Genomic DNA, 70,390 nt, shown 5'->3' with positions numbered 1-70,390 from the left:
AGAGCAAGCTCGTGTGATTCTGAACATTTATGAATTTGCTCTTGAAGTGAACACATATAGCTGAATTTGAAGTCCTCTGAGTTAACGTTCAGGTAGATGCAATGTTTCTTAAAGGGGAAGTACTGAAAATGTGCTAATTTGAAACTTACATACATATTATTAAAATTTAGGAGTAACCATGGTCATTATTTAGAACTTAGACCAAAATATTTGGGGATGGGGGAACATTTTATCACTGATATTTTTCAGAATTGCTGGTACATGGTGATCATTAAAAGCAGACCAACTTTTATTTGCTTTAAAACTCTGTACAGACAATATTCTCCCTTATTGCCCACACCCAGGGTAGGTGGACATCCCACTGTTCATGACTATTTAGTTATGGGACAGATTCTAGTGCAAAGGGGATGCAGAAAGAGGCTCACTTGGCTCTTCAATTTTCCCATAAGATTTTTTTCTTTTTTTAAAGATTGAACAAGATACAATCTTTCAGAGTTTTCAAATCTCCAAGAGGGAGAGAGCCCTTCTGTCTGGGTTATCAGGAAATGCTTCAAGGAGGAGGTTGAATCTCCTCCTGTCCCAAACTCCACTCCAGGGCAGATCTGGTCCTCCTCGCATTATCACAGTATAAAATAATTAGGTATCTATTTTATATATAGTAGTGTATATATGTCAATCCCAGTGTCCCAATTTATCCCACCCCCTTCTCCCCTTGCTAACCATAAGTTTGTTTTCTACCTCTGTGACTTCATTTCTGCTTTGCAAATAAGTTCATCTGTACCATTTTTCTAGATTCCACATATAAGCAATATTATATGATATTTGTTTTTCTCTTTCTGACTTATTTCACTCTGTATGTCAATCTCTAGATCCATCCGTATTGCTGCAAATGGCATTATTTCTTTCCTTTCTGTGGCTGAGTACACATGTACCACATCTTCTTTATCCACTCCTCTGTTGATGGACATTTAGGTTGTTTCCATATCCTGGCTATTGTAAAGAGTGCTGCAGTATCCCGTCACGGAGCACAGGCTCTGGATGCGCAGGCTCAGCGGCCATGGCTCACGGGCCCAGCCGCTCCGCGGCATGTGGGATCTTCCCGGACCGGGGCACGAACCCGTGTCCCCTACATCGGCAGGCGGACTCTCAACCACTGCGCCACCAGGGAAGGCCCCATGCATCCTTTTGAATTATAGTTTTCTCCAGATATATGCCCAGGAGTGGAATTGCTGGATCATATGGTAGCTCTATTTTTAGCTTTTTACGGAAAGTCCATACTGTTCTCCATAGTGGCTGTACCAATTTGCATTCCCATGAACCGTGTAGGAGGGTACCCTTTTCTCTACATCCTCTCCAATATTTGTTGTTTGTAGATTTTTTGAAGATGGCCATTCTGACCCGTGTGAGGTGATACCTCATTGTAGTTTTGATTTGCATTTCTTTAATAGTTAGTGATGTTGAGCATCTTTGCATGTGTTTGATGGCCATCTGTATGTCTTCTTTGGAGAAATGTCTATTTAGGTCTTCCACCCATTTTTCGATTGGGTTGTTTGTTGTTTTTTGATATTGAGCTGCATGGGCTGTTTGTATAATTTGGAGATTAATCCTTTATCAGTTGCTTTGTTTGCAAATATTTTTTCCCATTCTGAGTGTTGTCTTTTTGTCTTTTTTATGGTTTCCTTTGCTGTGCAAATGCTTTTAAGTTTAATTAGGTCCCATTTGTTTATTTTTGTTACTCTAGGAGGTGGATTGAAAAAGATATTGCTGCAATTTATGTAAAAGAGTGTTCTGCTTATGTTTTCTTTAAGAGTTTTACAGTATCTGGCCTTACACTTAGGTCTTTAATCCATTTTGAGTTTATTTTTGGGTATGGTGTTAGGGAGTGTTCTAATTTCATTCTTTTACATGTAGCTGTCCAGTGTTCCCAGCACCACTTATTGAAGAGACTGTCTTTTCTCCATTGTATATTCTTGCCTCCTTTGTCATAGATTAGGTGGCCATATGTGCATAGGTTTATCTCTGGGCTTCCTATCCTGTTCATTTGGTCTATATTTCTGTTTTTGTGCTGGTACCATACTGTTTTGATTACTGTCACTTTGTAGTGTCGTCTGAACAAGGGAACCTAATTCCTCCAGCTCCGTTCTTCTTTCTCAATATTGCTTTGACTACTCGGGGTCATTTGTGTTTTCATACAGATTGTAAAATTTTTTGTTCTACTTCTGTGAAAAATGCCATTGGTAATTTGATAGAGATTGCACTGAATCTGTAGATTGCTTTGGGGAGTATATTGGTTCTTCTAATCCAAGAACATTTTATATCTCTCCATCTGTTTGTGTCATTTTTGATTTCTTTCACCAGTATCTTATGGTTTTCTGAGTAAAGGTCTTTTGCCTCCTTAGGTAGGTTTATTCCTAGGTATTTTATTCTTTTTGATGATATGGTAAATGGGACTGTTTCTTTAATTTCTCTTTCTGATCTTTCATTGTTAGTGTATAGAAAGGCAAGAGATTTCTGTGCATTAATTTTGTATCCTGCAACTTTACCAAATTCACTGATGAGCCCTAGTAGTTTTCTGGTAGCATCTTTAGGATTTTTTATGTATAGCATCGTGTCATCTGAAAGCTGTGACAGTTTTACTTCTTCTTTTCCAATTTGGATTCCTTTTATTTATCTTTCTTCTCTGATAGCCATGGCTAGGACTTCCAAAAGTATGTTGAATAAAAGTGACAAGAGTGGATATCCTCATCTTGTTCCTCATCTTAGAGGAAATGCTTTCAGCTTTTCACCATTGAGTATGATGTTAGCTGTGGGTTTGTCATATATGGCCTTTATTATGTTGAGGTCGTTTCCCTCTAAGCCGACTTTCTGGAGAGTTTTTATCATAAATCGGTGTTGAATTTTGTCCAAAGCTTTTTCTGCATCTATTGAGATGATCAGATGTTTTTTATTCTTCAGTTTGTTAATATGGTGAATCACATTGATTGATTTGTGTATATTGAAGAATCCTTGCATCCTTGGGATAAATCCCACTTGATCAGGGTGTATGATCCCTTTAATGTATTGTTGGACTCAGTTTGCTAGTATTTTGTTGAGAATTTTTGCATGTTCATCAGTGATATTGGCCTGTAATTTTCTTTTCTCATGATATCTTTGTCTGGTTTTTGTATCAGGGTGATGGTGGCTTCATAGAATGAGCTTGAGAGTGTTCCTTCCTCTGCAATTTTTTGGAAGAGTTTCAGAAGGATAGGTGTTAACTCTTCTGTAAATGTTTGATAGACATCTCCTGTGAAGACATCTAGTCCTGGACTTTTGTTTGTTGGGAGTTTTTAAATCACAGTTTCAATTTCAGTACTTTTGATTGGTCTGTTCATTTTTTCTATTTCTTCCTGGTTCAGTATTGGAAGGTTATACCTTTCTAGGAATTTGTCCATTTCTTCTAGGTTGTCCATTTTATTGGTTTATAGTTGCTTATAGTAGTCTCTTATGAACCTTTGTATTTCTGTGGTGTCCATTGTAACTTCTCCTTTTTCATTTTAATTTTATTGATTTGCGTTCTCTCCCTTTTTTTCTTGATGAGTCTGGCTAAATGTTTATCAATTTTTTTAATCTTCTCAAAGAACCAGCTTTTAGTTTCATTGATCTTTGCTAATGTTTTCTTCATCTCTATTTTTTGTTTCTGCTCTGGTTTTTATTTTTTTCCTTCTACTAAGTTTGGGTTTTGTTTGTTCTTCTTTGTCTAGTTGTTATGGGTGTAAGACTAGGTTGTTTATTTGAGATTTTTCTTGTTTCTTGAGGTAAGATTTTATTGCTATAAACTTCCCTCTTAGAATTGCTTTTGCTGCATTCCATAGGTTTTGTTTTTATTTTTTAAATTATTATTTTATTTGATTTTTTGGGCTGCTTTAGGTCTTTGTTGCTACATGCGGGCTTTCTCTAGTTGTGGTGAGCAGAGGCTACTCTTCAGTGTGGCGCACGGGCTTCTCATCGTGGTGGCTTCCCTTGTTGCAGAGCATGAGCTCTAGGAGTGCAGGCTTCAGTAGTTGAAGCCTGAAGGCTCAGTGTTGTGGTGTGCAGGCTATAGAGTTCACAGGCTCTAGAGCGCAGGTTCAGTATTTGTGGTGCATGGGCTTAGTTCCTCCACGGTATGTGGGGTCTTCCTGGACCAGGGATCGAACCTGTGTCCCCTGCATTGGCAGGTGATACTTAACCACTGCTCCACCAGGGAAGTCCCTGCATTCCATAGATTTTGGATCAACGTGTTTTCATTGTCATTTGTCTCTAGATTTTTTTAAAATTTCCTCTTTGATTTCTTCAGTTATCCATTTGTTGTTTAGTAGCACAGTGTTTAGCCTCCATGTGTTTGTGCTTTTTACAATTTTTTTCCTGTAATTGATTTCTTTTTTCTAAAAACTTATTTATTTTATTTATATATTTTTGGCTGCATTGGGTCTTCGTTGCTGTGCATGGGCTTTCTCTAGTTGTGGCGAGAGGGGGCTACTCTTTGTTGCGGTGTGCAGGCTTCTCATTGTGGTGGCTTCTCTTGTTGTGGAGAATGAGCTCTAGGTGCACAGGCTTCAGTAGTTGTGACATGAAGGCTCAATAGTTGTGGCTCACAGGCTCTAGAGTGCAGGCTCAGTAGTTGTGGCACATGGGCTTAGTTTCCCTGTGGCATGTGGGATCTTCCTGGACCAGGGCTTAAACCCATGTCCCCTGCATTGGCAGGTGGATTCTTAACCACAGCACCACCAGGGAAGTCCCCCTGTAATTGATTTCTAATCTCATAGCATTGTGGTTGGAAAAGATGCTTGATATGATTTCAGTTTTCTTAAATTTACCGAGGCTTGATTTGTGATCCAAGATGTGATCTATACTTGAGAATGTTCCATGTGCACTTGAGAAGAAAGTGTATTCTGCTGCTTTCGGATGGAATGTCCTATAAATATTAATTAAGTCTATGTGGTCTAATGTGTCATTTAAGGCTTGGGTTTCCTTATTAACTTTCTGTCTGGATGATCTCTCTGTTGGTATAAGTGGGATGTTAAAGTCCCCCACTATTATTGTGTTACTGTCAATTTCCCCTTTGATGGCTGTTAGCATTTGCCTTATATATTGAGGTGTTCCTATGTTGGGTGCATATATATTTACAACTGTTATATCTTCTTCTTGGATTGATCCCTTGATCATTATGTAGTGACCTTCCTTGTCTCTTTGAAGTCTTTATTTTAAAGTCTATTTTTGTCTGAAATGAGTATTGTTACTCCAGTTTTCTTTTGATTTCCCTTTGCATGGAATATCTTTTTCCATCCCCTCACTTTCAGTCTGTATGTGTCCCTAGGTCTGAAGTGGGTCTCTTGTAGACAGCATATATATGGGTCTTGCTTTTGTGTCCATTCAGCAGTCCATGTCTTTTGTTTGGAGCATTTAATCCATTTACATTTAAGGTAATTATCAATATGTATGTTCCTATTACCATTTTCTTAATTATTTTGGGTTTGTTTATGTAGGTATTCTTTCTTCACTTCCTCTTTTATTCTCTTCTCTTGTGTTTCCTGCCTAGAGAAGTTCCTTTAGCATTTTTTATAACATTGGTTTAGTGGTGCTGAATTCTTTTAGCTTTTGCTTGTCTGTAAAGCTTTTGATTTCTCCATTGAGTCTGAATGAGATCCTTGCTGGGTAGAGTATTCTTGGTTGTAGGTTTTTCCCTTTCATCACTTGAAATATATCTTGCCACTCCCTTCTGATCTGCAGAGTTTCTGCTGAAAAATCAGCTGATAACTTTATGGGGATTCCCTTTTATGTTATTTGTTGCTTTTCCCTTGCTGTTTTTAATAGTTTTTCTTTGTATTTAATTTTTTAGTTTGTTTAATATGTATCTCAGTGTGTTCCTCCTTGGTTTTATTCTGTATGGGACTCTGTTCTTCCAGGACTTGGCTGATTATTTCCTTTCCCATGTTCGGGAAGTTTTTGACTATAATCTCTTCAAATATTTTCTCAGGCCCTTTCTCTTTCTCTTCTTCTTCTGGGACCCCTTTAATTCGATGTTGGTGCATTTAATGTTGTCCCAGAGGTCTCTGAGTCTGTCCTCATTTCTTTTCATTCTTTTTTCTTTATTCTGCTCTGTGACAGTTATTTCCACCATTCTATCTGCCAGCTCACTTATCCATCCTTCTGCCTCAGTTATTCTGCTATTGATTCCTTCTAGAGTATTCTTCATTTCAGTTATTGTATTGTTCATCTCTGTTTGTTTGTTCTTTAGTTCTTCTAGGTCTTTGTTAAACACTTCTTGCAACTTCTTAATCTGTGCCTTCATTCTTTTTCCAAGATCTTGGATCATCCTTACCATCATTATTCTGAATTCTTTTTCAGGTAGATTGCCTGTCTCCTGTTCATTTAGTTCTTCTTGTAGGTTTTTATCTTGCTCCTTCATCTGCAGCAGATTTCTCTGTCTTCTCATTTTGTCTGTCTTATTGTGTTTGTGGTTTCCTTTCTGCAGGCTGCAGGATCATAGTTCCTCTTGCTTCTGGTGGGGGCTCCCCTCTGACCGCTGGTGGGTGAGGTGGATATTGAGAGGGGCCTCCCCTTTGCTCTGTGGTTGTTATTGACCTATCATGGGCATTGTGTGTTTCCTAGTTGTTGAAGTAGAGGCACCGAGATCTGTTTCTTAGCTGTGTTTCTGATCTGTGGTGTGAGGTGGGTGGGATCGGAGCATTCCCACTGGGAGAGAAGCCTCTGAGTATTCCTTGTCTGGGGCTGTTCACCTGTGAGTGTGCTCTGTTGTGTCCCCTTTTGCCTGTTATGTGAGCTCACAAAGTACACTGTTGTTGGCACTGCTCTCGGTCCCACCTTAACTGTGGGTATGCTGGCAAATGGTCCTGGTGACTCTCAGGTGTTGTTTTCACCAGGCCACCGGTGCAGATCCCCTAAGGTCTGGTCCCAGGACTACAGTAGTCATGCACCTGGACCTGCTGTGGGAACTATGGAGGCAGCTCAGACTCTGGCCTAGCCCAACCCTCACATGTACATGCCCACAAAGCCCATTGCTGCTAAAGCCAGATCCGTCTCAGCTGCATGAGCATCCATTGTCTGTTCGGATGTTCCACTGGCACTGAATTTAGGAAGCCATCAGCAGAGGTGTAACGGCGTGGTTCACATAGCCATGAGGAGAGATTTCAGCTCTTCTTCCTTAGCTGCACAGCCCCTGGGGCTCAGCTGTGGTTTCATCCCCACCTCTGTGTGTGTTCCTCCCACCAGTGTCTGCTCCTGAGGCGGGCCCAGAGTGCATGTGCCCAAGCAGATCAGCAGTGGTGGAGGTGTTGATGGATGTGGACACTGAGGCAGGCTGGAGGAGGCTTTGGTGGGGGCTGTGTATGGGTCACTGGGACCAGCATGGCCCAAGGAGGTTTTGGCAGGGACTATGCTTGGGCCTTCCTGGGCCTGCGCTGCTGGAGGAGGCTTTGGCTTGAGGAGTGGGTGAGCCCATTCAGGTGGGCTCCTCTCCTAGGGCCTGTGGAGGGAGGGGCTGGCAGGTGGGGAAGGGGGCTGCAATGGTGGCCCCACCCTTTGCACACCATGCAACAATGGTGCCTTTCTTCTATGGTGGCCCAGGCTTCTTCTGCAAACTTTTCCAGTTGTGGAGCTCCTTACTCTTGTCCCTTCAGGCTGTCTCTTCACAGCCAACAGCTGTCCCCTCCCTGGGTCCGCTCTGCAAACCCCCCATGTTCCAGCAGAAGTTGGAGAAATAGTACAGAGGATTCTCACGTACCCTTCACCAAACTTCCTCTAGTGATAATCTGTTATATAACTATATAATGATATATATCATTATCAAAACCAGGATACTGACATTGGCATAATTCAGTTTCCTAGGCTGCAGACCTTCTCTGGATTCTACCAGGTTTTACAGGCACTCACTTTGTGTGTGTGTGTGTGTGTGTGTGTGCACATGCACGTGTGTTTTTATGAAATTTTACCACGTGTGTAGAACCACCATCACAATCATATGGGATTACTCCATCACCACAAACAACTCCTTATGTGTGTCCTTTCACCCATAACCCATTGCAACCACTGATGTCTTCTCCATCTCCATAATGTCATTTGGAGAATATCGTATAAATGGAATCATATGGTATGTGAACCTTTGAGACTGTCTTCTTTCACTCAGCATATTGCTTTTGAGCTTCATCCAAGTTGTTAAATTTACAATAGTTCATTCCTTTTTTATCACTGAGGAGTATTCCACTGTATGGAGACACCACGGTTTGTTTGCCTGTTCTCCTGTCCCAAAGGACATTTGGGTCCTTTGCAGTATTTGGTAATCATGAATACAACTGCTATAAGCATTAGTGTTTCATTTATCTAGGGTAAATTGTACACATTTTTGTGTGAACAAAGATTTATTTCTCTTGGTAGTAAATACCTAGGAACAGGGATAAGTGTATATTTGACTTTATAAGAAATCGCCAAACTGTTTTCCAGAGTGGCTGCACTATTTTGCATTCCACCAGCAGCATGAGTTCCAGTTGCTCCACATTCTTGCTAGCATTTTGCATTTTATTGTTACTGTTTTTTATTTTAGCCATTTTAATAGGTGTGTAATGACAGTTCACTGTGGTTTTCATGTACATTTCCCAATGGCTAATACTAGTGAGTATCTTTTCATGGACCAGTTTGGCTTCTCTACATCCTCTCTGGTGATGTGTCAGTTCAAATCTCTTACCACTTAAAAAATGTTTTTATTTAAAAATAATCATAGATTCACAAAAACAGTACATAAAGTGTGCCCTTTTTTTCTGTTTCTCTCCATGGTTATTTTTACATAATTATAGTACAATATCAAAGGCAGGGAATTGGCATTGATATGATGTTTGTGTGTAGTTTTCCATTTCATCTACCTGTGTAGATTCATGGAACTACTGCTGCAATCAAGATACAGAGCTCTTCCATTACCCCACAACTCTCCCTTGTGCGGCCTATTTATAGTCCCATCTACCCCTCCCCACAAACTCCTACCCTCATACCACTAATCTGTTCTCTAGCTCTATAACTTTGTCATTTCAAGAATGTTACATACATGGAATCACACAGCATGTGACCTTTGAAATTGGCTTTTTCACTGTCCTTGAGCTCCATTTAAGTTGTTGTGTGGATCAATAGTTTTTTAAAGTATTACAATAAATTGTTGTACTAAAGTTTGTTTAACCATTCATCTACTGAGGGATATTTTGGTTGTTTGGGATTTTTGGCTATTAAAAATAAAGTAGGCCATTTCCATTTAGTGTAATTATTGATATGTTGTGGCTATGTCTGCCATTTTATTTTTTGTTTTCTGTTTGTTTCCTCTGTTTCTCTGTTTTCTTTTTCATACATTCCTGTCGGTTACCTGAAAATTTTTTTAGAGTTCCATTTTGGTTTTTCCACTGTGCTTTTGAGTATATCTCTTTGTCTAGCTTTTTAAATGGTTGGTTTAGGTATTATATTTTATACGACATCATAGTCTGCTGATGTAGACTGTGATATGATGTTTTTATCAATTCAAGTACAGTCTAGAAACTTACTTCCCTTTACATCCTTCATTTATAATACAACTGTCTTAAACATTTCCTCTCTAAACTTTTAGAACCACACCAAACAATGTTATAATTTTCGTTTAAGCTATCAACACAATTTAGAAAACTCAAGAAGGGGAGAAAATCCTATTATAGGATCCATATTTTCACCCTTTCTTCTTTCTTAATGTTCCATGATTCATTCTTTCACCATTTCCTTTCTGTTTCATGATTTAACCACCCTTTCAGGGTAGGTCTATTGGGGACAAATTCTCATTTTCTTTTCTCTGAGAATGTTTTCATTTCCCCTTAATTATTGAAGGATTTTTTTTTTTTTGCTAGATATGGAATTCTGGGTTGACAATTCTTCTCTCTCAGCACTTGAAAAATGTTGTGCTGCTCCCTCCTGGCATCCATTGTTTCTGATGAGAAATACATTATAATTAGAATGGTTTTCCCCTTATCAGTAAGGATTCACTTTTCTCCTGCTGCTTTCAAGACTTTTTCCTTGTCTTTATGTTTTCAGAAGTTTTACTATGATGTGTCCTGGAGTGCCTTCTTTGGGTTGATCGTGCTTGGGATTTGCTCAGCTTCTCAAATCTGTAGGTTTATGTCATTTACCAACTTTGGGAAAATTTTCTCAGCTTTGCCCTCTTTCTCCTCTCCTTCCAGGAGCCCAATGACACAAATAGATCTTTTGTTATAGTCCCACAGTTTCCTTGGTTCTGCTCATTTTTTTCACAGTCTGTTTTCTTTCTGTTGTTCAGATTGGGTGGTTTCTAATATTCTATCTTCAAGTTCACTGATTCTTTTCACTTAGAATTGTGGTTGAGCCCATCCATTGAGTTTTTTAAATTGCATTTTTAGTTCTAAAATTTCCATTTGGTCATTCTTTTTCTTAATTAATTAATTATTTATTTATTTTTGGCTGTGTTGGTTCTTCATTGCCACATGTTGTCTTTCTCTAGTTGCGGCGAGCGGGGGCTACTCTTCATTGAGGTGTGCAGGCTTCTCATTGCAGTGGCTTCTCTTGTTGTGGAGCACGAGCTCTAGGCATGCAGGCTTCAGTTGTTGTGGCATGAGGGCTCAATAGTTGTGGCTTGCAGGCTCTAAAGAGTAGGCTCAGCTCAGTAGTTTTGGCGCACGGGCTTAGTTGCTCCATGGGAGCTTCCTGGATCAGGGATCTTACCCGTGTCCCCTGCATTGGCAGGCGGATTCTTAACCACTGCACCATCAGGGAAGTCCCTGGTTATTTTTTATATCTTCTGTTTCTCTGCTGAGAATTTCTATATTTTCATTTATTTCAAGTGCATTTGTAATTGCTTGTTGAAGCATTTTTCTGATGGCTTCTTTAAATTCTTTGTCAGATAAATTCAACATCTGTGTCATCTTGGTGTCAGTATCTGTTGATTGTTTCTGTCATTTAGGTTGAGGTTTTACTGGGTGTTGGTACCATGAATGTAGGGTATTACATTTAAGTCTGTTTTAGCGGGCCTCCTCTGATACTGATCAGTGGAGAAGGAGAGGCACTGCTTTATTACTGCCAGTGTATGGCTCCTCATCAGGCTTCCACCAACACCAGAAGGATGAGGTAGGAGCCTGTAACCCCTGGAAGGTGGTGTTCACCTGGCTTCCCATCGAGGGCCTTCTCTCACACCACCCTGGTGAGTGGGAAAGAGAGTGTCACTATGTCTGGGTGAGGAGGAGGTCAAGGGTCCCACCTTGATGGCAGGGGTGTGGTGGGCATGTTTTCTCCCATGGTGTCTGGCTGGGATTGAGCAATTACCATCTAAAATGTCTTATCTTGTTAAGGTGTCTTTTCTTGGTCCTCTTGCTAGAGATAAGCAGATTTTCTTAGGGCTTTTTTGGTATGCACCCCTTGTTGTGTTTGGGTTTCTGGCCTCTCCAGCACCCAGGCTGGGAACTGGGAGGCAAAAAGAAAACCATGAGACCCACTTCTGCATCTTTTCTCAGATCCCAAGGCCACAGGTGGGCTGTCTTCTCTCCACCTCTCAAGTCTTTTTGTCTCATTTGATCCTTTTGGAACTAATTTCCTGTTCATGATTCATGTTATCTCCTTAGGTAATGGCATCATGCTACTTCTGCTTCAGATGGTGAATGGTGTCCAGTGACCTTTATCCTGAGATGGCTGGCATTTTCAGCTCTTTGTCCTCTGGTGTTTCCAGCTTTCTGCCGAGTAGTGTGAGTTGAGAAGGGCGAGAGGCAGACGTGGTCTGGGTCAATTCATGATTTTAAGAAGATGGCATAGGATGAGCTCCAGAACAAAGGGTCCAGACCCCCAAAAGCCGCTGTGAACATTTGCAGTTGCTGTCATTCCATGCTCTGGTGGCACGGAAGGCACCTGACACTCAGGGAAACACAGGACTGGAAGAAGCTGCCTCTACCTGCCTAGAGATGTAATCTGGTTTTAATCCTCCTCCACCACCCCCCGCAGGGCTTTTGCATGGCCCTGGGATTAGTTTATCTATGGACAGAAGAACCAAGGAACAGGATGAATGACTGATCTCTGTGTCCAAGGGACAGATTTAGGTGGTGGGAGAAAACAAGATCAGAACATTCAAAGTGCTCCTCCTACCTGCTGATAAAGCCTGGTAGGTAAAGACCACCAGGGGCACCCTTGTAATGAAGCCACATTGAGTGCATTGACTTGCTGGGGAGGCCTCATGCCAAGGGGAGTCTCGAAGTGTCCTAGGGAGGAGGAGGGGCCTTTTAAAGGGTCTGGTGTTATGTTGAGTGATTCTGAGAGGGTCTGGGAGATCAGGGTCAGCTCTGGTCTGTGTGCTGTCAGCAACTGGGGCTCCCAGTGGTATTTGTGGGGGTGGGGCAGGATAGGGGTTGGAGAGAAGGAGAGGTTAGCAAGTAACGGTCACTTGGGAATGGATGGCACTGTCTGGGGAGAAATGTTGCTCAAATGGCCTTCACCTGCTGGAACCTATAAGTTGAGATTGTTGTAGAAAGTCATGTCGGAAGAAACCCCTTGATCTAAGCTTTGTAACAGTTGAGTTAGTTTTCTTTTGCCACATAACAAATTAGCACGGGGTCAGCACTTAAGACTCATGTATCATCTCAGTCTGTAGATCGAATCTGGATGCAGTGTGGCCTCTGAGCAGGGTATCACCAAGCTGAAATCAAGGGGCAGGCAGGCTGTGTTCTCACTTGGGGGTTGGACCAGGAAAAGAGCTACCGCAACACCTGTGGGTCGTTGGCAAAACCTGTGTTCTTGTGGTTCTAGGGCTGAGGTCCCTGTTGTCTCACTGCTGTTGGCTGGGGACTGCTCTCAGCAGCTAAGGATCATTCTCATCTTCTGGCCCTCCCTGGGCCCACTCACACCTCCAACCTCTGTGACCTCAGAGAGGACCAGTCCCATCTACAGGTTCACCAGATTAGGTCAGGCCTACCTAGATACTCAGCCTTTTCAAAGCCAACTGGTCAGTAGCAAGACCCCATCACAATCATGGATTCATTCCCACTCAAGGGTTGGGGCTTAGGCAAGGTGTGAACACCTGTGGGTGGGAATCTTGGGGGGCACCCTAGAACCCTGCCTGCCACACCAGGTTTGGAAACTAACACTGCTTGTCCATGTCAGAGTGATCCATGGGACTCCTATCTCTCAAGAAAGAATGGGCTGTGTGACTCTCACCATTGTGGTTTCAGGTAGCAAAATCCTCATTGTCTATGAGTTTGGGGAAAGTCTTCTCAAAGCAAGTCCTTATGCTGATGGACATGCAGTGTCCACAGGCTCACAATGGCCTTTCCCTGCCACCTTGGACTTGCTTCCACCAAGTGCAATTCCACAGCTGTTTTCAGGTGTCCAAGGTGCTGGTGGAGTTTCTGTAGCTGCTATGCAGTTTGTTGTTGATTGCTTTGTTGCAGATGTGCTAGGTCCCTGGAATACAGGGCTGAATTTGTAAGATGGGGGATGCAGCTTGTTCTAACTTACCAGTGTGACAGGAATCTCAAATCTGTTCCCTTAAATGCCTTTGATACGCTGATGACCACCTTCCCTCAATTCTAACCTTGATGTCGATAATCAACTTGACACCTCACACTTACTGTGTCCCCGAAACTGCTGGTCCCTTAGTCCTCCCATCTGAGCTGATAGCAGCCCACCGTTGGAGCTGTCTGGCTCTTCTTTTCCTCGCACACCCACAGGAGTGTTGAGAGGCCTGTCAGTTCTCCCTGCAGGGATGGCCAGAGCCTGCCCCACCACTACCAGCTCTCTGATCTAAGCACATGCTTCTCTCACCTGGTTCCTTCTTCTGTTTGCCCGCAGTCTGATAGCGCAGCAGCCCAAGGGACTCGGGAGCCTTGGGCTCCAGACTTGTGTGACCACTTGATCAGTGCAAGACCCTGAATGATCTTCTTTCCTGGTGTCTGTCTGACTCACCCTCCCCCCCATCCCCGGCCCTCACTCACTGACCTCCAGGCATCTCAGCTTGCTTTGGCCAGACAGGAAAACCACAGTGGGGAGCTCAGCTGTCCAGGATGGGCCTCACTTTGGCCTGGTTGAGGAAGACCCTGAAGTTAACAGAAGGCCCACCGCAGGTCACCTGGGCCCTGGGCCCCAGAAGCCCGGTTATGTCAAAGGTGACTCAGATAGCAGCAGTCTCCACCTGTTGCTGATCCTGGTAAAAAATCATGACATAGAGAAGATAGATGCCAATTTCTCACCTCTAACCTTTCTTACCCTGCCAGGCCATGCTATGTAACAGAGAATAGCAGAATGTCAGTTCAAATACGAGCCCTCATACCTTACAGGTGGACAAACTGAGGCCTGGGAAGGTTAAGACTTGCCTGCAGATGTAGCAGAGTGGTATGCCCTGGACAGGACCCTCCATCCCGCCCTGTCCCCCTCCTCCGTTCTCATCCTGCGTGGTCCCTGCTCTCATCTCCACTTCCTCCCTTGGATTAGGGACACCCTGATGGCCTCATTTTACTTTCATCACCTCTTTAAATGTCTTACATCCAAATACAGCCACTCTGAGGTCCTGAGGGTTGGGGCAATATTTGAACGGGGAGTGGGGAGGGACACAATTTAGCCCATAACAGCCTCCCTGGACTCCAGCTGTCTTCTCAGTCAGGGGTCTGCTGGACCCCAACCTATACTACACTCCGCAAACCCAGGCTTACCCACCTGTTTTCTTTCCTTCAAAAATTTGTTGCAATCCCTCATTGGCTTCTCTGGATCACTTTGTTCCATGGGCCTCATGTCTTTTTATTCACTTATTATCATTTTAGTGTGGTCTTAGGAGGAAGAAGAAATCAATATGTGGGATCAAGAGCCCTCTTCTCTTTTTTTTAATTAATTAATTTTTATTGGAGTATAGTTGCTTTACAATGTTGTGCTAGTTTCTACCGTACAGCAAAGTGAATCAGCTATACATATTTACATATCCCCTCTTTTTTTGATTTCCTTCCCATTGAGGTCACCACAGAGCACTGCGTAGAGTTCCCTGAGCTATACAGTAGGTTCTCATTAGTTACCTATTTATTTATTTAGATAAATTTATTTATTTTTAAAATTTATTTTTGGCTGCATTGGGCCTTCGTTACTACGCACAGGCTTTCTGTAGTTGCGGCAAGCGGGGGCTACTTTTCATTGCGGTGCACGGGCTTCTCATTGCAGTGGCTTCTCTTGTTGCAGAACATGGGCTCTAGGTGCGTGGGCTTCAGTAGTTGTGGCACACGGGCTCAGTAGTTGTGACTCGCGGGCTCTAGAGTGCAGGCTCAGTAGTTGTGGTGCACGGGCTTAGTTGCTCCATGGCATGTGAGATCTTCCTGGACTAGGGCTCGAACCCGTGTCCCTTGCATTGGCAGGTGGATTCTTAACCACTGCGCCACTGGGGAGGTCCCAGTTATCTATTTTATACATAGTATCAATAGTGTATATATATCAATCCCATTCTCTCAATTAATCTCACCCCTCCTTTACCCCCTTGGGGTCCATACGTTTGTTCTCTATGTCTGTGTCTCTATTTCTGTTTTGCAAATAAGATCATTCTATACCATTTTTCTAGATTCCACATATATGCATTAATATATGCTATTTGTTTTTCTCTTTCTGACTTAACTTCACTTTGTGTGACAGTCTCTAAGTTCATCCACCTCACTACAAATAGTGCAATTTTGTTTCTTTTTATGGCTCAGTAATATTCCATTGTATATATGTGCCACATCTTCTTTATCCATTCCTCTGTCGATGGACAGTTAGGTTGCTTCCATGTCCTGGCTATTGTAAATAGTGCTGCAATAAACATTGGGGTGTATGTGTCTTTTTGAACTATGGTTTTCTCTGGGTATATGCCCACTAGTGGAATTGCTGGGTCATATGGTAGTTCTATTTTTAGTTTATTAAGGAACCTCCATACTGTTCTCCATAGTGGCTGTATCAATTTATATTCCCACCAACAGTGCAAGAGTGTCCCCTTTTCTCCACACCCTCTCCAGAATTTATTGTTTGTATATTTTTAAATGATGGCCATTCTGACTGGTGTGAGGTGATACCTCATTGTAGTATTGATTTGCATTTCTCTAATAATTAGTGATGCTGAACATCTTTTCATGTGTTTGTTGGCCATCTGTATGTCTTCTTTGGAGAAATGTCTATTTAGATCTTCCGCCCATTTTTTGATTGGGTTGTTTGTTTTTTTTTTTTGATATTGAGCTGCGTGAGCTGCTTGTAAATTTAGGAAATTAATCCTTTGTCAGTTGCTTCGTTTGCAAATATTTTCTCCCGTTCTGAGCGTTGTCTTTTCATCCCGTTTATGTTTTCCTTTGCTGTGCAAAAGCTTATGTTTCATTAGGTCCCATTTGTTTATTTTTGTTTTTATTTCCATTTCTCTAGTAGGTGGGTCAAAAAGGATCTTGCTGTGATTTATGTCATAAGTGTTCTGCCTATGTATTCCTCTAAGAGTTTTATAGTGTCTGGCCTTACATTCAGGTCTTTGAGCCATTTTGAGTTTATTCTTGTGTATGGTGTGATTCTTTTACATGTTGCTGTCCAGTTTTTCCAGCACCACTCATTGAAGAGGCTGTCTTTTCTCCATTTGTATATTCTTGCCTTCTGTGTCATAGATTAGGCGACCATATGTGCGTGAGTTTATCTTCCTATCCTGTTCAATTGGTCTATATTTCTGTTTTTGTGCCAGTACCATACTGTCTTGATTACTGTAGCTTTGTAGTATAGTCTGAAGTCCAGGAGCCTGATACCTCCAGCTCCTTTTTTCTTTCTCAAGATTGCTTTGGCTAGTCAGGGTCTTTTGTGTTTCCATACAAATTGTAAAATTTTCTGTTCTAGTTCTGTGAAAAATGCCATTGGTAATTTGATAGGGATTGCATTGAATCTGTAGATTGCTTTGGGTAGTATAGTTATTTTGACAATATTGATTCTTTCAGTCCAAGAACATGGTATATCTCTCGATCTGTTTGTGTCATCTTTGATTTCTTTCATCAGCATCTTATAATTTTCTGCGTACAGGTCTATTTCCTCCTTAGGTAGGTTTATTTCTAGGTATTTTATTCTTTTTGTTGCAATGGTAAATGGGAGTGTTTCCTTAATTTATTTTTCTGACCTTTCATTGTTAGTGTATAGGAATGCAAGAGATTTCTGTGTATTAATTTTCTATCCTGCAACTTTACCAAATTCATTGATTAGCTCTAGTAGTTTTCTGGTGGCATCTTTAGGATTTTCTATGTATAGTATCATGTCATCGGCAAACAGTGACAGTTTTACTTCTTCTTTTCCAATTTGGATTCCTTTTATTTCTTTTTCTTCTCTGATTACCATGGCTAGGACTTTCAAGACTATGTTCAATAATAGTGGCAAGAGTAGACACCCTTGTCTTGTTCCTGATCTTAGAGGAAATGCTTTCAGCTTTTCACCATTGAGAACAATGTTTGCTGTGGCTTTGTCATACATGGCCTTTATTATGTTGAGGTAAGTTCCCCCTATGCCCACTTTCTGGAGAGTTTTTATCATAAATGTGTGTTGAATTTTGTCAAAAGCTTTTTCTGCATCTATTGAGATGATCGTATGGTTTTTCTCCTTCAATTTGTTAATATGGTGTATCACATTGATTGATTTGCATATACTGAAGAATCCTTGCATCCCTGGGATAATCCCACTTGATCATGGTGTATCATGCTTTTAATGTGCTTTTGGATTTGGTTTGCTAGTATTTTGTTGAGGATTTTTGCATCTATATTCATCAGTGATGTTGGCCTGTAATTTTCTTTTTTTGTGATATTTTGGGTTTGGCATCAGTGTAATGGTGGCCTCGTAGAATGAGTTGGAAGTGTTCCTCCCTCTGCAATTTTTTGGAAGAGTTTGAGATGGATAGGTGTTAACTCTTCTGTAAATGTTTGATAGAATTTGTCTGTGAAGCCATCTGGTCCTGGACTTTTGTTTATTGGAAGATTTTTAATCACAGTTTCAGTTTCATTACTTGTGATTGGTCTGCTCATATTTTCTATTCTCTCCCGGTCCAGTCTTGGAAGGTTGTACTTTTCTAAGAATTTGTCCATTTCATCCAGGTTATCCATTTATTGGCATATAGTTGCTTGTAGTAGTCTCTTATGATCCTTTGTATTTCTGTGGTGTCTGTTTTAACTTCTCCTCTATCATTTCTAATTTTATTGATTTGAGTCATCTCCCTTTTTTTCTTGCTGAGTCTGGCTAAAGGTTTATCAATTTTGGTTATCTTCTCAAAGAACCAGCTCTTAGTTTTATTGATCTTTGCTATTGTTTTCTTCATCTCTATTTCATTTATTTCTGCTCTGATTTTTATGATTTCTTTCCTTCTGCTAACTTTGGGGGTTTTTTGGTTCTTCTTTCTCTAGTTGTTTTATGTGTAAGGTAAGGATGTTTATTGAGATTTTTCTTATTTCTTGAGGTAGGATTGTATTGCTATAAACTTCCCTCTTAGAACTTATTTTGCTGCAACCCATAGGTTTTGGGTCATCGTGTTTTTGTTGTCAATTGTTTATAGGTATTTATTGATTTCCTCTTTGATTTCTTCAGTGATTTCTTTGTTACTTAGTAGCATATTGTTTAGTCTGCATGTGTTTACGTTTTTCAGGTTTTTTTTTTCCTGTAATTGATTTCTAATCTCATAGCATTGTGGATGGAAAAGATACTTGATACGATTTCAATTTTTTTAAATTTCCTGAGGCTTGATTTGTGACCAAAGATGTGATCTATCCTGGAGAATGTTCCATGTGTACTTGAGAAGAAAGTGTATTCTGCTGCTTTTGGATGGAATGTCCCATAAATATCAGTTAAGTCTATCTGTTCTAATGTGTCACTTAAGGCTTGGGTTTCCTAATTTATTTTCTGTCTGGATGATCTCTCTGTTGGTATAAGTGGGATGTTAAAGTCCCCCACTGTTATTGTGTTACTGTCGATTTTCCCTTTGATGGCTGTTAGCATTTGCCTTATGTCTTGAGGTGCTCCTATGTTTGGTGCATATATATTTACAACTGTTATATCTTCTTCTTGGATTGATCCCTTGATCATTATGTAGTGACCTTCCTTGTCTCTTTGAAGTCTTTATTTTAAAGTCTATTTTGTCTGAAATGAGTATTGTTACTCCAGTTTTCTTTTGATTTCCCTTTGCATGGAATATCTTTTTCCATCCCCTCAATTTCAGTCTGTATGTGTCCCTAGGTCTGAAGTGGGTCTCTTGTAGACAGCATATATATGGGTCTTGTATTTGTATCCATTCAGCCAGTCTGTGTCTTTTATTTATTTATTTATTTATTTATTTATTTATTTATTTATTTATGGCTGTGTTGGGTGTTCGTTTCTGTGTGTGGGCTTTCTCTAGTTGCGGTGAGTGGGGGCCACTCTTCATCATGGTGCACAGGCCTCTCACTGTTGCGGCCTCTCTTGTTGTGGTGCAAAAGCTCCAGACGCGCAGGCTCAGTAGTTGTGGCTCACGGGCCTAGTTTTCCATGGCATGTGGGATTTTCCCAGACCAGGCCTCGAACCTGTGTCCCCTGCATTGGCAGGCAGATTCTCAACCCCTGCACCACCAGGGATGCCCCCAGTCTGTGTCTTTTGGTTAGAGCACTTAAATCATTTACATTCAAGGTAATTATCAATATGTATATTCCTATTACCATCTTCTTAATTATTTTGGTTTTGTTTCTGTAGGTCTTTTTTCTTCTCTTGTGTTTCCTGCCTAAAGAAGTTCCTTTAGCATTTGTTGTAAAGCTGGTTTAGTGGTGCTGAATTTGGTTAGCTTTTGCTTGTCTCTAAAGCTTTTGATTTCTCCGTTGAATCTCAATGAGGGCCTTGCTGGGTAGAGTAATCTTTGCTGTAGGTTTTTCCCTTTCATCACTTTAAATATAACCTGTCACTCCCTTCTGGCCTGCAGAATTTCTGCTGAAAAATCAGCTGATAACCTCATGGGGATTCCCTTGTATATTATTTGTTGCTTTTCCCTTGCTGCTTTCAATATTTCAATATTTTTTATTTGTATTTAATTTGTTAGTTTGATTAATACGTGTCTTGGTGTGTTTCTCCTTGGGTTTATCCTGTATGGGACTCTCTGTGCTTCCTGGACTTGGGTGGCTATTTCCTTTCCCATATTAGGGAGCTTTTCAACTATAATCTCTTCAAATATTTTCTCAGACCTTTTCTTTTTCTCTTCTCTTTCTGGGACCCCTATAATTCGAATGTTGGTGCATTTAACTTTGTCCCCGAGGTCTCTGAGACTGCCTTCATTTCTTTTCATTCTTTTTTCTTTATTCTGCTCTGTGGCTGTTATTTCCACCATTCTATCTTCCAGCTCACTTATCCATTCTTTTGCCTGAGTTATTCTGGCATTGATTCCTTCTAGTGTATTTTTCATTTCAGTTATTTTGTTGTTCATCACTGTTTGTTTGTTCTTTATTTCTTCTAGGTCCTTGTTAAACATTTCTTGTATTTTCTCGATCCATGCCTCCAATCTATTTCCAAGATTTTGGATCATCTTTACTATCATTACTGTGAATTCTTTTTCAGGTGGATTGCCTATTTCCTCTTCATTTATTTGGTCTTGTGGGTTTTTATCTTGCTCCTTCACCTGCAACATATTTCTCTGTCTTCTCATTTTGTCCAACTTAGTGTGTTTGAGTTCTCCTTTCCACAGGCTGCAGGGTCATTGTTCTTCTTGTTTCTGGTGTCTGCCCCTGGTGGATGAGCTTGGTCCAGTGGCTTGTGTAGGTTTCCTGCTGGGAGGGACTGGTACCTGTGCTCTTGTGGGTGGAGCTGGATCTTGTCCTTCTGATGGGCAGGGGCACGTTGAGTGATATGTTTTGAGGTGTCTGTGAGCTTAGTATGACTTTAGGCAGCCTGTCTGCTGATGGGTGGGTTTGTGTTCCTGTTGTGCTTGTTGTTTGGTGTGAGGCTTCCAGCACTGGAGCCTGCAGGCAGTTGGGTGGGGCCAGTTGGATGGAGACTTCCTTGGAAGCTCTTGCTGATTAATATTTCCCGGGGCTGGGAATTCTCTGGCGATCCAGCATCCTGGACTCTGCACTCCCATCCCAGAGCCTCAGGCCCAACCACCCGCTGGGGAGCCAAGACCCTGCAAGCCATATGGTGTGGCAAAAAAAAAAGGGAAGGGGAAGAAAACAAACAGACAAATGAAACCCAAGACAAATAGCAAAGACAAAGACAAAAAACAGTAACAACAGTTAAAAAAAAAAGAAAAAAAGAAACCAAATGGACAGACAAATAAAACCCAAGACAAATGGTAAAAGCAAAAACAAACAAAAACTAACAAAGAAACACACACATACAAAAGAAACAAAAACAAAGAACCAGAGAACAACCAAACAAAGAAAAGAATGCCAAAATAAAATCAAACAATTTAAACCAAAACTAACAAAAAACAAGAAACAAAACAGAAGCAGAATGCAAACAAAAAAAAGCAAAGAAAAGATAAAACAGATGCACAAAAATGATTAAAAAAATTAAAAACAAAACATAACAAGGAAAAAACACAGAACAATGAAAAAGTAAAAATAGAAAAATAAAAAATAACAATAAAAAATTAAGACCATTAAAATTTTTTAATTAAAAAATAAAATAATAATAAATAAGAACAGAACAACAGATTAAAAATATTAGTAATAATAATATTTTCCTGGGGTCTCAGCTGTCAGTGTCCTTTCCCCCACCATGAGTCACGGCCAACCTCCGCCTCCCCAGGAGGCCCTCTAATACCTCTAGGTAGGTCTCTGGACCCACTGTGGGCACTGTGGGGGCAGCTCAGACTGTGACCTGGCCCAACTCTCACATGTACTTACCCCCATAGACCAGTCTCTGTTGTGGGAACACTGGTTGTCCATTCAGATATTCCATAAATGCAGGGTTTACCAAGCTGATCGTGGGAATTTAATCCATGGCTTGTGCAGCTGCAGAGAAAGATTTTCGTTCCTCTTCCTTAGCTGCTCTGCCCGTGGAGCTCAGCTGTGGTTTTAGCCCCACCTCTGTGTGTCGGTCTGCCCTGGTGAGGACAGGACACAGAGGTGGCATGACTTCTGGGGTCATGGGAGCCCCAGTGGCAACAGGTGCGTTGGTGGGTGGGGGATTGGCGGCTGCGAGAGATCCATCTGGATGGTGAGGAGGTCTGCGGGGAAACCAGTAGCTACGGGTGTGAGAGATCCAGCCCTGGTGGGAGCCTTTCCTAGCACTCGGCATCTGTTGTGAGAGGATCAGCCCTGGCGGGAGCCTTACCTAATGCCTGACAGCAGGCACAAGAAGGCCAGCCCTGGCAGGGGCTTCTCCTGGTGCCTGGCAGCAGGCTTGTGTGCGCCAGCCTTTGCAGGACATTTCCTAGTACCCAGGAGCATGTGTGAGAAGGCCAGCCCTAGTAGGGGTTTTTCCTAGTGCCTGGCAGCAAGAACGTGTGTGCCAGCCTTGGTGGAGGCCTTTCCTATTGCCCAGCAACAGGCATGAGAAGGCCAGCCCTGGAAGGGGCTTTTCCTAGCACCTGGAGGCAGGCACGTGTGTGCCAGCCTTGGCAGGGGCCTTTTCTTAGTGCCTGGTGGGGGCAGAGGCTGGCACGTGGGAAGAGAGAGGCTGCAATGGTGGCTCCACCCCCTGCACATCACTCAACAGTGTCACCTTGGTTCTGTGGCAGTCTGGATTTCCTCCATAAGCATTCCCATTTCTGGATTACCTCCCTCCTGTCCCCTAAGGCTGTCTCCTCGCAGCCAATGACAGTCTTCTCCCCGGCTTTGCTCTCCAATCTCCACATTCCAGCTCCCAGCCCTTATACACTGGCAGACACACATCCCAGTCTGGGCCCCACAGGGCTGTGGCATGAACCATCTGTGTAGGTCACACTCTGTCCTGTCTGCCACAGACCAGCTGTTTCACCCTCCTCTGACAGCCTCAGATGCTCCTTCTGTCCCAACTGATTTCCCTGTTGATGAGCGGGCTTCCCCAGATGTGGAAACCTCTCCTCTTCCTCAGCTCCCCACCAGGGGCACAGGTCCCACCCCCTTCCTCTCCTCTTCTTTTCCCCTTCTCTTTCTTGCATCCTATCTGGTTATGAAGGGATCTTTCCTGTCCTTTCCGGTGTTCACGGTCTTCTGCTAGTGTTCAGCCAGTGCTCTGTGTGAATTGTTCCATCTGTAGGTATATTCCTGATGCATTTGTGAAGAGAGATAAACTCCACATTCTCCTATTCCTCCGCCATTTTGAAAAAACATCCAACAGCCAACTTTTTTTTTTTTTTTTTTTTGCAGTACACGGGCCTCTCACTGTTGTGGCCTCTCCTGTTGCGGAGCATAGGCTCCAGACGCGCAGGCTCAGCGGCCATGGCTCACGGGCCCAGCCGCTCCACGGCATGTGGGATCTTCCTGGACCGGGGCACGAACCCATGTGACCTGCATCGGCAGGTGGCCTCTCAACCACTGCGCCACCAGGGAAGCCCCAACAGCCATCTTTAACCAGAAATTTTCTTGTATCTTTAAGCAGTTAAACATTCCTGGAAACAGATCTCCTCTGGAAGACATTTATAATGTTTGTAATTTTGTACTATTAAAAATGATGCTTTGATCCCTATCCCCTCCCAGAATGTTTGTGAATCTCTGTTCCTTTTCTAGCATAAAAGCCCAGAGACTGGGTCAAAGTTTTGACAGTGTTAAAACTTTTCAGATATATTGCCAGGTGGCCTAAAAAGGTGCGTCATTTTACCAATGTTTTCTACTTATGCTTACAAAAATCATTCTAACCCTTCAATGGAAAGGTGTCCTATATTTTCATTATTTTAAAGTCTCTGATCCCTCTGAAAATTGTTTATGGCAAAGCTAGGGTGTGACTTTCTTTTTCTTTTTCAAATAGTTCATTAGTTCTTGTTAAATCAGTTTTCAACCCTGCTGGACATTTATGCTTTCTTCCATCCTCACACTGGGCTTAGGGCTGGCCCTGGCATTTGGGAGGGACACAGACAGGGTGGGACCAGCTTCTGGGCCTGGACTCTCAAGGATGACTGCTGTTCCCTGGCAGCCCTACTATGACACCAGCAGCCTCCCTCACTGACACTGAAATAGCACCTTTACCAGCCACCAAGTTAACTGGCATCTCAGGAAGTCTTTGTCATCAAACTGTAGGGTCTGAGCACAGACGTAAACTGTTCAGAGATGCGTTCATATTCATGACAAAGATTTGACCTCATGCAGTTTTGGAGATGGTTACACAGTCTCTATGAAGCTGTTCATTTGGAAATCCAGGAGGGAATGGAGACAGATGGAGGTGTCTTAGCAGGATGTGCTATTGCCCTTTGTACTGTGGTAAGCACACCCTGGCCAATCCAGGAGGTCCAGCATGAGCTGGAGGGCCTCACTGACCACAGGGGAGCACCCAGGCCTGGCATCCACCCCTTGGGCACAAAAGCACATAGCTCTCCTCCACTTACTCGTTCCAAATCCCACACAAAATGTTCCTGGGGTGTCCAGGCTGCCTGAATCTTCAGGAAGAAGCCATGGGAAATGCAGGTCCAACCTGGCAAATGGTGATATTTGGCAGTCAGGGCTCCAAGAGATGAAGTGGCAGCTAGCAGAGTCTGGAACCTGTTGCTGAGCCTAACAGTCATCCCTGCGGCCTCAGAGGAACCTGAAATTGTTGGGGTGAGCTCCTAATTCTGGGGCCAGGCACTGGGGAACATGCTAACCACCGGGGAGGCCAGTGAGCCCCATGGAACAGGAACACTTTTCAGGGCATCTTATCTGGGCACCTGACTGAATATGATGGTCTTGGCGTCAGAACTCCACCCAGGCCTGGATGGGAGAGTGAGGCTGTTCCCTGGGGGGGTAGGAATGCATGGGTGCAAGGGGCCAGGAAAAGCCTGGATGCAGGATTCGTGCTCCCTAGCCCCAACAGGGAGACTGCAGGCTGGGCGGGAGTCCCAGCCATGAGGATGGGACTTCAAAAATGGGACACTGGCCCTGCACCTGGCATACTCCAGTATAACCCCTAAGTGCAAATAGCTCCCCTTCCACCAAGTCCCAACCTGTGGTCCAGGTGGAATGGTGTCTCAGTCTGAGTGCCTTCCCCTTTTCTCTGCCCGCCCTACAGATGTGAGAGTGTCTCTGGAGTGGCACTGTCCCTGTTAGCTGTGGATAAACCAAGGGAGGAAAAGAGACCATTCAGAAAGTTGGTTTGGAGTAGATTATAGAAATGAAATCTTTTCTCCAAATAGGGGGTAGATTATTTATGCTTTAATTAAAAATTTTAAATTTGAAAAACATATTTAAAGATTTCCATTGAGACTCTCTTTGACCCATAGATTATTTAGAAGTGTGTTGTCTAGTTTCAGAGTGTTTAGAGGATTTCCAGATGTCTTTTGTGGCACTGATTTCTAGTTTAATGCCACTGTGGTCAGAGAACACACCCTGTATGATTACAATTCTTTTCAACTTGTTGGGGTTTATTTCACACCATGAGGTATGGTCCATCTTGGCAAATGTTCCATGGGTGTTTGTAAAGAATGTACTTTGGGTGGCGTCTATCAAACTCTCTTGGTCAATGGGTTGTTGAGTTCTTAAATGTCTTTGCTAATTTTCTGTCTAGTAGTTCTATCAATTGCTGACAGGGGTGTTGACGTCTCCAACTATAATTGTGGATTTGTCTACATCTCCTTTCAGCTCTATCAGTTTTCAATTCATGGATTTTGAGGCTCTGTTGTTTGTTGTGTACATATTTGGAAATTAAAATGAAAGTGCGACATGTCACAATATGTGGGATGCAGCTAAACAGTGCTGAGAGGAAAATTTATAACACTGAATGCCTACATTAGAAAAGGGGACAGGTCTCAAGTCAATATTCTAAGTTCCTGTCTCAAGAGACTAGAAAGAGAAGCAAAATAAAACCAAAGCAAGAAGTAAGAAATAAAAAAGAGAAAACAATAGAGGAATCAATTTTTAAAAGCTAGTCTTTAAAATTGTTTATAAACTCTTGCAGGACTGAAGAATGTAAAAAGAGAGAAGACACAAATCACCAAAATCAGGATGAAACAGGGGACATCACTACAGACCCTGGGACATTACAAAGATAATAAAGCAAGCTATGAACAACTTTATACTTATAAATCCAACAACTTAGAAGAGATGAATCAATTCCTCACAAACTATAAACTACCAAGACTCAAACAAGATGAAATAAGCTACCTGAATAGTCCTATAACCATTTCAAAAATTGGTGTAAATAAAAAGCACCCCCCCAAAGAAATCCCCATGACCAGAAGAAATTACACCAATTTTATACAATTTCTTCTAGGAAATAGAAGAGATGGGAATAGATCCCAACTGATGTTAGGAAGTTAGTATTACCCTGTGTGATACCCAAAACAGGCAAAGACAGTACCAAAGTGAGATAGAGATAGAGAGAGACAGGGAGGCAGAGATAGAGACAGAGCTGGAGAGAACTACAGACTAATATCACTTATGAACTTAGAAATAAAAATTCTCAACAAAATATTAACAAAATGAACTTAGCAATGTATAAAATGAATTAAATACTATGGCCAAGTGGGATTCATTCCAGATATGTAAGTCTTGGTCAACTGTTGAAAATCCATCAATGTAATCCATCACATCAACAGGCTAAAGAAGAGAAATCATATGCTTATACTGATATAGAAAAAGCATTTGAAAAAACCCATCCACTTATGAAAAAAACTCTCATGAAACTAGGAAGTGAGGAGAATTTTCCCTACTGATAAATAACACCTAAAAAACCCCCCTACACCTAACATCATACTTAAAGGTGAAAGATGAAAGCTTTCCCCCTAATGTTCGAGAACAATGATGTCTGTTCTCACCACTCTTTTTCAACATAGTATTGGAAGTTCTATTGGCAGATGACACAATTATCTATTGTATGTAGGAAATCCCAATGAACCTTTCAAAAGAAAAAAGCCAAACCTTCTAGCACTAAGTAAGCTCTGTATGGTTGTGTGTAAGATCAACACACAAAAGTCAATCACATTTCCATATACTTACAACAACCATGTGGAAACTGAAATGTAAAACACAGTATTGTTCATAATCACTCCAAAGAAAATGAAATACTCAGTTATAAACTTGACAAAACGTGCAGGATCTTTATGCTGAAATTACAAAATGATGATTTTAAGGAGTCAAAGAAAACCTAAATAAATACACATTTTGTATTCACGGATTAGAAGACCCAACATAGCAAATATGCCAATTCTCTCCAAATTTGTCTATAGGTTTAATGTAATTCTTATCAGAATCCCAGTAAGGTTTTTTTTTTTTTTGGTAGGCACACACAAGCTTATTCTAAAACTTATATGGAAAGGTGCAGGCCTTAGAATACCTAAAACAGTCTTGAAAAAGAAGAACAAAGTGGAAGAATCACCCTATCCAACGTTAAGACTTGCTATATAGTTCCAGAAATCAAGGCAGTGTGGTATCAGCAGAGGGTTAGACACATACATGAACAGAACAGTGAATCCAGAAATAGCTGCACTCAAATATGTACAAAAGCAGTTCAATGGAGGAAGAAGCCTTTATAACAAACGGTGCTGAAGCAACTGGATGTCCATAGACAAAAAAATGAACCTCAACCTAAACCTCACACTTTATATAAAAACTCAAAATGGATCATGGACTTAAAGGTAAACTGTAAAACTATAAAACTTTTATTTAAAAAATAGAAGAAATCTTCAGAATCTTGGCTTAGGCAAAGAGTTAAGGCATAACTCCAAAAGCATGACCATAAAAGGAAATACTAAATTAAAGTTTTGCTCTGAAAAAGCCCAGGTGAGGAGGATGAAAAGACAAACTACAGACTGGGAGAATATTTGCAAACCAGCATCTGACAAAAGAAACCATACCTACAATATATAAAGAACATTCAAAACTCAATGTTAAAAAATTCAATTAGAAAATGGGCAAAAGATGAATAGACATTTCACCAAAGAGGCAATAAAATCCATTAATGTTCAACATTATTAGCCATTAGGGAGATGCAAATTAAAGCCACAATGAGATACCACTGCATGCTTATAAGAACAACTAAAATAAAAAGACAGTGACAACCCCAAATACTGGTGAGAATGTGGAGAAACTAGATCTCTTGTACATTGCTGGTGGGAATGTAAAACAGTGCAGCCACTCCGGAAAACAGTTTGGCATTTTCTTACAAGACTAAACATGCAGCTACCATATGACCCAGCCATTGCTCTCCCGAGCATTTACCTCAGACGAATAAAACTTATGTTCACATAAAACCTGTACACAAATGTTAACAGCAGTTTTATTCATAATAACCAGAAACTGGACACAGCCCAGATGTCCCTCAGTGTGTGAATGGTATATCCATACAGTAGAATCCTATGAAGCAATCAAAAGGAAGGGGCTGTTGATACACTTGACAACCTGAATGGATCTCCAGGAAATTTTGCTTAGTGCAAAAGCCAATCCCCAAAGGTTACTGTATGATTCCGTGTATATAGCATTCCTGAACTGACAAAATGATAGATGGAGAGTGGATTAGTAGACGCCAGGGGTGTGTGGCTATAACAGGGCAGCATAAGGGATCTCCATGAGTGATGGAGATGTTCAGTGTGACTGTGGTGGACAAATGAACTTCCATGTGTGATAAAAGTGCATAGAACTAAACACACATGCACACAGATGAGTTCATGTAGCAAGGTCGATGCATTTTGTCAATGTCAGTTTCCTGGCTGTCATATTGTCCATTAGGGGAAGCCCGGTGAAGGGTACAAAGAGTCTCTTATTATTTTTCACAATTGCATGTGAATCTACATTTCTTTCAAAACAAGTTTTAAACATTTGAATAAACATGTTAAAATGTTTATTATGCATCCAAGTCTCCAACACACATCTCACAGAGGATGAAGTGGTGTGAACAGATGGTGTCCCACTGTGAAGAATAAGCTCCATGTCCATTTGGCATCTGTCCCAGGACAGGTCCTGTGCTGGGCACTGCAGAGAAGGTATGTTTATGCTGGCCTGGATGCTGGGTGAGGATGCTAAGCCAGGATGCTGGCTGAGATACTGGGCCCTTCCCTCCCCGACCTGCAGGGGGCAGTCTGGCCATGCAGTGATGGGGCCCGCAGTGGAGGCTCTGCAGGGCTCAGCTTCTGAGTACCAGCTGTATGAGTACCAGCTCCTCTCTTCTCCTCCCCTCCCCTCCCTCTCTCTCTCTCACACACACACACGTGCACACACATGCACGCATGTGCATCCCAGAGCCCATGAGCTCATTCTACCCATGGCTAGCAGGCTGGGTGGGATCGTTTCTCCTTGAGCTCTTTGTCCGGCTCAGTTTCAAATGACTCATGAGTGGCTTTCACCATCTCCCCAAGGAGCCCCCCTTACTGGCCCCATAAACCTTCCCAATTAGGCCCCAATTAGGCAATGTTTTCTGATAAGCAGCTGCTCACCCACTCCTTCCAGACCACCTGAGAGAACCACTCCCTGTTCTGGGCAGCATCTGGGCAGCGCAAGCTCCCCAGTCTGGCCCTCCTAGATCCTCCCCAAACCTCATTCTCATCATGCTGTTGGCTGGGCAACTGAGGCCTGAGTGGCTGAGGAGTGGGTGGGCATCAGCTGGGAAGGCGGTCCTCTGTGCGTTCGGTCTCTGTCTCTGGCCCTGGGAGGAGGCGACTGGGAAAGCCACTGAATTGACAATTGAGGCCTTGCTTCTGCATCCAAACTAGGCCTTAAAGATGTCGGGTGGGCCTGGCCCAGGGAGGTGGGCTGCCCTTGCCCAGCTTGGGGTCATGGTGGGCACCCCCAGCTTTGCAGGAGTTTGCTGTTCTGCTGAGACCTGGGTAGCCCCCTCTGCATGGCTGGGTGTCAACATTCTCAGGACCCACTGCTGTGCATGATTCTGGCAGTTCACAGCGCCAAGGTCTCCATGAAGTTGGATGTTTGCGAAAGTGCCAGTGAGCCGTCACAACCTACCACCCTTGTCTTTCCTGTCTCGGGGTGGGCTTTGTTTCACAGTACACACCCCTCCCTGGCGCTGATGAGGTCCTCTTGGAGCTGTGCCCATCAGCCCCTTGGAGAGCACTGCCATAACTCTGGTTAGGAACATGTACAGGGTAGAGACGCAGCCCAGCCTGGACCACTCCTTGCTTTCCCTCATGCTGCACAGGGTGGCTGCAGCCCCCTTATTAGTGTCAGCTTGTCCTGCCTCATACTCTGGATGTCCTTTCCCAGAAAGCTGGCCTGTGCCAAGCAGGCTTGGGTGGCCACGGCAGGGGGAATAAAAAAAGCCCCAAGCCGAGGTTTCTCTAACAGAAACACGGGGCCACTTTGCCATTGGCCAGAGCATGCTATGCTGGAAGAAAAAGCTCTGACCTCCTTGGATAACACACCCTCCTCATGCTGTGCTGAGGCCAGCAAGATTATCTGGAGGTGGCTTAGCTGGTGAAAGCAGGAGACTGGGATCATGTGTTTGCCACTGCCCCACCCCCACTTGCTTTGTGTCCTTTGAGCTAATTTGCCGAGTTCTCTAGGCCTCAGTTTACCATCCAGGGTCAACTGAACCAGGTGCTGGTCTGTCAGTGGCTGTTCCACGTTAATTTACCTTCCTTCTCCACGCTGGGCAGACACAGTGAGGCGAGGCCAACGTGGGATGGCCAGGGGAGGTGTTGCAGGTGACCAGAAGCTGCAAAGGTGGGCTGGGGCTGGGTGTGGGGGAGGCAGGAGTTGTGGACACAGAGGTGGGAAGCACCTGGCCCCCTCCAAAGAGGTCCAGACTGCATGGGCGCCTTGAGGTCTGTAGGCAGTAGGGCCACCTTGGCCATGGAGGAGATGGGAATGCAGGCAGGGGCGGGGTGAGGAGGTCAGACCTGATGGGAAGGTATGAGGCCTGGGAGACTCCTGGGTGAGGGAACCTGTGTCCCCAGGTCCAGCTGGGGTGGGGGTAGCTGGTGGCACCACCTCAGTTGCTGCCGTCACCCCAGGCACAGGGGGCAAGGGCAGCCTCTCCCAGACCCTCAGGGGTATTCCCAACGTCACTCTGCACCGGGCACTGCCCCCCCCAACCCCCCCTCCACTCCACTCCCATGTTGCATGGCCCGGCAAAGTCTGGTCCTCCTATAGACCTTGGTTCTCACTCCCTGGACTGAAGGGGTCTCTCAGAATTCCTCCCCTGCTGATACCTGGGGGAGGCTTAGCACTCAAAATCAGGTGCCATAGGGCCACTCAGTCTGGCTGGGATAGCCCCCCAAGCTGCTATGAGCTGACAGCCCCCAGTGAAAGCAGAACCCCAGTCTTCCTTCCCCTTCCACAGATGGTGCTCATCTCTCCAGTCCCCTTTTTGCCAACTATAGCCCTGCCAGTCACTGGCTGGAACCTCAGCTGGCCGCCTCTTTCCTTGGGACTTTCTGGGTGGCCAGAAGAGAACCCTCCACGCCCCACAGAATGGAACTCTATAAGGCCTACAGCGCCTTCCAGACACACATTTACAACCTCACACTTCATTTTTTTGGACGTAATCTCTGTGCCTTTAAACATGTCATCACTTTGCGTCCCCTCACCCCATGCCTCACACTTCCCGGGTGTGGGAGCCAGCCCTTCAGGTGGAGGCCCTGGGGGCTGTGTTGAGGCCCTCGGAGGTGGGGATGACAGGGTGTCCCCAAGTCCTGCAGTCCAGGTGGGCTGGGGCTGCTTTGGTTGGTGTTCTCTTTGCTGTGCCAGCCCTGTTGGTGAGATGGCCGAGTGTGGTGTGAGCAGATGAGGGCATTGGAGGGCCCCCTCCCACAGGAAGAGTCCCCGGAGTGGGGAATGATGTGAGGCTGGTCACACCCACAGAGAGGCAGAACTATGGGCAGAGGTTTCTACAGTGTGACATTACAACTTAGAAACACGACTCCCTGGAGTTGGATGGGTCTCAGATGGGGAAACTGAGGCCCAGAGAGGAAGTGATTTGCTCAGGCCCCAGCTTCTCCCCACCCTCTTCTCACCCAGCCAAGCACCCAGGTCCCCAGGAAAGATGGGGTATGCTCACCTGGGTGGCCTTTTAAGAGAGGTGAGAGCCCAAGGATATGTCCTGCTCTACGGGCCACTGTCAGGGTACATCTTTGGCCCTCCTGTTTTGCGTCACAGCACTGTCCTGACACAGGTCACAAAGCAGTAGATCCTCAGAGCCCACTAGCCCAGCCTTTGGGGGGTGCTCAGACTCCCAGACTCTGGGTCATTGTGCCCAGAAGCAGCAACTCTGAGTACAGATGTCTGATAGGGAGCTGGGCTCTCCCCTTCAGGCCCAGGACTTGAGGGCTCTGGCAGCCCTGGCCTAGTGGGCCCATGGAGCTTCTAGTGTCATCCGAAGGCTGGCATTTCGTGGACACTTATCCCACAGCCTGGACCCCAGAGCAGTGCTCTCCTCCCTGGTCTGTGGCTGTTGACATGGAGAACCCTTGGCTCAGGGGTTTCTAAGGTTTCTCCTTGACCCCATCCTGTGTCTGGTAATTCGTGTTACCTGTTTTAATTTTGGTTTTCGGTTCTCGGACACTGACTTGCTTTAGCAGTGGCTCTGCGTCATCTCTCCTCCGTGTCCCTGGCAACTCCTCTTGCCTCTAGCAGCGCCAAGACTCCTTTGTCCAGTTCTCACAGTACAGAGGTTCTGAGAAGGAGGTCACCCGAGGATCAGCGCTGGCAGTGACCTCAGCCTCTAGTTCACCTCCCTTGATTTAAGGATAGGAAGAGAGAGGTCCCAAAATGTTGAGCGACCCGGCCCGCACCATCCCTCATCAGGTCGCCTCATTCCCAGGACAACAAACCAGGGAGCAGAGCCCCTCTGGCCTCGCTTCCTGAACTGTCAGTCTTCGCAAAAGGCAGGGGCATCACCTGCTGGCTTGTCTCCCCTTTCATGCAAACTCCTCCGGGAGCCGACGCGCGCGCTCCAGCTCCGGACTGACACCGGCGTCCCCTGCGGCACTACCCCTTGCCTCGCGGCCAAGAACTCCGCCTTGGCCCCGCCCCAGGCCACACCCCGCCCCCGCGGCCGCCCCAAGTCCCCCACCCCCAGGTCCCCCAACGCTCCCACCCGCTTGCTCCCACCCGGCTAGCCGCCCAACGCCGGCCCCGCCGTCTTGCCCCAGGCCACCAACGCTCTGTCTTGGCTCCACCCCCACAGCCGCCCTGGGGCTCGTTCCCTTCCCCCGGCCCCCGCCACGCTCCCGCCCCTTCCGGCCGCCCCGGTTCCCACCCGCCCCCTCGCGTGCCTCCCTTCCCACGCGCGAGGCGCGCCCTGAGACCCGAGTGGCCGGGCAGCAACGAGGCTGGGCGGGGCGCTGGCTCGGGTTTCGGCCCGCCCCCGGCGCCGGCGTGACCCCTCCCCGGGCGCGGGCGGGGCCGGGCCAGCTGGCCGGCGCCCCGCCCCCGGCCTGGCGCTCCGGGCGCTATAAGAGGGCGGCGGCTGCGGGGCGCCCAGCGCGGGGCCGGGAGCGCGATGGTCAGCCGCCGCGGCGCGGCAAGATGCTGGATGGGCCCCTGCTGGCGCGCTGGCTGGCCGCGGCCTTCGCGCTGACGCTGCTGCTCGCCGCGCTGCGCCCCTCGGCCGCCTACTTCGGGTAGGTGCCTCGGCAGCCCGGCGGGCGGGGCGGGCGGGCCGTGCCCGAGGCCGGCGCGGGCGCGAGGGCGGGGGCGACCCAGGTGCGCGGGGCGCGGTGCCCGGGCTAGCGAGGGCCCCCGGGTTGCCTGGAGCTGTTTGTTTGCGGAGCCCGCGTCGCTGGGTCCGCGAGTCGGTGTCCCCGTGGCGCGGAGCGCGGAGAGGGGCCGGCGTACCCGACGGGCTGGCGTGAGGCCCCGGTCCTCCGTGACCCCGGAGCCGTAGTCGCTGCGGCCGCTCCCGCGGCCGTGCGTGAGGCTCCCTGGAGCTCCGGGACCAAGCTCTGGTTATCGGCTCCCTTAGGCCAGGATTTCTTGCCAAACGTCTGGAGCCTCCCTGGCCCCTGCACACCCACCCCCCCTTGCAGTTTCCCCCTCCTTTCTCTCCTCGAGAAGTTAATTTAACAACAACAAAAAAATACGTACAAAATCCAGATGTTCCTTGCTCTGAGCCCCAAAGGGAAAAAAAAACTCCAGACTGGAGGAATTTTATTTTTCTTGCGCTTTGCTTCTGACGTTCGCTCGGGCCCCGGCCCGCGGGAGCGCGTCTGTGGGACCTCTCCGGTGCGCAGGGCCCAGCCCAGCCGTGAATGCTGCCTCCCGCCGCCTCCAGGGTCGCTGTCCTGCGCGCTTCTCCGCAGCAGCAGTTAGTGTGGTTTGGGCTCGTCTCTCTCCGACGTTCCTTCCTGCCCATCCTCGTTCCTCGCTCCCAGATCTGGGATGTCCAGACGGGCGAGCTTTGGGGACCCTCGCTGTACTCTGCAGATGGGCACACCGGGGTCTGGGTGGCATCGTGTGGGCAGCCCTCCGGATCTCCCCAGTCTCCCCGCCTCCTTACCCCGTGCCACTCCTGGAGCCGAGGCCACCCTCGCGTCCTGCCCAGTCCCTGTCCTGCGTGCCCTGCGGCCGTTCCCGGGCTGCCGCCCTCCACCCGTCGTCACCTGTTCCCTCTCCCCTGGACCAGGCGCCGGCGCGCAGCGTCCTGGCCGGCAGAGGGCCCCGTTGGTCCAGAAATGTGGCACTGCCAGGGCGGGGAGAGGCCGACTGGGCGAGAAGCCCTGCAGGTGTATCCTGTTCTCAAAGAAAATAAAATATTTTCATGGGAAACTTTCCCTTTGTGTTTTTCTCCCCCCTCCTCCTTCTCCTGTTCTTTTTTCCTGGGTTGTCTTCCAGGGTCAGCTCCCTGTCTCCTTACCCTGGAGACCCCACCCCGCAGCCAGAGCTGTGGCTGTGGGTTTGGCCCGCCTGGGGCCCAGGCTGTGCAGAGGCTGGCACGCCCCTGCATGCCATCTGTGCAGCCTTTGCCTCACCCTCTCGGGCAGAGGGAGGGTCAGAGGCTGGCTGTCTGGCTGCAGGTCCACGGTGAGTCACGATGGCCTGTCAGCCAGCTGTGCCTTCTCGCTGTCCGGGCTCAGCCATGGGTCTGCTCACCAGGCTTCAGACACACCCTAGGCTTGTCTGCGCCACGCTGTGCTCTGCTTGGAGTCTCCCTGCTGCTGGCCTTTTCTCTCTGGGAAGATCAGACCCACAGGGTGGCGTTCAGGGTCCTGGCTCCCGCCCTCCATCCCAACCCCTGTAGCATCCCTCTTTTTCTCCGTGTTTTCTCTGCACTTTGTTACCTTCAGGGAAGTGTGGCCAGTGGCTGTGTGGCAAGTCAGGAGGGCTTGGAGCCCCTGTGGCTTCTCCAGCTAGCCCTTCTGGCCCTGCTCTTTAATCCCAAAGGCCCCCTCAAATGAGGCTTCCCAAGTCCTGCCCCGTGGGTAGCATAGAAAGCAGTTCTGCTGCCTCTGCTGGGGGTACACCCCACTTCCCCCCTCCCCCTGCCACCAGACAAGAGAGACAAGACTCAGCTTGGTGGATGGAGGTCCTGGAGGATGGCAGGCTCTGTGCCAGCCCCACAGGCAGGGAAGGTAAGGGACCTGGTGCTGGAGTCCACTCAGGATAGCACCAGGCATGGAGGCCCAGCCTCTGGCTAGCAGTGACTGGCTGAGCCTGGGTCTGGGGCCCTTTCTCCGGGCTTAATAAAGGGCAGGAGCCAGAGGGGAGGGGGAGGAGGAGATGGCCCAAGGCAGGCAGGGCCAGGCAGGGCTGGGCCAGAGCCAGGGGGCCTCTCTGTGCCTTGTGCTGGGGCTTCCCTCCCCACCCCAAGTACAGAGGGAACAGGGGGAAGGAGCTGGGATCCAGCCCTCCTCTCCCTTCCCCCACTCTGAAAGCTCTGCCTGGCACAGAGGCTCACAGGCAGGGCAGCTCCAGTTACAGCCCAGAAACCCAGAGAGGCTGGCCTGGGGGAGGATCACGTGGGTGGTGGGAGCCCTCCCCGCCCCGCCCCCCCCACCCCCCCAGGCTGCAACCCAACCCGCCCTGCTCCTGCTGTCCTGCTCAGCCTCTGGCCACCAGGCAGGGCCCTCCAGGTCACCTGCCTGCCATGGGAAAGGGGCTCTCCTCTCTTCCTCCCTGGCCTGACCATTCTTTTTGGTGTGATTAGCAGGTGGTGTTTCCATCTGGTTCTCCTGGGGCTACAGAGATGTCTGTGCTCTGGGGGCCTAGACAGCTGGCCTGATGCTCTCTTGGAAGGAAGTGGAGCCTGGCTCTAAGGAGGAAAAGACTGTCCCAAGGTCTTGTGGCAAGTTTGAGATACAAACTTGGACACCCCTCCCTGCTGCCAACCACCAAGCCCCCTGCCCCACCCCATAGATCTGGGTGGGCTCTCCCATACTTTGCTCCTCTCTTGGCGTTATCCTCAGGTGAGAATATAGAGCTAAAGGGTGGGCCTTGTGTGCTGAAACCTGCTCAGGAAGGGATGCCCCAGGCCCTGGGGCAAGCCACCCTTGTGCTCCCCTGAGCCTGGAGCCAGGGGCTGGATCTGGGGATGTGGGGGATCTGTGCTTGCCAGAGCAGGGTCTGGGCTCCCCAGCACCTTGCTGCCTCTTTCTTAGAGGTCCCGTGTGTGTGCTGAGCCAGCCCCCTGCAGAGGCCCCTGGGGAAACTGCTAGACAGGCATCCAGGGGCTGCACAGGCCAGCGGAGGCCTGAGGCTTCCAACGTGATTAATCTTCTATAGAAGTAAGAAGGGGCACGGTGAGCCCTGAGGCTCTTTCGTGGTGTTGGCTTCAGCACTCCACATTATACAGGAAGCATTTGCAGGGTGATGTGGGGGAGTGGGGCACTGCTGTGAGGTCTGGGCTTGTCCCAACTCTCTGATCCAAGTAGCCTGGAGGCCTGCATGGAAGAGGCAGCACCAGGCGTGACACTAAGGGCTTCCCTAGCCCATGAGGGGTGCTGGGAGCCAGTTTGAAAGGCAGCTGAGGTGCTCTGGACCATTGCACATGGGGGAGGGCAATTGGCCTTAGGGCCAAAGGTCTTTTTGTTATTGAAACGTAACTCACATCCTGTAAATTTACTTAGTTGAAGTATACAGTTCAGTGGTTTTTAATACACCCACAAGGCTGTGCAGCCAGCACCGCTATCTAATTCCAGAACATTTTCATCACCCCAGAAACCTCATATCCCGTCTCCCCCTCCCCCAGCCCCTGGCAACCACTAATCCACTTTCTGTTTCTGTGGATTTGCCTATTCTGGACATTTCATATAAATGGAATCATACCATATGTGGCCTTTCACGTCTGGCTCTTTTCACCGAGCATGCTGTTTCCACGATTTATTCACCTTTGTAGCAAGAATCAGTACATCATTCCTTTTTGTGACTAAATAATATTTGACTAGCTGGACATAGGGCAGTTTTCTTCCACCTATTCATCTGTTGATAGACGCTTGGGTAGTTTCAACCTTTTGGCTATCGTGGATAATGCTCCTGTGAAAATTGGTGTACATGTTTTTTTTGGCTGTATGTTTTTAGTTTTTCTCGGTACATACCTAGAAGTAGAATTGTTGGATCGTATAGTAATGCTACGTTTAACCTTTTGAGAAGCCACCAAACTGTTTTCCACAGCATCATTTTACATTCCCATCAGTAATGCACCAGGGTTCTAATTTCTCCACTCCTTGCCAATGCTTGTTAATTCTCTGATTTTAAAGAAAACATATTTTTTTGTTTGTTTTTAAATTCTGACCACCCTGGTCGATTTGAGGTGGTGTCTCGTTGTAGTTTTGATTTACATTTCCCTGATGACTAGTGATGTTGAGCATCTTTTCATGTGCACAGTGGCTATTTATACTGTCTTATTTTGGGGAAATGTCTATTCAGTTTCTTTACCTACTTTTTGGCTCAGTTGTTTGTCTTTCTGTTGAGTTGTAAGAGCTCTTTAAATGTTCTAGATCTATTCTTGGACTGAGGAAAACCTGTTTTCTTGACCTGTGAGCTGGCATGCTCTCACCCCTTCATACAGGGGCTGCACCCATGGGTCTTCACAACAGGTCTTCCCCCTGCTTGGCCCCCAGTGGACTATGTGGGGGGCCAGGGTGCAGGTGGCTGTTCATTTGCTGGAGCCTGGTCTGGGGTTGGGGCTAGCTGGGGGCCCTGGCACTGTGCTCGAGGTCTGCCCCAGAGGGGCTGCTGTCACTGGGGTGAGGGAGGGCTCTGAGTGCGGGTCAGGGAGGGTCGACTGCCCAGCGCCAGGAGGTGAGGGCATCTCCTCTGCTTCTCTGAATACTGAGCCTGGGGCTCAGCTGGCAGTCCTGTGTGGCCACGTGCCTGCTGGCTGCTTGGAGGAGGGGCTCCCAGCTGGTCCCTAGAGTAGGAAGAAGGAGGGAAGATTTCCTGGGCAGCAGGAGCGAGCCTAATGGTAGAATGGTAGAATGACAAGGCTGTACGGTGAGCCTGTGAGTGGGCAAGGGGTAAGATGGAGCCCTGCTAAGAGAACGAGACAGCTCTGACAGGGGCTGGGCGGGCTTGTGTATGGGGCTGAGGGCTGGGGCTCACCTGTAGGGGAGGTCAGCCTTTCACAGAGAGGCTGGGGAGACCCAGAGTCCACTGGGGCTAGGGAGGGGCTGACAGAGGGAGAGGTGTCCCAGGGGATTTCCCGGCTAGGGGTGGTGGTGCTGTGAGCTAAGCAGGCAGGAGCTTGGGGAGTCACGTGGGTTTGGGCAACAGGGCAGGTGCTACCCATGGAGACCCACCTCTGGACAGACATGCCCGAAACAGTCCTGCAAGGCCTCAGGTCTGGTGTTTGAGGGAGAGGCCATGGAGAGCAGTGTGCTTCAGAGGGTCAGGAGAGGATAGGCCTGCACTGGCAGCTGAGGTGGGGGAGGGCCCAGGCGATGGGGCCCTATCCACAGTGTCCAGGGCAGCTGAGGGGCTGGCAGGGAGATTGCTGAGGCCCCTTGGAAGCCCTGTGGGTGAGACCTCAGAACAGCAGGTGACGAGGGATGCAGGGCAGGGGCAGCAGGCTGAGGGAAGGTGCCTGGGGATGTGGGGAGGGCTTCAGGTCAGGGAAGGGAGCTCCAGGGACAGGAGAGGATAGAGGGGTGGTGTGTGGAGGGGCCTGGGCTTCCTGCCTGCAAAGGAGGGGGGATTCTTCTTGGACTATGGTCCAGGACCTCTGTGGCCAGTAGAGGGACCTAGGTGTTCCAGTTCCCAGCCTATGGGTCCAGGGCAGACATGGGGAGGCAGTTGGAAAGAGCAGGCGGGGGAGGCAGAGGGGATCCCTTGGGGAGCTCACTGCCCCTTGCATCTCTCGTCTCCAGAGTCCCTCCTGCCTCCCCCCTTCTCCTGGCCAGTCTTCTCTGGGGGGCTGTGGACTCCCAAACCGTTGGCCCCTGCCTGGCCTATTGTCCCCTTCCATAGGCTCCTGGGGGGGCCCTGCCCTGGCCCCCTAATACAGAGACCAGATAGAGGCAGGTGGGAGCATCAGGCCAGGACTGGGCCTCTGGGCTGGGAATCTCGTGCACACAGGCTGTGGAGTCCGGTGGCCTCTTGGTGGGGTCTGAGGTGAGGAGGAAGCCGCCGCCATCTGGCTCCCCTCAGCTGTGTGAGCAGATGTTCTGCCACAGCCGGCGGCCGTCTGGACGGGAGGACAGCTGGCCTAATCTCACCCCCGTCCTTGCCACTGTGGTCCAGGACCTGACTCCAGAGCCATGGGCACTAGCATGATCCTACCCAGGCTCTCAGGGTGGCCCCAGACTGAGGGTGGCGCCCACCACCCACCCCAGGGGCCTTGTGATATAGAGGACAATAGAAGTGTGTGGGTATTTTTTCTCCTGGAAAAGAATGCACACACACGATTCCTCCCGGGGGGCTGTGGGCCCTGAATTCGGGGAGGAGCGATGAGCTGATAAGGGGCCTGGCTTGGCTTTCCTGGCTGTAGAAAAATGACACCTGTCAGCAGGGCCGGCACTCAGCCCCCTTAATCCCAGCCTGGGGGGCACCCGGCTCCCTTTGTGTATTGTCCCAGAGGTGGGGGTGCCCCTGCAGTGCCCACCCTGGCTCAGCAGACTGCAGGAGGTTTCAGAGGAGGCGCAGTTGTCTGGGAAGTGGGTGAGGCCAGGTCCCTGCTTGAAGGTCAGCCTCTGGTGGGTGGGGAGCAGGGCCACTGTCCTCATGGGGCTACCCATCCTCCTGCGTCTGCCTCAGCTGTTGCCTCTTCCAGGAAGCCAAAGCATAGCCCAGAAGTATCACTCCTTACCTGTAGCTCACCTCTGGGGAAGCCAGGAGGTTCCCTTGTGGTGTCTCCTCCAAACTGCGCTGGGCTGACTCTTCCGAGGCCTGTGAGGGGGCCCCTCCGCTTCCTGGCTCTGCACCCAGGAGCCTGGTGTGGGGTCTGAGGTGTTCGTTCTCCAGGTGGCCCAGCCCCCTGCTCACCCCTGGCCCTAACCTCCACCACGCTGCACCCACACTTGATGACTGGGCCATTACACCTTCCAGCGCAGGGATGGTGGGCCAGGTGCAGCAGACACAAGACAATGGGGCCTAGATGTTGGACAGAGGCTTTGCGGGCGTTTTTGCTGTGGTGCCATGCTGAGGGGAGAGGGCTCTGCTGGAGCTCCCAGGGTGGGAGGTGGGGGTTGAGGACCCCACTGAGCGAGGGTCGGGGAGGTGGGAGCAGGTGGCTGCCCACGGTGCATAGCAGGTCTGAGCAGGCCTCTGGAGTGGGGCTTGGTAGCGTGGGCTGGACGATGACCAGCCTGTTTTCCTGCAGGGACTAATCATTAACGGACATCTGTGGGCTGGTCCAGGGTCTCCAGAGGAGGGCAGCCCCACTCAGGACAGTATCAACCTGGGTGGTGTGCTGGCCATCTGGCTCTGTGACCTGCGGGCACAGCCCGCCATGCTCCCCTGCTCCTCCCAGTGAGGTTCCTGGCTGGCCTGGTGCCCCTAGCCACAGGAGGAAACCCGGCCGCCCAGCTGGCAGGCCCTGCACCTCGAGACCGGCAGCCGGACGAGGGAATGGAAAAAGGCAAGCCTCAAGCTGCGTTTGTTTTTCTTAGTGATACCTGAGGTAGACGTGGCCAGGGAAGTGGTCTGGCCCGAGAGTAGAGGCTGCCAGGGGCTCCCAGACCAGAGCACACCAGACCTGGCTCCCTCTTGGACAGAGGGAGCAGCAGTGGCTGCCTCAGGCCACCCCAGGGTGGGGTGTTGATTGAGGCTGTCCCAGTGTTCCCCATCTGTGTCTGGCATGGTGCTAGGCCCCTGGGAGGCCAGCTCCAGGAAGGAAACCAGATATCAAAGTGATGCTGGTAGTGGCGGCGGTGGTGGTGGGGTCCGGTGGCTCTCCGAGCACCTGCCCTGCATCTTGCCTGTCCTTTGTGGCAGCCCCGTCGTGGGTCCACAGCCATCTCTGAGGCCTGGGGGTGTGGTGACCAGGGCACAGAGGTGGCCTGGTCACTCTGGTTCCTCCATGAAGCCACTGCAGCCCGTCTTCTCCTTGCGGCAGTCAGTGAATGTGGGGGTCCCATGCAGCCTCAGCCACCTTCCTGGGGGCTTTCGGCATGCCACTGTCCAATCTGGGCTCCACCATCCTGCTCTGGAAAGGGGGCAGTTGGCTGGTGGCCCTCAGAGTCTGGGGGTCCCACGAGTTCTGCTCGCTTCAGGGGCCTCGTGTGGATGAGGACCTTTCTGTTAGGCTTGGGGGTGCCAGGCCTGGTGGGCAGTGCTGTGGGTCCCAGTGTAGTGGAGTTTGCTGAGTCCTGTGTCTGCCAGCTGACCCCCAGGGTGGCCAGGCCTTAGCTAGGCAATCCCCTGGACAGTGATGGATCTGCGGACTGACTAAGAGCTCTTCGTGCCCTGGAATCTTCGGGCCCCATGAGGTGGGGAAGTCGGGGCCTGGCAGTTCTCACAGCTGATGGAGGTGACAGCTGTCACAGACACAAGGTCTCTGCCACAGTGTGACCTGTATGCGGGGAGCTGCCCTCCCGCCCTGCTCAGCCCCATCCCTTGGCCCTCACCTCCTCCTTGGCACAGCAGGGCACCAAGTGATGGTGGAGCTCTCGGGGAGCCCCAGGCTCTGGTGGCGTCTATGCCCACCCCACACCCGCCTGCTTGAGTGGGAGGCTGCAGGCCACGGGAGGATGGAGGGTTAATCTCAGAACCAGTTCTCAGCACTGGAATTTGTTTTGAATTTGATTCACACAGAAATTAAACGCCGTCTGGTGGGGCTGAGGTTTCCTTGGCAGGGCGCTGTGGCTTCTGGAACTCCGGCCTCTTCTCCTTCCGCCCAGCCCAGGGTCTCAGCTCCCCATGCCCGGGGAGCTGGGTTTGCGGGCAGGGTGGCCCTTGTGGTGGCTGGGCCTGTAGGCAGGAGGAAGGGCAATCGAAATCTGTTCCCCTACCCCAACTGTGAGTGAGAAGGGGTGAGGTGTTCCAGGGGCTGAGTGATGTGGGACAAGGATGGCTCCAGTACCAGCGCGGGCCAAACCTGCACCCACCCTCTTCCGACAATGCCCGTCCCGCTACCTGGCTGTCCTTGGGGCAGATGTGAGGATGTGTGACTGGCTGGGTGCTCAGAGGGGCTGCGCTAGTAGTCCCCAAGCAGTCAGGCATGACAGCCTCAGGCCTGGTCCACAGAGGGGGTTGGGCATCCCCAGACTTGGCTCTGTCTGTCCTAGGTTCTTTCCTGCTGCCCCAGGGCTGGAGTGTGCTCTCTGCAGAGCTCGTCAGCGGGGTGAGCCCTCAGCAACGTGGGACCTAATCCAGGATGATCTGGTCTCAAGATCCTTACCTTGATTACTTCTGCAAAGAGCCTTATTCCAAAGAAGGCACATTCTGAGGTTCCAGGTGGCTGTGATTTGGGGACCTTTATCCTGTGCTTCAGATTATTCCTGCAAACAGTTTCTCAAATACGGCGACCAGCATATGGTCAGAGATAGCTTGGTGTGCAGGGAAATGCAGCCAAAGGACTTGCAGAAATGATGGCAGCAGACCAGTAAACAGAGCATCCCACACTGAATAAAACAACTCTCACTGTGCTTGCAGGAGCAAGATAAGCTTGGGATATCTGTAAGGAATGAGAAGCCACAAAAACTGACCCAGCAAGTTTGGAAAAACCAAATAGAACTGGGAAAAATTTTAAGTAGTAGACTGATTTGAAAGCAGATTATAAACAGTTGAAGAGAATTAGCAAACTGTAAGATGGGTCAAGAGAAATTACACAGAGTGTGGCATGGGAAGGCAGATACACAGAAAGCAGAGAGGGTGAGAAACCTGGGGACACAGTGAGGAGGTCCCACATGCTCCACCAGAGGCCCAGAGGTAGAAGAGAAGAGAAACTGATGGGGTGATACATGGAGAGAATGGCTGAGAGTTTTTCTGAAACTGATCAGAACAATCAAGAAGATTCAAGAGGCCCAGTGTCTTTCTAAGCAGAAAAAAAAAAAAAAGCTCATGCCAGAACATGACAGATTGCAACTGCAAAACACCAAAGCAATCCCAAAAAACAAAATACAGATTACCTTCCAAGGATTGTCAGGCTGACAGCTAAGTTCAGAACTGAGAGCAAAGCCAGGAGGTGGTGGGACCATCCCCTTGGTGCATGAAAAGAAAATAACTGCCAGCCAAGAACTCTACGCTCGGTGAAGATTACTGTAAAATGAGGGTGAAATAAAGACATTTTCAGACAAATTGAGAGTTGCTCTGAAGGAAATGTTGACGCCGCAGCTTAGGCATGGGAAATGGCCCTGCTGTGTTCCAGACACAAAAAGGAGTGAACAGCAAGGAGAAGGTCACAGGGAAGGAGGGGATAAGGGAGCATTGAACAACTTCCTGTTGGGTCCTAAATGTAGAACTAAAATACACAACAGCATATAATTCCAGGGAGTCAGCAAGGTTGTGTTCTCAGGCCTCATATTACTGAGAAGGGGGTGGTATTGACCAACATTGAACATGGGTAACTTATAGACTCATGTTGTAATTTTGAGGGTAACCATGAAAATAATGGAAATATATGACTTCAAATTAACAAAAGGAAAAGGAGAATAATGACAATAACCCAAAAGAAGGCAGGAGAGGAGAAAAGAAAAAGAAGAGGCATGGCCAGCAGAAAGGATAAACTGAGACCCCAGGACCCCAGTGGATGAAATGTTCCAGGAATAAGGCTGAGGTGATTGGGGTTGTGGTCACGTCCTGAGTCTAATTATAGGCTCTGGGTGAGAGACACACGATGTAAGGATAGAGAACATAAGAGGATGGAGAGAGAACACACCAGCTCAATGGGCCATAAGGTAAAGAGGGAAATGAGAGTAGAGAGAGACTCAGACTCAGCACAGTGATCTGAGCTGTGACTGTTTTAGTCAGTGACCTGGGGCTGTGTCAGGCTCAGTCTGGTGCCCTGAGGCTGCAGTTTCGGAGAGGCTGAAGCAGCCACAGTGGTAGCTTAAATGCATATTTTAGAAGTGGAGAGACACTTGAAAGCACTCAGCAAGTGTCCATCACAAAAGTGAGGAAGAGAAGTAAGGTAAACCGAAAGAAAGTAGAAGTAGTGCAGAAATCAACAAAAAAAACGTGCATTAGAGATGAACAGATCCCTCTCTGGGAAGGTCTTAGAAACACCTGAGACTAACCCAGTGAAGAGGAGGCTCAGAGTGCTAGTGTCCAGCTACGGGGAACATCATCACAGATTCTGCAAACAAAAACAAGGGAATGTAATGAACAGTTCCATGCTGATAAATCTGCAAATTCAGAGGAAATGGAGAAAACCAAAAAAGTAACAGAAACAGATTTAAGATATAGAAATACTGACTAACACTATAGTAAGCAAAGAAATTGGGTCATTGGGAATGTAAAGTGGTATAGTCACTGTGGCAAACAATCTGACAGTTCCTCAAACAATTAAATATGGAATTCCTCTATGACCTAGCAGTTCCACTCCTGGGTTTATACCCATGAGAAATGAAAACATATGTTCACAAAAATATGTGTACATGAGTGGTCATAGTGGCATTATGAACAATAGCTGAAGAGTGAACAACTCAGGGACTTCCCTGGCAGTCCAGTGGTTAAGACTCTGCGCTCCCAATGCCAAGGGTACGGGTTCCATCCCTGGTCAGAGAACTAAGATCCCTCATGCCGCAGGACGTGGCCAAAAAATAAATTAAATCAATAAAATAAATAAAAAGACTGAACAGCTCAAACGTCCATCACCTGAGGAGTAGAAAAACAGAATGTGGTATATCCATACAAGGGGATATTATTACATGCTACCACACGGAGGGACCTTGAAAACATTGTGCTAAGTGAAAGAAGCCAGTCAGAAAAGGCCACACGTTGTTTGATTCCTTTTATAGGAAATGTCCAGATCAGGCAGACCCACAGAGGCAGAAGGTAGATTAGTGGTTGCCAGGAGTTGGGGGAGGGGAATAGGGAGGTAATAGCTAAAGAGTATGCTAAGTAGTTTCTTTTTGCAGTGATGAAAATATCCTAAAATTGACTGTGGTGGTGTTTGCATATATCTGCAAATATACTACAAAATGCTGAATTATATACTTTAAATGGGCAAAGTTTATGGTAAGTGAATTATATCTTGAAATATAAAGGTGTTCTAAAAGAAAAGAAAAAGAAATTGGACCAGAAAAGAAATGTTTCCACCAAGAAAAGGTCAGCCTGCATGGCTTCATGGCAAGTTCCACCAAACAGTCAAGAAGACACGATTCTAATCTGACACAACTCTTCTAGGAAATTAAAAAAAAAAAAAAAAAAAAAACTCCTGCTAAGGCACTGAAACTCAGGAGGAAGAGCATGGGAGAAGAAAATTACAAGCACGGATGCAAACATCCTAGACAAAACATCATCAAGTTACATCAGCAAAACAGAGAAAGGATAAAACCCATCGTGGCCAACTGGGTTTATTCCAGGAATGCTTAATGTCTAACATTAGAAAAATCAATTAGTGAAATTCCTCAATTTAGCAGATTAAAGGAGAAAAATCACACATCAAAAGATGCAGGGATGACATTTGATAAAGTTCAACATCCATTTGTGATTTTAAAAACATTCATAGCAAACTAAAAGCAGAAGGGAACTTCTTTAACTTGATACAGGGTGTCCAGAAAAACACACAGCAAACCTCATGCTTAACGGTGAAATGGCAAAAGCTTCCCTTTTAAAACCAAGAGTCAGACAGGGATGCCTGTCGTCACCGTTGTCTAAATCTGGGTGATGCCAATTGTCTTAACAGACCCTCAAGCATGATGGGAGTCTTTTCTCTCATGTAGCAATCACGTTCTGGCTCTGTGAGTGCATTGACTCCTGGTCTCTCGCCTTGTAGTGCCAGTCTTTAGGGCACCCTTGCGTCTGGAGGGGTGGGTCTGGGTAGCAGAGATGAGCAAGGATGAGGGTCCCCACTTTCTGGTGGTGGTGCTCACAGTTCTCTCCTTCACTTCATGGCCACATATGCTCTGTGCTGGCTGGTGGCTGTGGAGCTGGGGGTCAGGAGGCTGGGTCCCAGAGGGTAGCTGGCAGATTCTGCACGATTATGCTGATGGCCCTAGCCAGTGTAGCAAGGCAGGAAGAACCGCATAGTAAGAAAATAGACTGGTGTCTCTGCAGACTGCATGATTGTACACAGAGCATCTGAAAATCATCAGAGATGAATTACAACACATAGCAAGGTCACCAAATACTAAATCAGCATAGGGTCAGTTGGACTTTTGTAGGTCAGCAACAGAGGGAAGACTGACTTTATAAAGTTATTTTATTTTTATACACTATCACTCTGGAACACAGACTGACTCTAATACAGGCCAGCCCTGTGGGAGGCTGTAAGACTTCAGACTTCAGTGGGGGAACGTGTAAGACTTCAGAGAGAGGCAGGAAGGAATCCTGAGTAAATGGAGAGAGATGCTGTTCTCACCAATGGAGAGATTCAAAATTACACACACAGGGGACTTCCCTGGTGGCGCAGTGGTTAAGCATCTGCCTACCAATGCAGGGGTCACGGGTTCGATCCCTGGTCCGGGAAGATCCCACATGCTGCAGAGCAACTAAGCCTGTGCACCACAACTACTGAGCCCACGCGCCTAGAGCCCGTGCTCTGCAACAAGAGAAGCCATCACAATGAGAAGCCCGTGCACTGCAACAAAGAGTAGCCCCGCTCGCCACAACTAGAGAAAGCCCGCACACTGCAAAGAAGACCCAATGCAGCCAAAAGTATATAAATAAATTTATTTTAAAAAATTGCACAGAGCAGTCATGACCACCCCAGCAAACCCTGTCACGTGTGTGCAAATGCAGAGCCAACGTGTGCCCTTGGAATCTGTTGGAAGGAGCTCCTGACGGAATCCCAGTAAAACGTCAGGAGCTCGTGACACTAGCCCAGGGTGGAGCCTGGAAATGAGCCACATGTGAGGCTGCTGTGACATCACAGAGCAGCGAGGAGATGGAACCTTTGGGATCCTGAGGGAGGGATGCTGGCCCCACCATACTTCATGGGCAGATGTTGGTGTCAGCTGGATGGAGAGCTGGATGTGCACAGCAAGATGGGGAAGCTTTTGGAAGATGTTTAGGAGATTGTTTATGACATTAGTGGTGGCAGTTGAGAGTGCCTGGGCACAAGGCTGTTTCTTGAGCTGGGTGAGAGCTGTGTTTCCCAGTTGTGCTGCTCACTTCCATGTGTGTATTATATCTTTTGAAGATACCTGAGTGTTGTAAAGTACCAGACCAACATTTAGGTCTCGTTTCTTCCCAGGAAATGGGTCCAGCGCTGGGAGAGGACAGCCAGGTGGAGCAAGGGCAGCCAACCTGGACTCAAGTCCTCCATGGGCTTCCTGGGCAGGCTTATGTGCCCATCGACCCGCCTGTCTCAGACCAGATGCCCACAGAGAGGGAGGGGCAGCTGTGTTGAGCACAGTGGCAGGTGCACTGGTGTGGGCAGCTGGGTGGTTGGAGGGTCTGTGCTGTGCCGGGTGGCCTGGGCGCTTTCTGGGCTGGAAGGCGCAGCCCCTGGAGATAGGCTGTGTGGGCAGAGGCTCATTGCTCCAGGCTGGCATACAGGGCTGAGAGCCTGTGAGGGACTTCTCCATGCCACTGGCTGTATGTTGAACTTTGTCATTTTGAATGGGCCACAAGTGCATGGGACAATGTGTGAGTGGCTCACACGCCATAAGGGAGAAGAACGTGTTTCCTCTGCCCCAGGCTGCCTTTATCCTGGGTTGCCCCGTGCACCCACAGGTGTGCACGCAGGTACTCTGCAGAGGTAGGCCTGTGCCTTGCACTGAGTGTACACAGCAGGTGGGCTGCGGCATTTCTGAGGCCTGCTGAATACTGGAGTGGATGGAGCCCATTTATTCAGCCAATCTCCAGTCTTTTTGAATACCAAACAGTGCTTCCAGTGCTTTTGCACGACAGCATTGCATTGGGTAACATGTGAGTGACATACACTTGTATGTTTTTTCTTGCTGCTGACATTAAATTTTTGTTTTTTGCTTATATGTTTTAAGATAACATATCTGTAGTCTGTATTTCTAGAAAGAGAATTGGTGGGTGAATTTTTATAGATATGTCAGTCCAGAATTCCAGCCAAGGAGGAACACCTCCTTCCCTGTGTCCTTGACAATAATCCTATCAGACATTGATTTGTACTCCTCTGATGAATGAAAAATAACCTATCAATATAGTTTTTTGTTTTTGTTTTTGCTGTACACGGGCCTCTCACTGTTGTGGCCTCTCCCGTTGCGGAGCACAGGCTCCGGACGCACAGGCTTAGCAGCCATGGCTCACAGGCCCAGCCGCTCCACGGCATGTGGGGTCTTCCCGGACCGGGGCACGAACCCGTGTCCCCTGCATCGGCAGGCGGACTCTCAACCACTGCGCCACCAGGGAAGCCCTCAATATAGTTTTATTTTGCATTTTTTTGAGTGAAATGCAAATAAGTTTTTAACAGCCAGCTATATTCCCTTCCCTTGAACTGTATGTTCATATCCTGTATCCAATTAACAGTTGATTCCTTTGTTATTGATCTAGAGGAAAAGATACGCCTGTGTCCACATATGTACATGCAACACATGCACATGTGCCCATATGCACATGCCCACACACAAGCAAAGAAACTTGGTCCTTGGCCTGGGATCTGAATTGCAGCATTTCCTCTGTTGGTCTTGGGGTTCTATGCTACTTTTTGCTGTGCAGAGATTCTTGTACATTTAGATAGTCTAATTTATTAAATTTTAAAGGCATTTTGGATTCTGAGTCACTCTGACAAAAGCCTCCCTGATTCTAAGAATGTTTTATGAACCTCTCATCTTTCCTCCAGCACTTCTGTGGGTTCCTCGTTGTGTTGTCGTTTCTGCCTCTTGTCCCTGGGACCTTCTCCACTGAGCCCGGACCCACCTGATGGCCACCCTCTTCCCTGTACCCCATGCATTGTCTCACCCCTGCACCTCCGTGAGGGTTTGTCCTCTGTTGCTGCACTCCGGGCCATAAGTTCACAGGCTGGCTGCACTGAGTCCACACTGACTGTTAAGGGGGCCTGGGCAGGGACCAGCTGGGCCCCCATAAAAGGGAGGTGGGGATGTGCCATCTTGGGATGAGGGACGCCGGGGGGTAGAGCAGTGCTGCCCCCTTGGGTTTCAGCCTCATGCCTACCATGGGAGCTGGGTGATGGCTCAGGGGAAAGGCCTGGCCCTTGGGCCTCAGGCCTCAGCCATGTGGCCACACGATTTTCAGATGGCCATTCCTGGACTTGAGCTGACCCTTCCTCAACATCCTTCTGCCCAGAACAGATGTAGACCCCACCTGGCCTCAGGAGAGTGTCAGCTTGCCTGTGGCTGTGTTTATGGAGCTGCCTCTGATACCCTGGTGGGCATGCTGAGGCCAGGTGGGAGTGAAACTACCTGTAGCTATGTAGACTGGCCCTGGGTGTGGGGGACCCCTGAGTTAGCTCCTCATGTGCAGTGTGGACACAGGCTGGCACCAGGTGAGGGGGGCCCTGTCCTCAGTGCCCATGTGCAGAATTTGGACACAGGCACCCCCAATGCCTCCTGGAAGACTGGAAGGCAGCATCACCTGCCATTTGTCTCCCTCTCCTCGTCCGTTTCCAGCCTGGCCCCAGGTCCCCCCAGGATGGCCTTACAGTAGGGGTCTTCTTGGATGCCGGAATGTTTTGGCAGCGGTGGGAGCTTGGTTAATCTGAATCCTGCCTGGGGGATGTGCTGGTTGGAGGCTACAGTGCTTTAGCCATGTGGCACGCAGTTCTGGGCACAGCTGTTGACATTCCTGTCTGGGGACAAGTCTCCACTGTGTGAGCTGTCTTTGTGTGAGGAGTATGGCTCTTCCGGCCTCCAGCCCAGGGTCCTCGGGCCCCTGCCTGCTCACCCTGCCCCAGTGCAGCAGCTGTCCTCAGGCAGGGGCCTGGAAGTCCACAAAACTGCCCCCTGACGTCAGCCTCTGCCACATCCCCATGTCCTTAGGCATGAAGTCCTAATGCTAGATAAGGGGTGCAGGTAACTGGGGCTGCCGTGTGCTGCTACCCCTCCAATGCATCGTCCCAGCTCCAAGCTCACGTGTCTTCTCCCCGAAGGTCTTACTGCCTCTGCATCCCCACTGCTCAGTGGCCCACAAAGGATCTGTCCGTGTCTCAGGGACCTTTGGAGCTTCTCCTCTAGCCAGCACCCATGCTGGCCTCCCACAGCACACCCAGGGGCCTCCTGATTCAGAGTGTTGCTTACGGAGAGGGGCACGGGTCTTTCAGCAACGTCTGCACAGACTTGAGCTGGCAGGGATGCCTCTGTGGGCTCTGCTCACCCACGCCCTTGGTCTCAGGGTTGGGAGCAGTTGCCACCTCTGCTCTCCCACAGCTCACCGGTACACTAGCTCTGAGCACTGTGGAGAGCAGGGCCAAGGCCTGGGGTGGGTCTTCTCAGGGTGCCCACCATGGCCTCACTCATGCTGCACCTAAGTGTGCAGAGGTGGGGGGTAGTGGTCCTTTCTGCTCTGCACCCCTAGGCCTGACCAGTCAGCTCTGGTGTTCCGGTAGCCTCCTTGCCCAATGCTGCCTGGGCCTCCTGTCAGCCTGGTTCCCAAGCCTCAGCATCCTGCTTTGCTGTTCTCAGGGAGCTGATCAGCAAGGGTGAGACAGGGGCAACTCCTTCAGGGACTGGGATCCAGAGGCCTCAGGGTAGGGCCGATTCTGCTTTGCACGGGCCCCACCCTTACCAGGGTGGATATGCAGCGACTCCCCTCTCCACTAGGCAGGGCAGGGCATGCTGGGGGGTGTGTGCATGCAGCTACAAAATGTGGTACCCGAGGTTGTCCCCAGGGGAACCTCAACCTGCAGCATTACTGCTGGAGTCTGTTAGAGGGTGGGGTTCTAGAAGGCCCTGCCCACATCCCTTCCCCTGCAGAAAGCTGCAGCTCTCCTTGTCAGCCCAGTGGCCACCGTACCCCTGAGGGGGCTTTGGAAGGACAGCAAGAAATGGGATGGGGCATGGTGTGGGGCTCCAGTATCTGTGAACTCCTGATACCCCTGGTTCCTGGGGTTGGCTGAGGTGAGAGGTGGGGGCTGGGGCTTGTTTCTAGTGGTGGGCTCTGAGCCCCATTCACGTCCAGGTGGGCACCTCTCCCTCCTGAGGGCTGAAGGTCTGGGTGGGGCTGGGCCTGGACGTTCCTGGAGCCCAGATGTGCAGTTGTCTGTCTGGGGACACTGAGGCCCATGGTTCTGAGCACAGAGCAGGCAGAAGGCCAGAGCCAGTCAGTCCCTGGATGGAGCAGCTGGTAAGGAGTTAGGGCAGGCAGGCCAGACAGAGGAAGACGGACCCAGGCCAGGGCCTTGGCTCAGCCAAGAGAAGGGGTGGAGTTGCACAAGGACCAGGAGCCCACTTCCCGGGTGGCACCTGGGTCGTGGGACGAGAGGCCCCTTCTGGTGCACATATTCCAGGAGACCCCATTGGAACCATGGGGGCCATCTGCACAGGCTGCAGGACAGGGAGTGAGCCAGGGCCATCCTCAAGGGACCACAGGGCCGTGGGGGGCACCCCTAGCTGGGGATGGCAGAGTGTGGGGGTCCTAGAGCAAGCTGGGTAAGCAGACATGGGAGTGGGTCGGGGAGGGTACAGTAGATGTACGTCTCATGCGGCCTGAGGCAACTGTGCCCGCTCCCTGCCTTGGTTGTCTGCCCTTGGCCAATACCCTGGGCTGGGCAGTCTTCCCAGGTGTGTGTGTATGAGTTTCTAGCTGTGTGTTCCTTCCCCTGTCATCAGACCTGGGCAGTGAGGCTGGTGTCAGCTGGGGTGTGACTCCCTGAAGGGACTTGTTGGGGAGTGGTCAGCATCCGTGTGGATACCTGAGTTATGCTCACTGGGCAGCCAGTGTGAGAACCCAGGGCGTGCAGGGGGCCAGGCAGGGGTCCACAAGCAGTTGGCAGGGCAGGGCGTGAGTGGATATGGGGGCAAGCGGGTGTAGAGAGGATGCCTGGTGGGCAAGGGTCCCACGGCCTTCTCACCACCCCTCCGCTGCCAGGTTCTCTGTGACCTTTCTATACCGTCCCTGGGCCTGCTGCCCCTTCTGTCCCCCAGGTGGGCCCACTGGGGCTCCTATCCAGTTGCCACCATGCTTTCCGGCCGAGCAGGTTCTTCTGCTGCCCCAGCATCTGCAGCCCTCGCCCAGCGCCCACCTTCTGCCTCTGGGGCAGGGCTCACTCTGGCCTCTCTGTGCCCAGGCTGACAGGCAGTGAGCCCCTGACCATCCTCCCGCTGACCCTGGAGCCGGAAGCAGCTGCCCAGGCACACTACAAGGCCTGCGACCGGCTGAAGCTGGAGCGCAAGCAGCGGCGCATGTGCCGCCGGGACCCCGGTGTGGCTGAGACGCTGGTGGAAGCGGTCAGCATGAGTGCTCTCGAGTGCCAGTACCAGTTCCGGTTTGAGCGCTGGAACTGTACGTTGGAGGGTCGCTACCGGGCCAGTCTGCTCAAGCGAGGTGAGTGTGCTGGGACACTGGGCCGGAGCAGGGAGGCAGGACCTCCTGGCCCTGGTGTGCGCCCCTAGTGCAGCACCTCAGCTGAGTTCCAGGTGACTGGGCGGTGGGTGGGATCTGACCCCCCCGATCCCCCCTTCCCCTGCCTCCTGCCCTCTCCCCCATGCCCGGTCCCTTCTCACACCTGCATGAAACAGTTGCTGGTGGCACAAGGCACATGTGGTCAGCTGTGACAAGGCCTGAGGCAGCTCTGATGGCTCTTGCCACATGGCAGTGGCTGAGGCCCGGTGCCTGGGCACAGGAGCAGGGGTCCAGCTGGTGCCCCAGCCCAGAGCACGGAGCCTCCTCTCTTGTGTCTCCTTCTGCATGAGGGTGCCGAGGGGGACTCTCATCTGAGTCTCTCAACAGCGTTATTTTAAAAACTAGGGGACACGGGGGAAGGGTAAGCTGGGACGAAGTGAGAGAGTGGCATGAACATATATACACTACTAAATGTAAAATAGATAGCTAGTGGGAAGCAGCCGCATAGCACAGGGAGATCAGCTCGGTGGTTTGTGACCACCTAGAGGGGTGGGATAGGGAGGGTGGGAGGGAGGGAGATGCAAGAGGGAGAAGATATGGGGATATATGTATATGTATAGCTGATTCCCTTTGTTATAAAGCAGAAACTAACACACCATTGTAAAGCAATTATACTCCAATAAAGATGTTAAAAAAAAAACAAAACTAGGGACCTGAGGCCCAGGGCATGGCAAGGCTCACAGAGGGCCCTGGCCAGTCTAGTAGGTTGGAGACCCAGATGGATAGGGTCTCCGATTGCTGGGCACACCTGTGGCCCAGTACACTCTGGGTTCTCTCCTGCCCCTGACCAGTCCTATGTCTGGGGCACGAGGGAGCACCTCCTGTCCCCAGGTGCACATGGCAGCCCAGGCAGGTACGCCCCTCCCTGCATGGAACACACCAGGAAGGATCCTTCCCGCAGACCCTGCTCTATACGGAATGTGTGCCTGGGGATGCCATGATTTGGCTGCACCTGAGGGAGACGGGGGCCGCTGTGGCCTGCTGACCTGCCCCTGCCCCCACCACCCCAGGCTTCAAGGAGACAGCCTTCCTTTACGCCATCTCCTCTGCTGGCCTGACGCATGCACTGGCCAAGGCGTGCAGTGCAGGCCGCATGGAGCGCTGCACTTGTGATGAGGCCCCTGACTTGGAGAACCGAGAGGCCTGGCAGTGGGGTGGCTGCGGGGACAATCTCAAGTACAGCAGCAAGTTCGTCAAGGAGTTCCTGGGTCGGCGGTCTAGCAAGGATCTGCGAGCCCGTGTGGATTTCCACAACAACCTCGTGGGTGTGAAGGCAAGCGGGGTGGGGTGCGGAGTGGGAAACGGTGCAGGGTGGGGGGCGCACAGGGCACAGGGCAGGGCATGGGGTGAGTGTGGGGTTGCAGGTGGTGTGAGTTGGGGAGCAGGGCGGGAAAGTGCAGAGGGGTGGGCAGGGTGCATATGTGTTTAAGGGCTGGGGTGCAGGGGCTGAGGGAGGGGCATTGGTGGTGGAGAGGGCTGGGAGGAGGTGAAGTCGGCTGCCTCTGGGGCTCTGTTCCAGCCACTGGTGACAGCCAGGGCCTCCAGTCCTTCTGCTTATAAGGCTCATTACTTACCAGATGGGCAGGGATACTAGTTGTCATGGTGGGGAACTCCATGGAGGGGTGCCCTGTGGTCTCCCATGGTTGGGTGGAACCAGAAGGCCTACTTGCTGCTGGCTGGTGAACAGGCAGGTGGGTCCTGGCTGGTCAAGGCCACAGGGAGGGTCTCCCTGCTGGGCACCATCTAACCAGGAAGACAATGGACTGGTCCCTACCCGCCAGGGCTGAGGGGTGGGTGGTCCTGTCACCAGGGACCTAGGTGGACAGCAAACAGGTAAGTGTGTGGTCCAGGGGTCCCGGGGAAAAGCTGGGGGTGTGGCTGGCTCAAGCTGGGGAGGCGGCTGCTACCTCAGGGACCCTGTCTGTGGCCAGGACTGTTCCGAGGAAACTTGAAACAAAAGACTCAAGGTGAAAAGGACTGTTTCAGCTCTCTTGCTGGGCCCTTCTGGGAGCTGCTGGCTGCAGGCATGGCTGGACCTGGGGGGACCTGGCTCCGCAGCCACTCTCTACCCACCCGCCAGCCCCTTGGCTCCACGCCGCTGGAGGAGGCATCGGGTCCCACCACCTTCACTGTGGACAGAACACCCCACCCTCTTAGTCCCTGCACAGGCTGGCCAGTCAAACGCCTCCCAAGGCCCAGCCTGAGCTGGGGGATAGTCAGGGGCTGGGAGGGGGAGCTGCGTGCTTGCTGGGCAGCCCTTGCGATATGGAGCCCCAGCCTAGGGGCTGGAGGGGGGCGTGAGGTCATTAATGCCAGCCTCACTCTGAGCCCCTCTTTATTGAGAAGCCAGAGTTCTGAGGTGTGGGCTTATTAAAGAATCAATTTCCCCCTATTCCACAGGAGCTCTGCCTCTCCTTCCACCCTCTGGGGAGGGGTGCAGGCTGATTAAATCCCCCATGGGAGGCCCTTTCTTTTCCTCTGCACTCGCTCTTTTGTAAGCTATTAATGAAAAGTCAGAATATGAAAGTGCTCCATTAGCTCCACTGGTCCTGGGTAAGCCTCGTTTTAATTAAATTTGTCCGGGTTTCTCAGCAAAGTATCATTAAATGTGACTCTTCTGTTGCCTGGCTGGAGGGCAGCTATGTTTCTTAATCCCCCTTGAGCCGACTCTCCCTGGGGGCAGTGTGGGAGCTCAGGCCTGGCTTGGGGCCCACTGGGAGAGGGACCTCCCCTTCCCCTGCTGTTCTTCTTCCCCGTGTCCCTCTAGGGACCCCAGTGTGGAAAGTCAGGCAGGAGGCCCCGTGGGACAGCTGGGCTGACTCCACGGCTTTGCAGGTTGGACCCAAGTCCTGGGAGGGGAAGGGCCCAGTCTGGGTCTTGGGCAGCTTCCTAGATCCCAAGCGGAGTGTGGGTGCTGGGCCATGCCTGCTCCTGCCTGCATGTGTGCGGTGGGTGCAGCCCCCTCCCATCTGGACCTCTCTGGAGGCTTTCTCCCACTTTCCAAGTAGCAGGGTGGGGGATGGTGCCTGCACATGCAGTAGCATCTGATCCCTGTGCTCAGGCAGGGGCATGGCCAGTTCTGTCCACTAGGCAAGCTAACTTGCTTGTCCTTACTTTTTCAAGGAGCAGACTGCTGAGGACAGACTGTGTGGTCCTGGGGGGTGCTGACAGGGGGGCTAGTGGGGAGGTGTGCCCTGCCTTGCAGAGGGCAGCCTGGGATGCAGGGATGGGAAGGGAGGACCATGATGGTGCAGGAGGTGGGTTCAGGGTGCTGCAGTGGCCTCTCTGAAGGTGTGGTGCTGGCTATGGGGTTTCTGTCCTGGGTGGTTCATGACTTGGAGAGGGAGGGACATGTGTGGGTAGCAGGGGGCCTGGGTGATGAGCAGTGGTGACCCCCTTTGCCTGGGCCCGGGTCTGGGGGGCCATGAGATCTGGCCCTGGGGTGAATGGCAGTTCCAGCCCCTCTGAGGGTTGTCCTTGGGGACTGGTCTCCAATCTGCTCAGAGTGGCCCTTATGCCCACCTCCCTCCCAGGTGATCAAGGCTGGGGTGGAGACCACATGCAAGTGCCACGGCGTGTCAGGCTCGTGCACCGTGCGGACGTGCTGGCGGCAGCTGGCGCCTTTCCATGAGGTGGGCAAGCGCCTGAAGCACAAGTACGAGACAGCGCTCAAGGTGGGCAGCACCACCAATGAGGCCACCGGCGAGGCCGGCGCCATCTCACCACCGCGGGGCCGGGCCACAGGGACGGGTGGTGGCGACCCACTGCCCCGCACTCCGGAGCTAGTGCACCTGGACGACTCACCCAGCTTCTGCCTGGCCGGCCGCTTCTCCCCAGGCACTGCCGGCCGCAGGTGCCACCGTGAGAAGAACTGCGAGAGTATCTGCTGCGGGCGTGGTCACAACACACAGAGTCGGGTGGTGACCCGGCCTTGCCAGTGCCAGGTGCGCTGGTGCTGCTATGTGGAGTGCAGGCAGTGCACCCAGCGCGAGGAAGTCTACACCTGCAAGGGCTGAGCCCCTGTGCCTGGCCAGGCTGCTGCAGGGGTGCAGGCAGTGTGTGCAATGTGAGGGGTGTACACCTGCAGGGGCTGAGCCCCTGGGCCTGGCCAGGCTGTTGCAGGGGTACAGGTGGTGTGTGCCATGTGAGGGGTCTAGACCTGCAGGGGCTGAGTCCTTGACCCGGGCGCCCCCAGTATACTTGGTTATAAGGCAGGGGCAGAGGCCAGGGAGTTGGCTGGGTTGGCCATCTCTGCCCTTTTATCTCCCCATCTCAAAGGCCTTGTCTGACCTCTGCATCTCCTCTGTTTGTCCCTCCCCATGACCTGAGAGCTTTGCACAGATGCTTTCCAAGCTGTGTCCCCCTGAGTCACCAGGTGGCCCTCCTGCGCTGGGTGCCCTCTGAGGAGCAGTGGGCACACCTTCGTGACCACACGGCCTCTGTGTGAGCTGCCTGTGGCCTGTCCTGCACCAGCACTGGCTTAGAGTCAAACCACTAGGGTAGAGAGCAGATGCCTGGCTGCCCAGGTGCGGGGGTTCTACTGCCGGCCCCCTCTGACATCGAGTACTTCTCTTTGGAGTGATATCAGTGACTTTTAAGTTATTTTTATTTAACTAATATATAATTATTATTTTCTCCATCCCTGCAGTCTCCTAGGCTGTGGCTCCTCCCCCTCTCAGCAGAGCCTCGCCTGGAGGGGCCCCTTTCTCCCTCCCCTCCACGCCCCCTCCTAAACTGTTCGCCTGATCTGCTTTGTCGTTTGAAACCACTAAATCCAGAGAGACATGCTGTCATTGTTTTTGAAGAAGTAAAGCAGGCTGTGTCTGGCCACCACCCTCAGGGTTTCTGGAAGCCAGGTCCCATGGTCCAGGCCGGCTACCCATAGCAAGGCTGACCTGGGAAGTGGACGGGCCCTGCTCTGCACCCTGCGGGCACGTGGCTCCACACTCTAGCCTCCTCAATGCAGATTCTGGGGCTGGGGGTGGCAGAAGGTGGCCTGTTCTCCCCCAGAGGTGGGCATGGGCAGAGGGGCAGGGCCAGCCCCTTGGAGGTTCATTTCATGAGGAAGGCACAGCTTGCTCTCTGTCACTGTGGGGGAGGCAGGGCGGGGACAGACATGGGTGGAGAGAGTCTAGGTTAGGATGTGGCAAATGGAAGGCCGTTCTCCTTGGCCATGCTGTTGATTTTGCAGGGAAGGGAAAAGGATGGCCAGCGCTGACCTGATTTGGTTTGAGGGTGTGTGCACACATGTGTGCATGTGTGTATGCATGCGTGAGTGTGTGGTGTGTGTGCATGAGCATGTTTGATTGTGTGCATGCATGAGTGTACATGTGTGTGAGTATGTGATGTGTGTATGCATAAGTGCATGTGCGTGAGCACGTATATTATCTGCATGTGGTGTGTGTTCACGCATGAGAATGAGCACATCTGCGCATGGGTGTGCATGTACGTACACGGATGCATGTATGCGTGTGACCATGTGCACATGTTTGTGCATGTGTGGTGTCTGTGCTTTGCGTGTGCATGTGTGAGCATACGTGTGTGCGTGCACGCATGTGCGTAAGCATGTCTGCATGTGTGTGGTGTGTGTGATCATGCACACTGTGTTGGGTTGTGGTCAGTGGTTGGTTGGGGTGTGGCCTCTGCCCTGTGCCCTTCCTAAGTGTGGAGCTCTACTTCCCATGTTGGTGGGGCCTCCAGCCCTGGGCCCATCCTGCTCAGCTCTATGACTGTGCCCCGAGGGTGTGCACTGGGGTTTGGGCAAGCGCAGAGCTGGGTGGCAGCGTGGACACGGGAACTACTGAGTGAAGGGATTCCTCGGAGTCCAGGGGGGCTTCAGGAACCCTGGGGACTGTGTTTTTAAAAGAAAACCTATTTATGTGGATGTGGGTCTCTTTGTCCCTGTTTTATAGTGTAAATAGTAAAGTTTATTCTCCTGTGGTTCAGAGAACAGCCCCATGAATAAGTGCATGCTGACAGAGTGGTGCAGCCAAGGCACGTCCCCTGGGAGGGGACAGTGGACGATGTGGGTCTGCCCCTCAGTCTCCTTCACGCCTGGCTGGAGAGGGTGAGGATAGGCTGGGGTGCATCCCAGTTGTCCCCAAGCATTCCCACCTGCACGCAGACCTGGCCATGCTTCTATGACAAGACTGTAGCTCGGTCACTACTGGGTCTGGAAAGGCGGCAAGTCAGAGGAAGGATTTTTTTTAATCAAATACCACATTTAGCTCTATGTCATAAATATTAAGAAAAGTATTTTTTTAAACAAGGCAGATTGAAAACGTCTGCTGGCTGGTTTGTTTATACATAAATATATATCAAAATGTCTTGCTAAGCAAAGAAACAACTCCCGCTGACGGAGCCTCTCATTAACATGCTTCTCTCTGTGCAGCAGAGGATCTCTAAAAGAAAACATGTTCTGTGGCGGGGTCCAGATCCCCCGACCCCCCCAGGGCCGCAGGGGCAGAGCCATGCTGAGGGCCAGGCGGGTCCCGGCCACCTGCTCTCTTCTCAGCATGCACAGACGTGACTCCGAGCTTGGTTAGGCCAGGTCCAGGCGGGCGGGAGGAGAGGGGCATTCACACACGAGAGAAGTCTTGTGTGAGCCTGTTGATTTCTCTACCTCATCTGTATAGCGAGTAGGTGTGTACTCGAGTGACTTGGAGAATGTATTTATTTAATGGCCTTGTGTAACAGAACAGAAACAAATGGAAACACTAAATAAATGTATTTTTAAATTATAGCCTCATCTCATTGGCTGCCTTCAGCGGGGTTCCAGTGGTCCTGGGGAGAAGGGCCTGTGTGAGGAGGAGGCCTGAGGGAGGAGGGCCCAGGGAGACGAGAGGGTTTACAGACCTCTCACAGACCAAGTCCAGCCCAGCCCTCCCCAGAGGTGGGAGGGGGTGGTAGTTCCCTGTTAGCACCTGGAGATGCAGCAGCTCTCATGTGCAGGGACCATATCCCAGGTCCCCTGTCACTCAGTGGCCCCATGGATCCTCTCATAGGCTGGCACTGGAGGACCACATGCCCAGCTCCTTCGAGCTTGGCCTCTGTCCCAGCACACCCTCAAGCAGTGCTCTCAGTGAGCCTCCAAACTCTCATCTCCACCAGAGTGCCTGCTGAGGCCCTGTTTCACTCTCTCCTCTGGAGCAGGAGTGTGGGGACTGCTGGGGGGCTTTGTCCCCTGTATTAGTCAAGGGGCAATCATAACAAATGACCACAAACAGGGTGAGGGGCACGACTTACAGCAACAGGAATTTGTTCTCTCCCGGCTGTGGAGGCCAGAAGTGGGCAGGCTGAGCTCTCTCGGGAGGCTCTAGAGGATGACCCTTCCTGCCTCTTCCAGGCATTCCTGGGCTTGTGGCCACATCACTCCCGTCTCTGCTTCCATCTTCACGTGGCCATCTCCGTGTCTTCTTTGTCTTCTCCCCTCTGTCTCGTAGGAGGACATCTGCCATGGAACATAGGGCCCACCTAGACAGTCCAGGATGCTCTGATCTTGAAATCATTGACTCAAGTAACTAAGTATAATCTGCAAAGACCCTTTCCCAAATAAAGTCGTATCCTGAAGTTCAGGTGGATGTGAACTTTGGGGGACAGAGCCCCAACCACTGCAGTCCAGGAGACCTGGGACCTGGTCCCTGAGCAGGGAAAGGAGTGTGGAGCAAGGGTGGGCCCAGGCGCTGTGGTGGACAGGACAGAGCACATCTCCTTCTCTTGCTCAGTTAGGAAAGAAGACTTTCTCTTTCTTGGCAATTCTTCCCTCATCACCTCAAGGCCTGTTTCCTGCAGAGAGCGGCTGAAGGTTCAGCCCATCCCGCAGTACATGAATTAGGCCCCTGTGTTGGCCACCTTCTCCCTATCTCACGGGGGCATGTGACCCCCCATGTGTGTGGGGGCCCTTGGCTAGCCGGAGGGCGCCCTCTGCCTCCTCTCAGGATGCCTGCTCGACCCCCAGTTTTCTCTCCCTCACTCTAAGCCTGCAACCTCTTCCAGAAGCAGGTTCCTTGTGCCTCATCCCAGCACTGAGTCCCTGACACAGCCTGTCCATCTGTCCGTCCACCTGCTCTGAGTCTGGGGCCCTCTGGGCCCAACACAACCCCCTTCCACCGAGTTTGTCCCCAGTCCCTAGCCCTTCCACCCTCCCTGCTGGCCTCTGTCTTCCCTCGAGCCCATCTCGTGTGTCCTCCTCCCCCACAGCTGTGATGTGCCCTGCTGGACCCCTGGTGGTCCCTCTCCTGGGAGGTCACCTCCCTGACACCTCGGGTCTTGTCCAAGTCCCCCTGGATACCCAGGAGAGGAGCTGCTGCACGAGGAACGTGGAATTATCTGCCTAATCACTGTACTCAGGCGGAAGGGTTACAGTACCCCCTCTCTGCCCTCCTGAACACTGCCACTGGAGACCGGATGGTTCCTCCTGAGGCCAGACCCTCTGCCAGGCCGAAGGTGACCTGGCAGCTCCAAGAGGCCCCTCAGCCAGGCACCGGGATCCACAGGTGAGGGATGGGGGTGGGTGGCAACAGGGCAGAGGGGGACTGAGGGCCCTCTCGCCACGTGGGGGGCCCGTGGGGGCAACTCCCCGTCTTCGCATGTTGTGAAAACCGAGACCTCCTGCCCGGCACCGCTATGGAGGGGCAGGCAGAGGGCTCAGGCCTCTGTGCCCCGGGTGCGAGAGGGTTGCGAGCTGCCTGGGTTAGAGAGCAGGCAGCCTGAATGTGGCCATTCTTCCTGGGTGACGGGTGGCTGAAACTGTAGCTGCAACCAACCCAGGTGCAGGCTGAGGGCTGCAAGCGGGTGGGGGCTGCAGAGGAGAGAAGGGGCCAGCCAGGCAGGACAGGCTGGACAGGTCACTATGCACAGCCTCCTGCCAGGGCCAACCTCCTCCTACTTGGGCACTCAGCCCCCTGCCGAGGATCCCTATCTGGGCACCCAGGTCTCCCCTCGATCCTGGGTTCCATATGCGGTGGATAAGCTCTGTGCACCTGGCTAACGTTGCATGTGTCTGTGTCTGTGTGCCTGTGTGCAAACGTGGGGGCGCTGGGTCCACGTGTCCGTGCGTGTGTATGTGTGAATGTGCGCACTGTGAGGACAAAGTGCCAGGCTGTCACTCTCCTTTCCAGCTACCCGTTTTGCCCAGTGACTGTAGTCTCTCCTGCCCCTGTCTCTGGCCTCCTCCCGCTGACAAGCTCGTGCTGGCCCGCCCAGAATCTGAGGCAGGGGAAGGCCTGCCCTGTAGGACCACATCCTGGGGAGGCAGCCCAAGACCACAGGTGGCCAGAGGCAAGTCTGGGCTCGAGCCCAGGTTGGCCCTGCTGGGGTGGGGGCAGGCGCAGGAAGCAGGAGATGGCTGGGGGATTAGGTAAGAAGGTGCGGTTAGGTAACGTCTCAGACGGGCCTGCACTTTGGGAAGGTATTCAGCTGGATCCCACCTGCCTTCCAGGATGACTTCAGAGACAGGATGAGGTGGAGAGGAAGATGAAGGGGGAGGGGAGGAGGGAGGAGTTGGAGAAAGGGGAGGAGGGAGAGGAAGATGAGGGGGAGGGAAAGGGTGGAAAAAGTGAGGCCAATTCACCATGGCCCGAGAGCTCAGACAGGCCACGGTGGGCCTGTTGCCTCTTGCTGTGAGACCCTGCAGGCCCCGGGACCGTAGGAACCACAGGAAGTGGCACTTGCTGCTCTGTTAGGGCCTGGCCAGGCCATGCACAGCAGGTGCTCTGGGGGCAGCCCACGAGGGGTGTGAGAAGGAGGCTGCCCAGGAGGGCTGAAGGCCCAGAGCACTGACGTACGGAAAGCTGGGAGGCTGTGGGTGGGCCCGGGCCACCTGGACCCCACTACTGTGAGCACACAGCCCCCATTCCTGGCCCTGCTCTGGGGGTCTTGATGCCCTTGGCCTGAGCCTACGCCACCCCTCCTGGGACTGCCCCCATCTAAGGAGGCTCTCGGCTGCTGCAAAGGCCACTGGACAGACGGGACAGTGGCAACAGCATGCCGTGGGCTTATGTGCTGGTGCCCTGAACATACGGCCTTGCCTCGACCTGCCCTCCTGCTTCTCAGCTCCTCATCCAGCTTCCTGTCTCCACCCCCCTCTTCTTAGAGCCACCCCAGCCTGTGACTGTGCCTCTTTCCTCCCCACCTGGGCTGCCCGTGGTTTCCTCCCCAGTGCCTGGCCACAGTGCCTCTTCTGGAAACTGCCCTGCCCTCTGAGCCCCTCCTCGCTCCCTGCCCAGGGCCTCCTCTCTTGGGACAGGACCCTCTCGGCCCACTGTCCAGCACATAGGTCAGGGTGCTGATCCCTGGGCAGGACAGATGCTGGGCAGAGCCAGGACCCCTGCTCTGGGCGACGGGCTGTGTGCCTCGGACCCACTTGGCCTATGTTCGCCTGAGTTCCCGGGCAGAGGGAGACCCCGGTCTGGGGACAAGCGTCCTGACCCTGCAGGGGCTTGCCTCTGCCTGGCTCTTGCGCCTCAGTTTCCCTATGCATACCTTGGAGGTGGAGCTGGGGGCCCAGGGGCAGCTTCGTCCCTTGCACCAGCAAACACCCCCGTGGATGGAGTGAAGGAGGGGTCTAGCAGGTTGCCACAGAAACGAGGCCAAACAAATAGTCCCCCCCAACAGGCCTGTGGGGCCCCTGTGGCAATGACCTCATCTGCCACCAACCCTGTGCTGCGGGGGGTCCTGGGCTGGCAGGGGGAGCTGCAGCATCCTGTGTTTGTGTGGGCCCTCGTCCATGGAAACGGCTGGAGCTGGGGAGTGGAGCCGGGAGGCTCCTGCTGTGGTTATTAGCTGGGCAGCCAGAGGCCCAGCTTCCAGAGCGGGGAGAGAAGGGGAGTGGAGAAAGGAGGAGAGAGGGGAGGAGAGAGATGAAAAAGAAGAGGAAGGGAGAGGAGAAGCTGAGAGGGGAGAGGAGATGGGTGGGAAGCAAGGGGAGGGAGAAGAGGGAGGAAGGCAGAGGAGGAAGAAGGTTGGGGGAGGGGAAGGGAAGGAGAAGGTGGGGGAGGGGATGCAGGAGGCCAGAGGAGGAACATAGGGGCAGTTGGGGTTTCGTGATACTGGGGTGGACAGTGGGAGGCCCTGATGCCATGGGGGATGAGAAGACAGGAGCAGCACACCAGGCAGGTGGAACAGACCTCATAGCCTGTGTGGGAAGTGCTGGGATGTCCCAAACCTGGACTGGCAGGGTCAAGGCCTAGAGTGGGGCGAGGTCCTGGGGGCAGCGCTGGCCGGGACCAGCCAACAAGACCTCAGTGCGGATTTTATCACAGGGGCAACTGTGCATAGCCACATGGTTTTCTCCCCAACTTTGAAAGAGAATTTGTGACCATCCTACGATGCGCATCAGTCATGTATCGTTGCGTAACAGATTATCCAGAGTTGTGGTTTAAAGCCACAGGGCCAGGGGTCCTGGGGACATCTGGTAGTCTACCTGCCACACTCCCATGTATCCTGTACTGATTCAACAGTTGTGAATTTAGTCACGTTTGCTTTGTTTACTCTCTAAAAATATACACATCTATGTTTACCTTTTGAGAGTATGTTGGTGACATCCTGACACTTCAGCCCCGTAATTCTCCAGTGTATCTTCCAGCAACACAAGCACTCATCCACATAACTCCCTATTGTCTTCACACTGACTATTCAACATCAGTGGAACAACAAACATCACTGCGTAGCTGTTTTTGGTTTTTGTTTTCTGACCCAGGACCGATCAAGGATGTACCTGTTTGCCCCTTCAGGGATACCGAGGCAGGTCATGGGCGAAGTGGTAACTGCCCTTTCTCTGTGCCATGCAGGCACGTGGTCTTCCTGTGACTGGTGAGAAATCTACTCCATCAGTGGTCCTGTGACTCATGGATACTCTGCTCCAAGCAGTGATTGCACTGGTGCCTGTGAAAGGGCAATTTCCAAATTCTATCATTTCTGCTACATGTATTACATGTCATTGTTCTATGAAGAAAATGTCCCTCCCCAACTTTTGTTTGCTTTTTCCCATTGCCAAGGACACACAGATTCTTTTTTTTAATTCAAAATGTTACAATGCAATGACGTTGTTACTCTTCAAGTGTTCACATTTTTCCAAATTTGGCTAGGAGGAACCCCGCCCCCCGCCCCCACCAAGTTGGCTTTTCTGTCCCATCAGTCTATGCAGATTTCCTTGCTTTCTGGATTCTAGGGTTTTTAGACAGAATGAAAGTGCTCAGAGAGTCACTCTGGGGACTCTAGAGAGATATTCCCAAAAAATGACTTCGGAAGAAATAGAAACAATTCAGGGCACAGAAAGGAGTCTTAAATAAACTCATCAGTGTCATTAGAAAGATTTGTGGAGGAATTACATAAAACAAGTGTAGAATCTATGGAAAATGAACAATAAAAACAAAAGTGAACTATTGGAAATGAAAATATGGCTGGTGGAATAAGAATTGTTTTTAAATAAAAAAATGAAAGATAAAGCCCAAGAAATCTAGTGAGAAAAACATAGGCCAACTTCTTGTTGGCTATCTTCCAGCTATGGTGGTCACCTAACAGTTTTGGCCAAGGAGATGTGGTGATAAATTCCTGTGGAGCGCGTCCTTTCTCTAATGAAAAGGTAAAGCTTGCTAAGAGAATGCCCATTTTGCTCATCACTTGTATACCCTTCCATCCTTTTCCTGCCTCAAACACAGGCTGTGATGGAGGAGTTGCAGCAGCCATCCTGGGATCATGAGTACAGAAGCCAAACATGAAGGATGAAGGGACACAAATAGAAAAGGCTTAAGTCCCCAGTGACCCTGTAGAGCTCTTGCTCTAATCCCATGCTGCCTCTTCTGTTTCTGTTCTGTGCATGTGATTTAAAACAAATGAACATGGGAATTCCCTGGCGGTCCAGTGGTTAGGACTTTGCGCTTCCACTGCAGGGGGCATGGGTTCAATCCCTGGTCAGGGAACTAAGATCCCGCATGTCGCGTGGCACAGCCAAAAAATAAATAAATAAAAAGTAAAAGTAAATAAATAAAATAAAACAAATGAACGTCTGTTTGCTTAGGCTCCACTGGTTGGGTTTTGTTTTCTGATACCCAGATCATTCCTAACTCATGTGCACATAGAGCCCTGAGGATTGAACAGATACTGGCCATCATCAGCAATTTGGGGGGGGGGGTGCTAAACTAAAATGGAACCATGCCTTCCAAGCTCCAAGGGATAGTCATCTCCAACCTAGAAGTCCACGCCTAGCCAAGCTTGCATAAAAAAACCAGAACAGAGGCACTCTGGGCAGGCAAGTTCTCAAAAAGTTCACTTCTGTTACACACCCTTTCTAGTAAACTGTTTGAAGTGCTGCACAGAGCAATTCAGGGGATGCAGAGAACAGGGCTCCACCCAGAGAGTGGGGAGGAAGCCTTGGGATGTCTGGGGCAGGGGCGGGGGGACCCCAGAGGTGTGAATAGGGTGGGGTGCAAGGAAGATGGCAGATGTCTCAGGATTGATGAAATTCAGGATGTGTGGGCCCTCATGAAAAACAATACAAAACAGGTCCCCTCCCTGTGATTAGATCCAGCCGCTGGAAAGACAAATTAAAGTACAGAGCTTAGAATGGGGAAGTTTTTGGTAGAAAGCATGGGTTGAGGGGAAGGAGTGAGTTTTGAGCCCACTGAAATAAAGACAAGGGATTGTAGCAAATTGTAGAAAGCTTGCCAAGTCCGGAGGCTGCGGAGGGCACACCTGGATTCGGGGGAGGAGAGGGCCAGGAGGAGGGACAGATCCATTCTCAGATACCAGTGCTGGCTGAATGGAGACCAGTCCAATGTCCTCATTTCGCATATTCTCTCTCTTTTAATCCTAGAAGGATTATTTAGAAACATGCGTGTATCTCATTTATCCCAAGTTCAGCAAGTAAATCTTCGAATCTCATTCCCTCACTTGGCTTCTCCCTCCTCCCTCTTTCCCTTCCTCCTTCCTCCCTCCCTCCCGCTCTCTCCTTTCTTCTGCCTATGTGTTGATCCCTGGACCATGTGTGATGCCTGGAAAAGACCTGGATTAAAATTCAATTCCTGTAAACAAGGTTTACTTCTGACTGAAGGAGTCTGGGGTAATGATTTACTCTCATGGTACATTTTAGTTTTGCTTGATTTAAAAATATAAATAGGTTTAATCAATTTCACCTCTTTAAAAAGTCATTCTGAAAGTAAAGGAAGTGCGGACAATGTCATCAATGCTCTGGGGTGACCAAGAGAAAGAAGGAAGGACAAGCAGGTGGATTTGGCCCCAGCAAGTCAGTGGCCAGGCCACAGACGGCTTCCTGGGGGAGGTTGAGGACCAGTGAGACAGGAATGTAGACCCCTTGGGGAGACAGGCTGGGAAGGGGCAGAGAGAGGTTGTGCAGTCCAGAGACCTTTTGTTTAAAGAATCATTCACTCACTCATTTCACAAACACCTGTTGAGCACCTGATATATGCAGATGCTGAAATTAAGGATGTAAACTTTAGAACTGAAACTCTCAGCTTAATGGAGGAAAATATATATGTGAAAAACTTTATGAACACACCGTAAGAGCACAAACCATAGGGAAAAACCAGACCACCGATGTTGGTTATATTTGGAGAAGTATTTCTGCTGGCCACTGCGAAGAGAGTAAGGGGAAAAGACGTCTCCACTTTCTGCCCACAAAGGAGCCCCAGCCAGTGCCTGAGGAAACACCTGCCCCCAGCAGGAAATGGGCTTGCAGTGTGAGGCGTAGAGGTGCTCAGGTGCCTGGCAGAGTGACCTCCCCATTGCTGCTCACCGTAGGACAGGACTCACACCTGAATACTGGTCACAACTCAGGCGAGCAAGGAGTTGCAGGGGCAGAGAGTGAATGGTGTTGTTGCCTCTCTGGTCCGTGCTTTGCCAAGCAGGTCCTCAGAGAGCCTGCCCCATGGAGCCCGATAGCCCAGACTGGAGGAAAAGTTCAGGTGCAGAGCAAGGTCTGAACTGCAGTACACAAACGGGTACAGGATAACCATATCCATAACGACGTGTGGGAGCAAACACAGCGTAAGAGCATCCTAGAGACAAGAGCACAGGGAGAGGGTGCCCCCACCCCCGCACCATGTTCTAGATGAGAGCGAACAAGAGAGCAAGAGAGAGCAACTGATGGTGCAGGAGAGAGGGCATTCCCGAAGACCCAGCTGTGGGGAGAGGGGGAAGTGGGAGAGGAGGAGGGGAGGGGCAGTGGGAACCCATTGTTGGAGGGGGAGAGGGAGGGAGAGAGAAGTCGAGGAGGAGGGGAGGTGAAGAGGGCTGATGTCTGAGCTTGTGAACATGTGTGACTATGTAAGTGTGTATAAGAATATGTGTGACTGTGTGCGTGTGACTGTGTGAGTGAGCTGAGATTGCTGAGAGGGACCTGGGACACAGAGACACGGGGACATGGGGCTGAGAGGGACAGGGGACATGGGGCCAGGGCTACTGTTAAGTCAATGCTTCTTAGCAGATCACGGGTTCTGGGCCTGGAAGCTTCTGGTATGTGGAGTTGGGGAACCTCTCTCCTGTGGGCCACACACTCAGGGTTACCCAGGGGCTGGATGGTGTGGACCAGCATGGGAAAGCAATGAAGACCCAGCCCCACCAGCTCAGAGTCCTGGCACTCAACCCACGAAGCCTCCTGCCCAGGGTAGGGCGGTGGTCCTGGAGGGGCGGGGCCTTGAGTGTCACCCTGACCAGTTTTTCTTTGTGGCCACGATTTAGCATCAGATCCACAATCATGGTGCTCCTACAGTGTTTGCTCCCTACCCACCCTGCGTGTGTCTCAGAGCTCACTTCCGGGGTGTGGGTAGAGGGTGAGAGAGCTCACCAAAGGTCACACAACAGGTGGGTGGAGTGGAGAAGCCCCTGCCCTAGCCAGGAAGGACATTGGTCACTGTCATTGGTGATGGTGGCCACAGCCAGTGAGATTTCTGTGGCCCCGAGGGGAAGGGCAATTTCCATGCCAAATAGCTCACCGGGGCCACATGTGATGAACACATGACACCGAGGACGACACGGAGGCTGTAAACGTTTTATTAACGGGCATCTGGGCTCACATGGTCTTCCACTGTGGCTGGGCCTGATTTCTACCAAGTATGTGATCTGTCGTGCAGGGGAATGTTTCAGTGACTGAGGTTGGGCGGGATTCCTGTACCCGCTCAGGGCCAGGAGGGAGCTGGGGCCATACGTCTGCTCTCCCTGACCCTGCTGAGAGGGGCTGACAGAGCCGGTAACAGTGGTGGTGAGTGCATGCTCAAACCCTGAATAGAATAGACTCAGAGAATACAGGCAGGCCCCACGGAAGCTGGCCCTCCTGTTGGGAGGCAGCTGTGAGAGTCCCTCAGCCCCCCAACCCCCTGCATGCTCCTAAAAGGGAGAACTGAATGCAGCTCGAGGGCACCATGAGAGGTGCCTTTCGAGGGCCCCCTGAGGTGCCTGGCCTGCCCTGCCCACACGGCTGGGTGGAATCCTGGGGCCACATCTGGTGGCAGTGACGCACCTTCCCAGGCTGGGTCTGTGCGGAGGTGTGCTGGTAGGGACAGTCCCCCACAGTGTCCCCCTCTTTGTGCTATGGGCCCAGGTGGCAGGGTCCTCCAGAGCAGCAGGTCAGGCGAGGGCTCAGCCCTGCAGACTTTGGGGTCCAGGATGTCGGGAGGGTGGGTCCCAGCCTTGAGTGGAAATTTCTTGAATAGCTGAAGCTTGGACTGCAGCAGGGACATGCTCCAGTGGGTGCTGGGAATGCAGGGCCTGCAGACCAGCCAGCTGTACACTGGCTGAATCCTGCCCCTCCCCAGGCCCCGAGGGTGGGAGCCGCCCAGGTCATGGCCAGGAAAGGGCTTGGCTTCTGGCTCAGCTGGGTATCTGGACCAGTTTGCCATTATGATCATCGTCGGGGCCCCAGACCAGACCCCAGTGCAGGGAGGGCTATATCCCCCAGACCCAGGGCAGTGCTGTGTCCCCTAGACCAAGGGAGAGCTACATCTTCCATATCCCCAGACCTAAGGACAGGTTCTATATTCTCTGAGGCTAGCTTTTCCTGAATTTGCAGCTCTCCCAGGTGGTGTCTGAGACCCCAGAGGTCTTGGGGAGGTGGAGGGTGGGTGGAGTAGATGGACCTCCCCTCACTCCACAATGTCTCGGGTCTTGTAGGCCGCCAGCCTCAGACTGGTACGACTGTGAGGTGTGCGGGAGGATTTTCTTGCTCACCTGGGGCAGCAAGGTGGCCCAGGCACCTTGGCATTACTGTCTCGGCACAAGTAGCTGCAGCACGGAGCTCTGGGTAGGGTCCAGGACAGCCCCTGCTGCTTGCAGCCTCTACCCCTGGGAGTACTTGGCAGTGAACACTTGAGGCCGCCTGAGCCCCCTTGCTCCTC

At 50.4% G+C, this 70,390-nt stretch overlaps 1 protein-coding gene and 1 long non-coding RNA gene across 2 annotated transcripts; one reads left to right on the top strand and one right to left on the bottom strand.

Moving 5' to 3' along the window:
* Window positions 1-28,319: 28,319 nt before the first annotated feature.
* On the bottom strand, window positions 28,320-34,943 carry LOC132597130 (uncharacterized). Its single transcript, XR_009563526.1, has 2 exons — window positions 34,098-34,943; window positions 28,320-32,746 (listed from the first exon to the last, which is right to left on the bottom strand). It is a non-coding gene; the product is annotated as an uncharacterized lncRNA (long non-coding RNA).
* On the top strand, window positions 33,478-59,785 carry WNT9A (Wnt family member 9A). Its single transcript, XM_030844710.2, has 4 exons — window positions 33,478-33,634; window positions 52,708-52,964; window positions 54,053-54,315; window positions 56,576-59,785. The coding sequence occupies exons 1-4, from the start codon at window positions 33,540-33,542 to the stop codon at window positions 57,056-57,058; spliced, it is 1,098 nt and encodes a 365-aa protein (XP_030700570.1). The 5' UTR covers window positions 33,478-33,539; the 3' UTR covers window positions 57,059-59,785.
* Window positions 59,786-70,390: the final 10,605 nt, after the last annotated feature.

This window comes from Globicephala melas, chromosome 3 (assembly GCF_963455315.2).
Source record: "Globicephala melas chromosome 3, mGloMel1.2, whole genome shotgun sequence".
In the NCBI taxonomy this organism is placed as follows: domain Eukaryota; kingdom Metazoa; phylum Chordata; class Mammalia; order Artiodactyla; family Delphinidae; genus Globicephala; species Globicephala melas.
This window is presented reverse-complemented; position numbering and strand designations above follow the sequence as displayed.

Coding starts and splice junctions, on each gene's coding strand:
- WNT9A (XM_030844710.2), top strand. CDS start 33,540: ATGCTGGATGGGCCCCTGCTGGCGCGCTGGCTGGCCGCGGCCTTCGCG. Junction 33,635..52,707: donor CCCTCGGCCGCCTACTTCGG/GTAGGTGCCTCG, acceptor CTCTGTGCCCAG/GCTGACAGGCAGTGAGCCCC. Junction 54,316..56,575: donor ACAACCTCGTGGGTGTGAAG/GCAAGCGGGGTG, acceptor CCTCCCTCCCAG/GTGATCAAGGCTGGGGTGGA.